This window comes from Pygocentrus nattereri, chromosome 8 (assembly GCF_015220715.1).
Source record: "Pygocentrus nattereri isolate fPygNat1 chromosome 8, fPygNat1.pri, whole genome shotgun sequence".
In the NCBI taxonomy this organism is placed as follows: Eukaryota; Metazoa; Chordata; class Actinopteri; order Characiformes; family Serrasalmidae; genus Pygocentrus; species Pygocentrus nattereri.
Window position 1 is genome coordinate 44,282,069 of NC_051218.1, and position 72,089 is coordinate 44,354,157.

A 72,089-nucleotide genomic window follows, 5' to 3' on the forward strand; every position below is an offset into this window, starting at 1 on the left:
GATTTTAGGCCAACCTAAAATTAACCCTAGGAGGTAAATGTTTCTTGAACACGCTACACTTTTTATACGCTGCGGCCACCAAACGCACAATGGACATGACATTGCTGTAAGTTAACAACGCAGCAACAATCTTGTATTGGCTTTAATTCGAATTTTTATATGTACGGGGAGACCTCAGATGGATCTTTTACAGCTCTTCTTCTGAAAAAGGCTCTATAGTTTGCAGACGCGGGGAATTCTAGCTGGCTTAACTGTTTGGCGAAACTAAGCTGCCACATCACTGGAGAAATACCGCTCTGCAATGTCTGCCGGGACTCTCAAACGCTAGAGGGCGCTCCCGAGCGAGGGATTCCCGAAATGAATGGGTTGATATGAAGCGTTTGAGCAAAGTCATAGTTTATAAACGCTTAAACATTTTTAATGTGAAAGAATAGAATAATTTCCTGAGCGCAGAATATTATAAAACATTTATCACCGCTGTTATATTTTTAAGCGCTTCTAAATCGAGTTATAGGAGTTTAAAACGCATCTTATATATGTTCATGACGACAGTGAGCGCAAACAGCCAATGAGCTGCTCCGCTCGCCCATCAATCCTCGCGCTCTAGCAGTAAATCCCGCCTCCAGCTGCCCGAAGCCGGTTGGCTGTAGAAATAAAGGAAACATGCAGGTGAGATTTCTCTGCTTTTTTAGTGAAGTCCATCCTTCTACTGTCTAAAATGAAAGGACAGTTCTGGCCGAGTGATTAGAAACTATTTTAACTGCTCGCTTTTAGCCGTTGGGCTCCATTCACTCCCATTCACTGAGGACTCGCTGACGGGCGCCCTCTGCTGTTCAGCAGGCCTGTTTCTGATATAACGGGGGAAATAGGAAGCGGCCGGGCTCCTCATAAATTAATTTTTGTTTTCCTATTGTTATTTAATTTAATCCAGCATGTACAGACGTAAATGTAGAACTCCAGCTATGTCCTGTAGAGTCAGGTACTCTGTCAGTTGTACTAATAAACAAACAAGAAAGAAACTCATTTCAAAAGTACACAGACTTGTATTCATCACGTCTTTAAGGCTTAAGGCGACTAATAGTCTAAATAAATAGTGACAGTGTTAGCCGTATTGCCCAATAAGTTTCAAAACTCCATTTAATAATGTTGTAGTAGTATCACATTTTAGAAGCAAGATGATTACCTAATTTATAGGAATTCCTTTGTGCAAGAACATAAAAATGAGCAAGGATATTTATTTCCTTTCAAAATTCTTTTAATAAGATAGTCACCAAAAAATGAACTCTAGTTTCTGATGATTTAATAGTGTGAAATTTATTAAACAGCGCATTGCGAAGAAAAAATGCAGAGCGTTTTAAATTGAACTTCTTTTACTTTGCTAATGGAGCTGAACATTTCTTATATCCAACCACATCATCTGAGTAGAATGAAAGGGATTTTTTTTCCCTTTATAAATTGTTTCAGGGAGCAGCTGTTTTTTTATTATATATTTTCAGTGGTGGATGAAGTTAATAACCCACGTACTTGAGTTAAAGTAGAGACAGCCAAAATCTAAAATATTACTCCAGTAAAAGTTCCTCCATTCAGACCTCCACTTGAGGTCCTAGATTTATTTACAACTTAGTTCCAAGTTTAATAAACTTAATAAACATTTTACAGATGCCACATTAATGTAAGACTACTTCTATACTTCCAACACTATTATACAGAATTAGAACAGCAAACATCTACTGCGAAAGCCACTTATCCAGTCCTGCTGTCTGTTGGAAGTGCTCTACACTGTTAGAAATAAAGGCACCATGTAGGCACGATTCACTCCGTGTAAACGGCCCCTCAAAGGCACAGCAGTGGCTTTAAGGTCCAATTGTTTACCTTAAGTTTCTTCCAGTGAAAAAGTAGATCTTTCAATCTTTTCATAAACTAATTTTTTTTAAAAACAGAACCATTTTTTTGGGGTGTTGAGTCACTACAGCTTAGAACAGATCATAATGGTGAACTGGTGGTTCAGTTATGATCCCTGATTAAAGGTACTGAGATGGACCCCTGAGGGCACCACCACAGGGACAAGGGTTCTGCCCCAGTGACACTGTCGTGGTATAAACTTGTTATAAATTAAATAAGTGTTATTGTACATTGTAAAATGTGCAGACACCCCTCCTAATTACAGAGTTCAGGCGTTCTCTGCCATACCTACTTCTAACGAGTGGACAGCAGTACTGGCACAGAGCCACACCACCTCAATAGATGAACACTGGGCAACAGAACGGGTCATAGTGAAGAGCTCAGTGACTAAACAAGGCATGGTCATAAGACGCCACCGGTCAACTAAAGTTGAAGGTTGTACTGCTTGTTAAGTACAAGTGAGTGAAACGTTCAATCGAAGTCCTACAGCACCTCAAATGTAAAAAACCCACATGAAATTAACTGAAGTCGACAAATTGACTTATTACAAGTGGAATATTACAAAGTCCTACAGTGTGAACAAAATACATTCTGGCATTTAAAATAAAGCCTAAAAACAGTGATGCACTACATAACACTACCGTAGGACTAACCAGTTGGAAAGAAATAAGTAACAAGTGAATTATATTAAAAAGGTGATATTTTAATACAGGTAGTTTGGTAAAAATCACCCAAATGACACCTTTAGACATCAGAGGCTGCAGTTATGAACAGGACGCATGAAATGTACGTTTTACAGCACAAATTCATTATTAAAACATCAGAATCAGTAACATTCATAGTTACAGCAGTTACTTGGGTCAATGGAGGTCATGTAAACAAAACATGGAAGGGAACTAAAATACAATGTAAGGTTGCATAAGATGCACTGCTTATATAATCCTACACACTCCATGCATCTCAGCTTATTGTGTGTAGACCACTGCTTTAAACAGTTTCCAGTGCACCCTCCACTACCATGTAGTGGTCTTGATTTGGTATCCAGTAGACAAACATTACTGCAGGAACCCACCCCTTTAGGAACGTAGTTGCATGACTGGTTTAGAAGCTGTGCTTCCCTTTAAACCCTGTAAATGAATCAACATGCAAAACTGCAAACCAAGGATCAAAGTAATTCAGCCATAAAAGAACGACTGTCTAGACAGAAAGTTCCACAGCTGCATTACAGAACCACATTTAAAAATAAATGATAAACTAGAAGTCGGACATCCATTAAATCTTCAGCTTGGAGAAAGTATGGCTCTCAAAACTCCTGCAAAACAGGCAAAGCAAAACCGTTAATTTATCCAAACCAGCAAAAATCTGATAAAAACACAATTAAGAAGAATGTAGCAGGTCTTCTAGTCAGGTCTTTGTAGACTGCGTCAGCCAAAACCTGTGCCAGCCCTGCATATGCTCTCCCAAGGTAAACAAGCATCACAACAAAAACCACTTTGCCATGATGGTATCAACTTGGGGATGACCATAAAAACAAAGTTACCCGTTTGTTGTTTCCCCCCCAGCTCCAGACAGCTTGTCCAGCTTCAACAGCATCCTTCCTGGGGAGAAATCAAGGCAGGAGTTACAGAAATCCAGATTGAGCATGTTGGAGGAAATTCTGAAATATGCTCAGTGCTGACGTTTCTTCACTTCACAGTAAGAATGTTGTGTTGATTTAGGTTCATCACAGCAATCATTTAAAATGACTGGGGGTCTCGATTCAGCGAAATGCTCTTACCATAGTAAACGGGGGGAAAGCCAGGAACACAGTTGGCCTCCTGTAACCAAAAGGTATCTGGTCAAGAAGGTTAAACTGAAAAGCAGGTGAGTGCGGCTTGAAGGTCTGTACTCAGTGGCTGAAGGTTAATCATGCTTGTCAGAATGATTAGACCGGTCATCAGTGCAGTCAGATCAGAAAGCCAGCAAGCGCACACACCGCTCCACTCCGCCGATCATGGCTGTAGTTCTTGAAGGAACCGGCAATCACCTAGAACAGAGAACACTAGCTTAAGACTAACCTCCAACTTAGAAAACATCCTGGATCATTTTAAGCATGTTTACCCACAGACTAGGGCTGCCCCCACTGGTGAGGGGACAGCCCACTCTCAGAGGGGCAAGGCTCTGCCACAGCTAAGCATCGAGAAGCTACTAAAACAGCAACTCCTGAACTGAGCACAATCGGCAGAGCCTCTCTTTCCCAGCAGAGTAACACTAGCACAGGAACGGTACAGGCCTGTACAGCTGACAACCGCTGGAGCCATTCACATTCAAATCGGTGAACAGTTGCTTACCAGTGCTATGCAAGCCAAACGGTCCATGTTAAGAACTCAGCTTGGGTAGAATCCAACAGCACCATCTGTAAAAGCAAGGAGAAATTCATACTCAGAGGCTCAGATAAGAGACTAGACAAGCACAGATTTCTTAATGCAACTAGAACTATAATGCTGCCAAGTCTTAATGTAATAAATGAAGGATTTATAGTGGAATAAGCAAGTGTACATGCCCAAATCATAAGGGAAATTATTCAGTAACTGCATGAAATAAATGTAAAGTGTTGATGTTTGTTTCTTGAAAGCTAGGGCTTAAAGATTAATCGCTTATATTGAAATTGCAGTTTTATTATAAGGGTTTAAAATGACATCACCGTCTATTAGACTGGAGAGAAGAGTTACAGCCTCACACAACGCCCAGCTTCTGAATGGAGCTTATGAAATATGAACATTATGAAGAACATGAAGTGCATTTTGGAACTACTGGTGGTCTCAGAGTTTAAGAGGACATTGAACACATTTGCTGTGGATCAATTAAGCAGAACAGGCGCTGCTGGACTACGACGCAAATATAACGCTACTGTATTAATTACACCGTATTTGTATCTCTACATAACTAAGGTCATATTCTCTTGACAATTGAGCCAGCCTTTGAAATACAACTTAATACCTTAAATTTTATACCTGAAAAAACCGTCATGAGCATCTAATGGCATCTACTTTAATACTGTAGCGTCAGCCGCCTTCACAATAAAAGTCCTCATCAGAATAAGGCGTAAATAAGTGCTGGGGAACCAAAAACTCAGACTAACAGGACAAAAGACATCTCAAAGACGGGAAAATTAAAACCTAAAGAAAGAGGAAACGCGCATTAAAACTACTTTTCCTCGAAAACCTAGAAATTGAGTATTTATGCAACGTGAAATACCCGTAATTTGACACTTTAGTCATCAATGGTCAAAATATTCTTAATATGCTAAGCTAACACACGAGGACTCTTCTACTCGGCCCCTAGACACGCGCTCAGAACTTCACACCCAGTTTTAGAGAGAAGCGTCGCTCACACGCCAGTTTTCGGCAAAGCAACCCATTAAAACGCGGAATGGCAGCGACAGACCGAGCCGAGCCCACCGGCACAAAACACCAGCACAGACTTTAAACGCTGGCGTTACGACCCTGAGACACGCGGTGAACGGCTCGGCGCGCGCTTAGAGGCTCAACAGCAGTCAGCCTAGGCGTCGAGGCCACGTGGTGCGGTCACAACGCTGATTTAGGCGCTGCCGGCACGGCCTGTGCGCTGAGGACGGAATGGAGCGCGAAGAACACCAACCCACCTTGGTTCTGCTCGGGTTAAACCCATCTTCGTGCCTCTGATCCGAAGCACGAGTTGCTCGAAAGCAGCGCTGCAGGTCGTCCTCGCCATGGCGCAGTGAGAGAAAGAGGAAACCGTCGCGGCGTATTTAAGCCGCAAGGAGCGCAAGGAATGTTGGGATGCCCCGCCTCCTGAAACTTTGCGCCCTGCTCCCTACACCCTGCCCCTACACCCTGCTCCCTACACCCTGCCCCCTACACCCTGCCACCTACACCCTACACCCTGCCCCCTACACCCTGCTCCCTACACCCTGCTCCCTACACCCTGCCCCCTACACCCTGCTCCCTACACCCTACACCCTGCTCCCTACACCCTGCTCTCTACACCCTACACCCTGCTCCCTACACCCTACACCCTGCTCCCTACACCCTGCTCTCTACACCCTACACCCTGCTCCCTACTCCCTGCTCTCTACACCCTGGTCCCTGCTCCCTACTCTCTACACCCTACACCCTATTCCCTACTCAACACCCTGCTCCCTACTCCCTGCTCCCTACTCCCTGCTCCCTACACCCTACTCCCTACACCCTGCTCCCTACACCCTACATCCTGCTCCCTACAACCGACCAGGAGAATCTCCGCTCTGCAGTATCTTCCGAGTTTCTCAAACGCTAGAGGGCGCTCCCGAGCGAGTTCAAAACGAATGGGTTGATATGGAGCGTTTGAGCAAAATCATAGTTTATAAACGCTTAAACATTTTAATGTAAAAGGATCACTTCCTGATCACTGAATAACATAAAACATTTTATCACCGCTGTTATATTTTTAAGAGCTTTTAAATTCGAGCTATAGGAGTTTAAGATCCATGTAGGTCCATGACATCAGTGAGCGCGAACAGCCAATGAGCTGCTCCGCTCGCCCATCAATCATCGCGCTCTAGCAGTAAATCCCGCCTCCTGCTGCCCGAAGCCGGTTGGCTGTAGAAATAAAGGAAACATGCAGGTGAGATTTCTCTGCTTTTTTAGTGAAGTCCATCCTTCTACTGTCTAAAATGAAAGGAAAGTTCTGGCCGAGTGATTAGAAACTATTTTAACTGCTCGCTTTTAGCCGTTGGGCCCCATTCACTCCCATTCACTGAGGACTCGCTGACGGGCGCCCTCTGCTGTTCAGCAGGCCTGTTTCTGATATAACGGGGGAAATAGGAAGCGGCCAGATTCCTCATAAACCCTGTCTGAAAGTACTTGGATGCATTATTTTCATCTGCTTTTTTACGTATCCGTCATGTGGTCATTCTACCACAGTGCACAATCTGCTTCCTCAAAATTTTACACTTTATTACAGGTCATCTGTTCTGTTATTCAGGAAAACTGTTGGCTGGATATTTTTGGTTGCTGGACTATTCTCAGTCCAGCAGTGACACTGAGGTGTTTAAAAACTCTTAGATTATCTAATAGTAATAAGCATTAATGCACTCTGGGTTCAATGGCTCCCATCACAGTGTGTTTTTTCCTAGTCTAACACTAGGTGTCACTGTCTACCTTTAGAGGCTTATGACTGAACTGACTCGACATCTCCAGCATGACCACATCTTAAGGTTAAGCATTTAAAATGGCCCATATCCTAAATTTGTCTGTTTTTATTTTTTGACATCGATGTTTATTTACAATATGTGTTTTTATGTGAAAAGCAGTCATAATTTGATTTTACATGACTATTTTCCACTGTTTAAAACCAGCCCCTCGGCCTGCAGACTACTTTTACAGACATTAGTGAAAGAATGGGTCACTCTCAGGAGCTCAGTGAATTCCAGCGTGGTACCGTGATCGGACACCACCTGTGCAACAAGTCCAGTCATGAAATTTCCTCACTACTAAATATTCCACAGTGAACTGTCAGTGGGATTATAACAAAGTGGAAGCGATTGGGAACGACAGCAACTCAGCCACGAAGTGGTCGACCACGTAAAATGACAGAGTGGGGTCAGTGGATGCTGAGGGGCATAGTGCGCAGAGGTCACCAACTTTCTGCAGAGTCAATCACTACAGACCTCTAAACTTCATGTGGCCTTCAGATCAGCTCAAGAACAGTGACCAATCACGCTTCTCCGTCTAGCACTCCGATGGACGAGTCTTGGTTTGGCGGTTGCCAGGAGACGGTACTTGTTTGACTGCATTGTGCCAAGTGTAAAGTTTGGTGGAGGTGGGATCATGGTGTGGGGTCGTTTTTCAGGAGTTGGGCTCGGCCCCTTAGTTCCAGTGAAAGGAACTCTTAAAGCTTCAGCACCAAGAGATTTTGGACAATTTCATGCTCCCAACTTTGTGGGAACAGTTTGGGGACGGTCCCTTCCTGTTCCAACATGACTGCGCACCAGTGCACAAAGCAGGTCCATAAAGATGTGGATTGAGCCAGTTTGGTGTGGAAGAACTTGACTGGCCTGCACAGAGTCCTGACTTCAACCTGATACAACACCTTTGTGATGAATTAGAGTGGAGACTGTGAGCCAGGCCTTCTCGTCCAACATCAGTGTCTGACCTCACAAATGCACTTCTGGAAGAACAGTCAAAAATTCCCATAAACACTCCTAACCCTTGTGGAAATCCTTCCCAGAAGGGTTCAAGCTGTTATAGCTGCAAAGGGTGGGCCGACATCATATTAAACCCTATGGATTAAGAATGGGATGTCCCTCAAGTTCACATGCGTGTGAAGTCAGACAACCAAATACTTTTGGAAATATAGTGTATGTAGCAGAACTCTACTCTAATTGGGTGTCCTGTATTGTACCTTGTTCGATAAGCAGTCAGTTAGAAGATGTAGCCAGATGTATGTTACTGTGTTGGTTTTCATGTCATCACAAAAAACAATGGGCCTCATTCACCAACTGTTCTTAAGAAGAAATTTCGTTTTAAACCCACTTATGCAGTTTTTTTCACGAAGAGCCTGACATTCACCAATGTTCTCTTATTTGGGGTTTGTTCTTAGGTAAGAACAGAATCTACCCACACTTAAGAGCAGAACGGTGACGTAGGCGTTTTCTTAGGACGTTTCTGAAGAACTAATTAAAAACGAGGATATTGGTGAATGAGGTCCATTGCATTTAAATCAGGATGTTTTTGCAGCTTAATTGCCACATGTGGCCTGGCGAGTGCTTATGGAGACCTTGGCAATGTTTACGTACTACATTAAACTCTTTCATTAAAAAAAAAAAAAATTTGGTTTTCCATAATAGTTTGGCCTGTCAGGCTGAACGTTACCATGATTCACACCGCCTTAGGATCACATGGCTTATGAAAAAATCATGCAAACAAGTTCAAGGTGTGTAAAAATAATTTTCCCTGGCGGCAGACCACGGGATATCACCATGCAGCGTTAGACCATTTATCAAGACTCGTGTCACCAGTCCTACCACAAAGGGCTGGTGTGGCTGCGGGATTTCATTCCGTTTTGTTTTTTTAAAGCTGAGACCTGATGAAACATGAGGAATCAATCATGCTTTGGCTTGACTGGAACTAAATTCTGCCTCCACACTGGCCATTTGTGAATAAGATTGCTGACCCCTGGTTTACAGGGTCAATTCTCTTCTATCACAGGCACCATAAATTTGTCTTTAATGATCTTCTCCCTGGTTGCATTGCCCTTGTGTCAGTGTAACACAGTGAATGTTTTCAGTTTATTTTCACCCCCCGAGAACGCCGAAGCTACACATTACCTTCTGACCTGTACTACATTTACGGCATTTGGCAGACGCTCTTATTCAGAGCCACTTACAAGGTGGTGTTAGGAGTCTTGCCCAAGGACTCTTATTGGTATAGTGCAGGGAGCTTGCCCTGGTAAGGGATTGAATCCCAGTCTACAGGGTAGAAGTTAGAGGTGCTACACTACACTACACTACACCAACCACACTCTACAGTTACCTACTGTTAAACTTGCTGTGTTGCTTTGCAAAAGAACGTGTGGGCGGCTTTGTTATGGGAGCAGTCAACCTGTCATGTCTTCAGTCCATAGTTATTTATATAACAGAAATTTGCCCCAAGTAGGCCTCAAATTGTGCTTTACACTGGGACAGTGTATGAATAACTTCAATAACTGTTTTGACAACACTGAACCCTTAATGATGAGACCTGGAGGACCAGTCTTCTGTTAGTCGAGCCTGTATACATTCAAATCAGTATGTTTTGCTTTCCCAGAGCATCAATAGACACGATTCACTTTCTGTCAAACCGTTCAAACCCAGAGACGACGCACTGACTGACGACCACGCTTTTCGAACACAAAGAGGCACCAGGTTTTATTGCCTTTCCCAAGAGATCTGGCGTCACTCTGTCCTATAAAAGGAACTTTCCCACTGAGACGCCTGGACAAACGCTTCGCCCCTTATTCTGCTGGGGGAGGATTCTCCAGAATGGCCCGAGCATCTCCATGGCAACATTTACAAGTCGGGGGCAACTGTGGTAGTCACCCTACTGAGGTGGAAGTGGGGGGAGCGCAAAGATGATCTTGAGTGGAGCTGAAGGGCAAGGCTCAAAGGGTTGTTCAAGAAGATGACCATAGCAGAGGAGGTCTTGGGGCCTTGACAATAATCCTGCTCCTCTGGAGTATGATAAGCATGTCATCAAATACCGTTTTAATGCTGTTAATTTTAACACATTTCTGTCAATTCTGACATGATTCCAAGTGGTTAGAGCTGCCCATCGCTCCGGGCAAGTGTGCTCACTGCCCCCTAGTGTGTGTGTTCACTTGTGAGCATGCATGTGGGTATTTCACTGCACGGATGAGTTAAATGCGGAGATCTAATTCCACAGTGCGCAAACACAGCTGATGGTTCTGAATTCAGTTATTATTGTGCATCCCTAAATGTTTTTTTTTTAGTTTTGCAGAGCCTTCGACTTTATAAAAGTACAATATTTCATAATAATGCACAAGCCAAGAGCTGATATATCAACCCTGAGCCTGTATACAAGGAATATCTCAAATCGGCACGCAGCATTGTCACTGGTGTCAGATGAAAAAACCTCTAAAAAGAAGCTAAATTATATCAGTTCTGCTTTCAATGCCATTTTATACCAAATGCTAGATCTTTACTTCATTTATAACCTTTATTTCATGATCTTATATATACACATACAAATATGACAGACATATTCTGTATTAAATTAACATTTTTTTTTTCAACACAACACAAAATCCAGCAGACTCTTAGGCCAATCGGCAAGTATTAACCTCTCAAGTCTGTAAAGTGCATCAGGTTCAGGAGAATTTATATATATTAAAAAAAAAAAAAAAAAAAAAAAAAAAAAAAAAAAAGGTGAAGCCGCGTACCAACACAGTCGTAACACACCGCTCACATGGTGGTATCTCTCATGCAGCTTTGGGACATTACATAAACCTTCACAACTGATTTTTCTTAAATTAATGACTTTGTACCTAATCTAAACTACCTGGTCACTTTAAACTGGTATAAGGACCATTTGTGTGGCAGTGTGTGGATGTTGTGCATAAAGGCAAAATCACTTAGTTCCTGCAGGTCCTTACACCCAAGTGCCACGTCTCACTGTAACTGTTCGACATTTTCACAATGTCACGTGATACACTGAGAACTAACAGGAAGAAAGAACAAACACTTTGAATTAAGACATTCAAAACTAAGAACGACAAAGCTTGTCGGATCCAAAGACGGGCTGCTATAAGAACTTTTCTGGCAGGAATTGCATTTGACTTTCCTCCAGAGGTGCTCTGCAGCCTGCACAGAGCACCCTACTGTTCAGAGGTAGGCAGTGCTGCACACAGCTCTGTGATGTTTCCACATCATTAACAGTCACCATGTTTTGAAAAGGATAAATCGCATCGCGACACCCAACTCAGTGGAAGACTCTGAGAGGAGTGGCTGTCCTCCTCTCTTTGGGATCTATTGCAGTGCCCTGGTCTCAGGCCCTTTCAAGCTAAAAAGAATGAATGGCTCTTTTATCTAATGGCATTCTGGACAGAGACAGAGCTAGGTGATAGGACTGAATTGATGGTTTAGACAACAAAACTTGTCACAGTGACTTCAGTCCGGAAAGGAAAATGGGTGCTTTTAATCTCTCTATACTGTTCATTCAAATGCCTGTGGGCACTCTACAAATGCCCTTAAATGCACATACAAACACAAACACATACATATATACCACAGCCAATGATGTCACCACTAAATGAAGACCTCAGGTGATCAAACATCATCTCCACATTGGCTGAGTGGCAGGTCGTGGGACTTTGGGGCCTGCGATCCTTGTCCCTGATGTCACCTTAGTGGAGGTACTGTCTGCATTCTTGGCTGTTTTTGCTTTGGCTGCATTGATGACAGCAGTTCGAATGGTCTTTGCGTTCGAAGCTGCTGTTGGGCTGTGGACAGTGCGAGCCTGGCATGGGCTCTGGGGTTCAAAGTTGGAGGCGAGCCGCTTGGACACTCGCAACGGGGAGCCCCTGACAAACGGCTCACGGCCTGGGAGAACCTTCTCCTTATCCTGGCTGGCTTTCTCTGCAGGTCGCCGGTTTTGCTTCATAAGTGTGTCAGACTGGCCGCTGGCCTTGTCCCGCGTGCTGCTACTGCGCTTCAGCTCACTTTGGATGTTGGTGGGCCGCGTGATTGGGGACAAACGCATAGAGGAGGTGCGAGGAGGGGTGAGACGTGAAGCACGAGGGGTAGAAGGTCCCTCAGAAAGGCTTGAATCTGCCTTAGCCCGCACTTTTGGAACGCTAGTGCTGTTAGAGAGCAAACTTCGAGGTGTCATCCCCCTTTTAGCAGGCCCTCGAGTTGAGGTCTTTCCAGCACGTGGGTCTTCCTTGGCCTGAGGTGAACTTGCTCCGTCCCTCTCCTCAGCCTCCAGCTCTTTCCTCCATTTGGAGCAGTGGCTGGGGGAAGGCCGTGGCACAGTGGGCGAAAGAGCCTCATAAGAATGCAGGCCCTTCACTAGAGTGTGGCACTCCACAGTCTCGCCCACCCGCGAGTATGCTCGCTCTCTGTCCGGGCTGGCTGGTTCCGGTTCCTGGGCCAGCTGTGGCGCCGCTGCAGGAGGGCAGGACCCCGGCCAAATCTTCATAACTGTCCCTAACTTCTTAATGTCAGCATCCAAGGCCATTCTTTTCTCAGACAGATGATGCTGAGAGCTAGCTTCAGCAGCATCTGTACAGTCCTGCTTCCCTACCTCCTCTAAAACATGCGTTGTTATATCTGCTAACCTTTCAGAGACGTCATGTACCTGTCTCTCAACTTTCAACACCTTCTTAGGGGACATTCCTGTGAGGGATGAGACATTCATTATCCCCTGTTGCTGGACCACGGTATCATCTCTTGGAGAAATAAAGGCATCATCACTGGACACTCTCCTTGGACAAAACCTTGTAGCAGCATCAGCTGGGCTCTTCACACAGTCCTGAACAACTTCCGTGTTTCTGTAAAGGCCAAATGCAGAGTCCGTTCTTAATAAGCATTCCCCTATTGAACCGTCCATTTCAACTCTGCTCTGGCCGTTTGTGCTATTAACACTGTCCTTAGGTAGTGTTTGCCTACTAAGCACAGAGTTTCTGCTGTAACCCACTGAACCGATGGCCTGTTGGAGGTCTTCTCCCTCAGAACTAAGGGGTCTCGGCGAGTTAGAGTCTGAGCTTTTGCACTCATAGCTGAGGGCATGTTGCGACTGTCTGCGGAGGCTGCGCCGGCTCCAGGTGTAGCTCAGGTTTCTCTCCAGCGTGCGCTCCAGGTCATCAGGCTCTCGACCCAGCTCAAGGCCACCACATAGCGCCAACGAGCGACGCTTCTCAACGTTCTCCCGCTCCCGCTCTGCACGCCTCTGCTCCTGCCGCTCCCGCTCAGTGTTCTCCTGAGACACAGAACATGTAAATGAACGAACAAAAAGAAGTTCTCTCCTGTGGAGACCTTAAACTTAAACTATATAACTACCTAATTACAGTATAAAAACAAATCACATACAGTATTCCAACAAATATAAAACATTGCCTTCAGGCCTCTGGAGAATGGACTAGAGGAGGGGTCAGCAACTCTTTTACTGCCCTGTTGTGGCTCCACAGCAGAATCAGATTTTTAGGTAAAATAATCCTCCTTTTCAGTCAAATAAAGCTCTGCTGATCGTTCAACACATTTTTATCAATAAATGGTCTTAAATACTGGACGTATAACTGCTAATTCACCCTTTAACCCTGAAGTTTGGCGCGCAGACTGCTGGTCACACAGCAACGCAGACAACCTCGCCTAGCTAGTAGCTAATGAAAAGGCAAGGAGAAAGATTTAAGATGAACATAAATAATTTGGAGATGAATGGACTTATTTGCATTTATATTCACTCCAGCTGGTTTCCTGATAATTTAATCTGCAACAAGAAACTGCCAAACAAAGTTCCAGCTATTCTTCTTTCGTGGAAAAGTTTCCTGCCGGAGATGCGAGAAAAGCGGCTATTGCTGAGCCAAAGCTTAAAGCAGAGCAAAGTAAGTCAGAGTTTTTTTGCCAATATTATTTTTTTAGCCTATACTAAGACATCAGCAAATACGTGGACACATTTACAGCCAAGATGGTGAAACGTTACTTCAGTAAGATGGACATGAAATGTTGTGGCTCCCAAGCTGGTTAGATTTTGTTAAACCTGGACATATTTTTGACCTTTTCCTCAAAGAAAAGCTACTTACTTCTGGTTCAGCTTTATCTGCAACCCAGAGCAGTGTACTCACCCGCACAGCTTTTTGGAAGCGATGGCAAAAGCAGTGAAAGATGCGGCAGGCCTCTTCCAACTTGAAGGAGCTCTCGTCCTCACAGAAAAAATCCACCAAAGCCTGGCTAGTCTTACGTAAGCTATCCACCTCATCCTGGGCTTCCTTCAGCCTCACTTCTGCAGTCTGATTGAGGAAACATTAAAACACTGCATTGATCTTTAGGCGGCAACACAATTTCTATTATACATACTACTATACATATTTAAGCTCTGACAAAAATAATAACCAGTCCTTACCTCCAAAAAAGATCTCATCTGCTGCTCAATCTCAGCCTCTGTCTGAGCACTGATTCTCAGTGCTGCTACTCTGTTCTGTAACCGGCACAGATCCTCAAGCGCGGATTCCTCTGATAGCCTAATCAAACATAAAGGGAGTCAGATCTCCTCTCGTCCTCATCAAAAAGCTTTTGATTACCTTGACACCGAAATTAACAAATTAATGAGAAATATTTAGCTAGAGAAAAGGTACACAGCATCAAGATTAGGTGGCACACAAATGCCTAAATAACTGACCTTGAGGCTGAACTGACATGACTCAGCTGGCTTGGAAAGGTCAGCAAGTCCTCATCCTTCTTTACAGCCTCCTACAGCAGCAAAAAGTAACACTGTTCACAGGTCTGTCCACCCAAGCCCATGACACACTCATTACGACTTGTGTTTTCATTGGTTATTTGTTATAATGAAATGTATTATGTCTGTCAATGAGCGATAGCTTCAAACATAACGCGTTTTAAAGAGGTGATACATCCAAGAAGCAAGTTTAAAATTAAATAAATATAAGTGAAAAGAACAAACAAGAAAGATGAAGCCCAACTGCAAAAACTACAGCTGTTGTACTTTAAGGATTAAGTTGGTTTAATTAAATTAAGTTAGGTTTGAGGGGACATCATCAGCACTGAGATACAAACTGTATTATGCCTGCATTGTTGTACGCATATTACACCTTAATGCTGTGACACAGTGTCTTTCTAAGCAAGCGTCCAGAACGCTTAGCAGCATGTGTTGCACAATGGAACGCTATTCACTCAACTGTGTCCATTCTTACGTCAGTACAGTAACATGAGCCTGTCAGCTCCTTTCAAACAGATCAAAGTGCTACAAAGCGACACAATGAAAGCATCCCTCTTTTTACAGGGTGGGTCTGTTTATCACTGCAGTTTAGAAGTGAAAGGGTTAGGTGACCACAGCCAAGCATCTCAGAGTCTTACGATACGTACCATGGCAACAAAATGGAGCAGGTTCATGCCCGGTTTGTTGGCTTTGGTGTCGGCCAGTTTGAGCAGAGAGGCGATCCTAAAGCCGGCTGCGTTCCCCGCGTAACCTCCCTGTTGGCACAAGTGAGGTCAGTGCGATTGTGTTCCACGGTGCGTGATTTGTTAAACAAACAGTCGGTATCAGAGCCAGCATGCTGAAAAAGCAGTGCTTGAACACAGCAAAAATACTACCTCAAACACACACACACACACACACACACACACACACACACACACACACACACACACACACACACACACACACACACACACACTTCTGCAGGCTTTCATGTGCATGTGGACAATGGCAAAAACTTACAGCATTCATGTAGTTCCCTGCTTTGAGCACCAGGCGCAAAATGGAGTGCAGTTTGCGGCACTTCAGCAACTCTGCAAAGATGCAAGCACCATATTAGCCACATTAAATCCTTCTGCCAAAGGTTTCCTTCGTGTGTTCATCACTGCATCTAAAACTCCAAAGAGCTTTTTGGTAGTGGGGAACAGCTCTGATGCTTTGAGATGGGGAACGACATGTGAAGGTGATTTATGAGGCAAGCTAAAGTGATTGAAGTGGCAACGAGAGCAAACAGAGCGCGCTAAAAGGAAAGAGTCACAGGCTTTACCTCGAGCTGCCTCCCCCAGACATCTGGCCGCCACACAGAGAGAGGTCACGGCAGGGTCGAACTCCTGCTGTAGGATCATGGCATCCAGACGCAGGCGAACTCTAATGGAGACAAGCAGCGATGGGGGGGAAGAAGGACTGATCAATCAGCAGTCGGCGTAAAGTGCCTTTGCTTTGTCTTTGTTTATATTGGGGACAGGGGTTGGCAACAGTTAAACTGAGATGGCTAGGAGCAGAGAGGGACTGCATTTACTGGCTGGGGGCATAAAAGTTACTGAGGAAATTGATAAGAATGTGCTAACGATTAGGATGGAGAGAACTAGAACAGCTAGTCTGCAGGAGTTCCTTACTTACTTTGGTACTTCCACCAGTAAGAGCATGAAGAGGTCTGGCTCTCCAAGCACGCTACGCTCTCCTATAAACCTTTTCAATCGTGCTTCCTGGTAACAAACAATAATGAAGAAAATAAATCAATCAAAAAGTCAGTCAAAAATATATATATGCAGCAAATTATGACCACCTCCTTGTTTCTACACTCATTGTCCATCTTATCAGCTCCACTTACTGTATAGCTGGTCTTTGTAGTTCTACAGTTACAGACTGTAGTCCATCTGTTTCTCTGATACTCTGTTACCCTGTTCTTCAGTGGGCAGGACCCTCATGGACCCTCACAGAGCAGGTAATAGTTGGGTGGTGGATCATTCTCAGCACTGCAGTAACACTGTTGTGGTGGTGGTGTGTTAGTGTGTGTTGTGCTGGTTTGAGTGGATCAGACACAGCAGTGCTGCAGGAGTTTTTAAACACCTCAGTGTCACTGCTGGACTGAGAATAGTCCACCAACCAAAAATATCCAGCCAACAGCGTCCTGTGGGCAGCGTCCTGTGACCACTGATGAAGGACTAGAGGATGACCAACACAAACTGTGCAGCAGCAGATGAGCTGTCGTCTCTGACTTTACATCTACAAGGTGGACCGACAAGGTAGGAGTGTCTAATAGAGTGGACAGTTTTTAAAAACCCCAACAGCACTGCTGTGTCTGATCCACTCAGACCAGCACAACACACAAGAATACACCACCACCACGTCAGTGTTACTGCAGTGCTGAAAATGATCCACCACCCAAACAGTACCTGCTCTGTGAGGGTCCATGGGGGTCCTGATCACTGAATAGCAGGGTAACAGAGTATCAGAGACACAGATGGACTACAGTCTGTAACTGTAGAACTACAGAGTGCAGCTATACGGTCAGTGGAGCTGATAAAGTGGACTCTCTTTTACTTCACCTGATGCCTAGTTCTGTCATAGTGGTGTCCAAGACAGCAAATGAGAAAACCTCAGAAAAGAGTGAGGGGTGTATCTTTAATAGTTTTAATATTCAATACAAATTTGGCACTGTGTCAAAATCATTAGAGCCACAGAAATCTAGAAGAGGATTTTTGGCAGATTATTCCTAATATTGTTAAAATTGCATCTGATTTGACATTCAGTTGTTGGCTGTATAAGATGTTGATATTCCTACTCAGCTAATTCAGTAAACAGTCTCTGGCATTAAATCGTGACGCAAGTTAGATATTATGATGTTCTGGACCTTCGCTTGAGGAAATTTTCTCTAACTGGACCTTATTGAATTTTAATTAAAATACCCCAGACGGAGTAATGAGGAGACAGGCAGCATCACCATTCTGAGAGTTTGCCGTGTCGGATAGATGGAAAGCACAGTGCTTTTTTACCTCCTCACTATCAGGCAGCAGCTTGCACAGCTCGGCGAGTTTTTCGGCCCCGTAGCGCTCCCCGGCCCCCTGCCTCACATCCTCCACAATCTCCTTGGCCGCGCTGTGGAGAAAGGAAACACCCCACGTGAGAATGACATCACTTTTCACAACATCCCTGAGGCTTGCTATCTCATGCAGCTGCAGTATCAAAGCAGGGGTCACTGCAAACCGATCTCCCTACAATTCAAGCCCATAACCCCAGGATAATGACACTATATGAACTTTCTGAGCAAGTACTGTTGAAAGAAAAGGAACCAATTGTAAAAATTAGGTCATAACAGCACTGTGGCATTTCACCCCTCTGAGATCAGGCAGATGTATCAAACTTATCTGGGTGGCATATGGTAAAAAAGGCTCTCGGATGCCACAATGGTGAGAAAAAAAAGAAGATACAATGACTACACAGACTTAAAAAAAAACCCAGCTTCATTCCAAAGAACCGGATAGACTCATTTCTTTCATACGTTTCTGAAGGTCTGCCAAAAAAGACATCAGCGCTGCCAATTTAATAATACAACACACTTAGTCACCTTGGCTGTTAATGAATTTCAACACTATCATTTCCACAGTTTCACCAGCCACCAATCAGCTTTTCAGTTTGTTTTTACGGGTTTGCTCGTACAAACTTTCCCACGTGATCCACCACATACAGGTGGCTCCTTTGCTTTGCTTCCAAGAACCTTGCAAAAGGCATTATCTCACCTTTTTGTACCTTCCACCCCCTAATTGTTTATGTAAGGGAATACTGGTGGCCCCCAGGAGCCAGTAATATAAAATAATGAAAAGGTACAAGAGCAGAACACAAAGAACCTCTCGCTGAGCATGCATGAATGTAATTCACAGCACTTCCCCTCCTCAGAAACTGGCTTGCTACACAACAGCCTGTGCGGTCATGGCAGATAAAAAGGCGAAGAGTGGAAACAAATGTTTTATCCTGCATGAGCACTTCTTCACAGTGTTTCTCAGAACAAGTTCTGGCAGATATCTTTCTCAGCAAGTTGCTCTTCAATTAGGCTATGACGCGGTCAATTGAAACCATATCCATTCAGAGTGCAAGTGCGGACACGAAGGTGCACAAGCTTACAACGATAAAAAGACATGAAGTTCCGTGACATTCAAATACCCATAGCCCATGACTGCTGCGCTTACTGTAAAACACACCACAATAGGAAAAAGGAACCGAAGACAGGATGAGTCTTTCTAGCAGTATGTCCATCAATCACTGCTCATTTTCATTAGTGTGGAACCTTGGCAGGGCCCAGGACAGACATTTACATTATACAGTTAAACACTGTTTGGTCAGCAACTCACTGTTGTGGGAAGAAAACCTCATATCTCTAAAAGGGTGACTTTACAGGAGAAGGTAAAAACCTACCTTACCTTTAATGTAAGTCAATGGAACCAGACATCTTTCCAAGTGATTTTGGGCTTTTTCTTTTAGTCCGTTCATCATGAAACTTACACACAATATAAGGAGCAACAGGTATTTTCAAATTATGTCAAAAACTGAAAACAACAAAAAAAATGCAGATACAAGGTTTTCTTCCAACAGCAAATTGTAAGAACCAGTTAAATAAGCTGTGTGCCACTGAGATAAAGAGCAATATCTTTTTAGAGGGATCAGCAAGTAATTAGTGGCTAATAAGTATGCCATACCTTTCTGATCGAAGTAATACATTTTCCATGCCAAGTGCAAAGGCAAGAAGGCATAGCTGTGTCTCTTATTCTAGCAGGTATATTTAGAATTTTCCATCTGAATCTACATGCCCAAATCGTAAGGGAAATTATTCAGTTCAGTTATTCACTTCCCAGTTTTAAGGGGGAAATTTAACCTAATAACACTGAGCTTGTCGTGAACTGCCTGTAGAGGTAGACCAATCAGAGGCAGCCAAACCTCCATCTGGTGACATCACAACCAACAATTTACTAGCTGTCTGGTACACAGCATTCAGGGGTTGAGCCTCAAGACAGAAGAGGTGGATATTCTGGTCTTCTTGGGCAAAAAACAAAGGCCTGAACCTCAACTAGTCACAATTGAAATCGCAGTCGCAATATTAGTCAGAAATATCGCAATTACATATTTTCCCCCAAATCGTTCAGCGATAGTAAAAGCTCTCAAATTAACAGAATGTTTCATGATCATAAACATAATACCATACGCTTACAATTTACTGCTGAAAGCCAAAAATCTCAGATGCTCTTTGTGTTATTCTATAAAAGTGATGTTTCCAGAGCAGATCACTGAAGAGACGCCGTCTGTTTATAGTTTAGAGCCCAGATTTGGGGAAAAACGGGTCGACTTTCAGTAGAAAAACAAAGTTCAGCTTCTTTTATTATAAGGGTTTAAAATGACATCACCGTCTATTAGACTGGAGAGAAGAGCTACAGCCTCACACGACGTCCAGCTTCTGAATGGAGCTTATGGAGTATGAACGCTATGAAGAACATGACCAAGTGTGTTTTGGAACCACTGGTGGTCCCACAGAGTGAAAGAGACTTAAAACTGCTATGATAAATGAAAGTGCGACTCACTGTTGTTCGCCATGAAATTCTACTTTCTATATTCCAGACAACTAGCTTACATTTGAATATTATATTTTGAAAAAACTCAAAATTCATAAAACCTTGCCAACTAAAAATATGGAACAAAAGAAAATGAAAACAAAGTAAAAATGTTGACAAAACGCTGCATGTTACATCCTAAATAGGGAAAACTCACACGATACAACAGCAAGCCAACAGCAGCCAGGGTAAAGATACTGATGGCAATAGAACATTACAGTTTGAAACGCTCAGTGTTTTTACATAAGATCCAAGGCCATACAGCCCATTACAGTAAATGGGATGAATGGGATAATAAGCGCTGTGCTTATTATGTGCATAAAACCAGATAACAGCCAATAGCGTTCCTCACCAGCTCAATGAACAGGTTACAGCTCTCCTCTCACTCTGTCTGCAGGAGCGCAGACCCTCCTAATGATGCATTTAGGGTTTAAAACAGGTGTGACCTTCAACATCCTCGCTGACCATCAAACCCAGCTGTTCCCTCCTCAACGGCTGTCCGCTCCTTCCCCTCCACCCCCACCTCCCTCTTTTCACACCCCCATTCTCCTCAAGAGGGCAATCCACCACTCAAAATAAACAGACCACTCTGTTGCCCATCAAGGGAAGAATTAAGCGCATCCCTTTACAGGGCAATACAGGACACCACCATTTCCTCTTTCTCCTGACAAAAACAACACCACTTTCAGAATCACAGCCAGTATTCACAAGCTCAGAGTGCTTTGTGCACTCACCGGCCACTTTATTAGGTACAGTTCAGTTGCTTGTTAACACAAATAGCTAATCAGCCAATCACACGGCCGCAACTCAGTGCATTTAGGCCTGTGGAGGTGGTCAAGACAACTTGCTGAAGTGCAGACCGAGCATCAGAACGGGGAAGAAAGGGGATTTAAGGGGCTTTGAACGTGGCGTGGTTGTTGGTGCCAGACGGGCTGGTCTGAGTATTTCAGAAACTGCTGATCTGCTGGGATTTTCACACAGAACCATCTCTAGGGTTTACAGAGAACGGTCCGAAAAAGAGGAAATATCCAGTGAGCGGTCAGTTGTGTGGACGAAAAGGCCTTGTTGGTGTGAGAGGTCAGAGGAGAATGGGCAGACTGGTTCCAGATGATAGAAAGGCAGCAGGAACTCAAATAACCAACCAGAATCTCTGAGGAACGTTTCCAACACCTTGTTGAAAGTCTGACGAAGAATTAAGGCAGTTCTGAAGTCAAAAGGGGGTCCAGCCTTTTACTAGCAAAAACTGTACCTAATAAAGTGGCTGGTGAGTGTATAGTGAGAAAGTGGGGGAAGTCAACTGTGTGTGCTTACGTTTTGAACTGCCGTAGAAATATCCCAACATTCATGCTGCGCTTGGAGTCAAGCAGGGAAACCTGCAAATAGAAAGCAAAGAGACTTTGTTAGGAAACAAACAACTTGTTATGCAAGTTGGCCACAACGTCAGTCAACCTGAGTCATTGTTCCCTGATAAATCTTACGGATCATCTCTACGTTAATTCGTGTGGTCCACTTACACTGACTACAGTTATCAGTGACTTAAGACATTTGAAAGACCACGTCATCAGGCAGCTTTATGTCTTTACGGAAAGGTCAGTGAAATAAACTGCCTACTGACACACACGGTACCCCTGAAAAAACCCAGAGCTGCATTATTTCTCAGATTTCAGTGACTCTCAGACTTAACACTCTAATTCTCAACATACAAGACTGGATAATCCCTCATGAGCTCACAGGAGATGACGGACTGCGAATAGGGCTGCACAGTATAGCACTGTGATTATATGGCTATATATTGTAATTGGTGAACCTCTGATGTGACGATGAGTGTGTTTACATGCACTTAATAATCTAATCATAATCAGATTTCTGTAGCTATCTGTTCATTCAATTTGTCATGTAAACAGCATACTCTGATTTCTTAGATTGGAGCGATTTCTAGAAATCAGATTTTAACAAATCTGATAAAGGGAGCTGGATTTTAGCTCTGTAATCAGATTTCTCAGAACATGTAAACTCTTTTTCAGATTTCTTTCAAATTTCCCAGTCAGCGCATGTGTGAAAACAGACCACGGTACTGTAAATAAGTGAGCAGACGCTGAAACTGACTACATGCTTGACGAGATGAAGGATTTAAATAATCTTCAGCTTCTAGACGATGCATATTACATTTTTTAGGTAAAATAGTGCAATGATTTTAAAAGGTTATGCTTCGTTTACGTCACATCTTCTGAATTAACTGGCTGGTTCCAAAGCAGAAATCCTATTACTTCCTGACTTATGCAGACCCGGAGTTTTCCCATTCTAAGTGCACGTAGACACATTGATCAGACTGCTGACAAAATCTGAGTTTTTGCCGTTATCAGATTATTAAGTGCATGCAAGAAGTGCCCACTGAAGTGGATTTTTATTGTGCAAAAAGACTGAAGTTTGTTGGATCACCTGAATGCCTTGATTCATCAAAACCCCCACAGAAGCTCCTTTGCAATATCTGAGGTTGGTTGTACTACTCACAGCACAAAATAAGAAACTAATTTGTTTAAAGGGCTCATTTGCATTTTACAGCCTTCTGCAAACTCAACATTGCAAAACCCATCACCACAAAAATGATTAAAAGAGGTGCATGATGTAGCGGTAGCAAATATACAGGGTGGTTCAGAAAGAATAATCCAATTTCAAAGTGCCATAATTTTACTACTGTGAGGCGCCGAGGAACCAATCACAATCCAACTGTAAGAGGGGGTCACAGAGATCCTGACCAGCTCCTTCAGTCTGAGAGGAGCTGAGACCCCTGAGCTGAGCGTTCTGCGTTCTCCACGTCAATCAGAGTGAATCCGTCAGAACTGAGCAGCGGGATTTTCATCAGCAGTGAAGCTCCAGCAGCTCAGAGCGTTCGGCGCTGGTTCCACAGCACTGGATGATCTCCGAAATCCCACTGAAAGAGCCGTGAGAGCAGCGACGCCCGACACGCTCAGTCCAGTCTGGGATGAGTTTGACTGTGGTGTTGATGTCGTCCGTACAGCTGGAGGAGGTTCAGACTGAGACCTTGTACAGTTACATAATAAACTTTATGCTCATTTAAGCCGTTTACAGTTCACTGCACTGATCTGTAATGATTAATAGTGAAATACATAATTTTGAAATCAGATGAAGCTTTTTGAATCACCCTGTATTAGTAACTGCTAAAAGGGGGAAATTTTGATTATTTCTACCGATTGATTCATGGAATTCCAGCTGGTGCTTAAGCACTGACACACGCAGTCACAGTGCTAGACAGTCCCATTACTTTCAACTCAAATGGTAAGCACAGCGCACTGCACCACACACAGAAGGTCAGAGGTTTGATTCCCTAACTGGAATGCCACTGCTTTGCTGATAATAATCCTCATGCAAAATTAGTCAACGGACCATCCGGAGAGTCTGAACTTGGCCAATGCTCATTGGCCTTTATATACGGATATAGTGTGAATTATAGTGATCGGAATTGGGCATGACGAGGTGTATCCCTAATGATGACCAAATCCTATTGAAACTGTAAAGGCAGCTCTTCTCACCTTGTCGGCACAAGCCTCCTGAGGGGACCTACAGCGGCGCAGGCTGCGCCTGAAGCTGTCTCCTCTGTCCGGCTTGCGAGCCTCCTTCTGGCCGAAGAGTTCGTCCAGAGAGTGCAGGTCGATAAGGAAGTCATCGTCGCCAGCTAGGGAGAAGCTCCACACGTTCTTGCGTCCTTCCACGCGCTCCTTTGGGATCCGCTCCCAGTTGAGGTTGCGGAGGCGTTGCCGATGTGCTGAGTCCAGCCGGCCGATGGAGGTGGCCGTGACCGGCGGGGGTGGAGGCGGAGGAGGGGGAGGAGGAGGAGGAGGAGGGGGGATCGGCGGCGGGATGGGAGCGGCATTCATGGTTGTCACTTCCGATGCCCGGCTGCCGATGTTGCCAAGCAGCGTTCCATGAAAGGCCTGAGACTCCTTGGGGTCCACGTGGAGGCAGATGCGCATAGAGGTCAGGTGCGGCCAAAGGGGCTCACAAAGCAGCCAGTGTCCTCACTCTAACTCTACGTGGCCCTCTCTGTCTGAGGCTGTCTCCGATTAAGTTTCTGATGCTTATCTGTAAGGGCAAGAGAGCATGAGATTGAGAACAGGGGCAAAGAAGACAGATATCAAATTGTGTTACAACATAAAATCTATGTGGCATCCCCCTTCTTTCTCAGCAGCCACTGGCAGCCCTATAGACGGACCTTAGTACCAAGTACGGATTTGTTTACAGCCAGTTTGTAATGAACTACCACTACTAGCAGACAAAGGCTGGAAAAGAGTAGAGATGACATCATGTTCTCCGCCTGTGTGCTTTCTAAGTAAAGGTCAGCATGCCATTCGGGTTGTTTACTGCCGTGACGCTGCCCCGAGTGCTCCAACACCTGGCAACTCTTCTCCTCTAATTAGGATGAGAGGGGGGCTATAATGAGTACACATGATCTCGGCTCTCGCTACAGCCAGCAGATCAAGCTCTCCGTCCCCCTCACCTGGAGTTAAACTTTCTGAGAAGTTCAAGATGCTGGGGAATGTACCGCATGTGGGAGAGTGTTTGTGCTCTCGCGTTTCAGCAGCGTGCTTTGTCCTGCTTGGCTTCACTAAGGCTGGTGCCTTAATTCATGTGAAAGAGAAAAAAGGGGAGGGAGAGAGAGAGAGATCGAACTACTGACACAGACTGAGTGGGTTACTGGCAGACAATCAGAAAATAGGAATTCCACAGCTTATTTGAAAGACAATAGGTTTGATGGGAAATGATTCAGAGTAAAAATGGTGGGAATAAAAATCTATTGATTTCTGCAGAAGCAGAGAGGAAGCCATCACATTCTAAACAAAGCACAGCTTCCACACACAGTCTCGGGAGAAAAATAATCCATTGAAACTTTCCTGAGGGAAGCCGAATGATGAAAGCGCCAATTCTGATTTACGTTTCCTATGTTTAGGGCATCTGAGGTTTATTATGACTATGATTATTATTATCATTATTATCATCATCATCATCATCATCATCATCACAGAAAGATTCCCCTGTGGGATTAACAAAGTGATATATCTATCTCTCCATCTATCTAAATGCCTAAATTACCCATCAACTCACATACAATTTGAATAAGGACTTTGGCAAAAATTATTCGCACAGGTACCACAAGAGGGCGCTGATTTGACTCATGCAAACTAACAGTATTAAAAAGTCACTGTATTTTGCACTGAGAAGTAGCATATAATTAATTTACGCGCATAAATGGTGAAAAAAAATTATTTATCACCGAAAACCGTCTAAAAATAGGAAAATCACCAGCCTAGTGTGGTGGAACATTAATAGCACTATTGCTGCTCTCTCTCATTAAATTGTCAAGTTAGTCTTTCTGTGATTTGAGTAATTATTTCCTCAAAAATGCGAGAAAAGCTTGTCTATAGGCTTCATACAGTCCTGCTACTGAGCGACTGAGTAACTGAGTAACGTTCATACGGCTCTGGCTCAACTCTTCTCATGCGAGGCTGAAGTAACCGCTGCCTCATTTAAGGTGGAACGGGAGAATACAAGCTAAAAGGCTGAGCCTCGTTCCTCATATGAAGACACAGCGTTCAAAACTTTTAACTGATTTCATGAGGAACTAAGGTCAAGTTATACAGAGAGCTTTTATTCCGAGAGAAAGCAAACGGCTCAAGGCAAATGACCACTTGTCACCAGGCGATTGGGAAGAGAAAACTCTCAAAAAGACTGAACACAAAACCCCAACGGCAAAAAATAAAGTACTCACGTTTTGGTTCGAGAAGCCACATGCATTTTCTTAACCTACGTCTCCACGGAAATCCTTAAAACATCCAGTTTTATCCTCTCCTGAGCGCCACACTCCTCCCTGCCCTGCGTGAGACTCACCAAAAAGTCCCAGCTGAAGCTCAGAGCACCCCAGAGCTGAGTGAGCGCTCTAGATCTGCGCATGCGCAGAAGACCTACAAACACAAAGTTTGTGTCTGTGTTTTTGGGGCATCACTAGAGGTGGACAAAGTTCACAACCCATTCACCTGAGTTAAAGTCGAGACACCCAAGGTAAAATATCACTCCAGTAAAAGTAGAAGTTCCTCCCTTTAGACCTCCACTTGAGTAAAAGTACTAAAGTATTTACCTTCAAATGTACTTAAGTATAAAGTAAAAGTACTAAAAGAGTAATTCTGGCTCTGATGTCCTGTTATCATTTTTATAACCAGACTGGCTTCATGAACTCATTTCAGGTGAAAGTCCTCCAGCGTCTCTCTTGGTAAACCAGTCTTTTAATAGAACGTCATTAATTAGTGACGCTGACGTCTATTAAAATGATCAGAAGCACAAAACACTGAAGGTAAACAGTTTCCATCAGGGAGAACCGAGTGGCTCTGAAATCACTTTTTACACACAAGCAAAGTTTCAGTTTCAGATTTATTTACAACTTAGTTCCAAGTTTAAGTTGAATAAAAACTGGCTTTAAACTCAGGATCACAGATGAGCTCCTTTACTATGTTGATCTGTAGGCGTCTGTTCATAAACATAAACCAGCCCAAACTCATTTACTATAAAATGAAATGGTGTTTGTAGAAATTCAGAAAAAAGCCGCGTCAGTCTCGACTGCATATGTGGACATATTTCTATATTGAGCTCTATTTACACAAAGTTAGATTAGTTCATCATTTATGTTGAACAGACTCTCCCAAAGTTTTACGCTGCTGCGCTGACGTTGAACCGCGTGCTGCACTGGGTCGGTATGACCAACAGGTCAAAACCAGCTCTAAACAAAGTGACCGCTGGGCCCTGATTGGTGCTCTGGCTTTGCGCTTCTTTCGTTTTGACATGTTACGTTTTTATACACACAGAAACCAAAAGGAACGACAGATTTCTCAAAATGTAGGAGGAAAAAGTCGGATATTAGACTCTGAAATGTAGTGGAGTGAAAGGAAAAAGTCACCATAACGGAGAAACTTCAGTACAGATACACCAAAAAATACTAATGTACAGAAACTAATTACATTTACTCAGTTACTCAGTTACTGTCTATCACTGATTGTCACTTCACTATTGAAGGGGCACTCCACTGATTTTTTTTATTTATGCATAATTAAATGGGTAACAAGTCAACAAAATAATTCAGAGTGGTTTTGTGAAAAATGATTAGTCCTGGAGTGAGAATTGTTCACAGCTGTGGTGATAGGAACCAGACGTCTTGGGACTTTAATGCTTCTTAAAGCTCCCTCACAGAACGTCACTATAGGAAATGGTTATGAATACACAGCCTGATGTCTGAGACACTGTTTTACAGTACTTTTGGGATAAAGTTGTGGTCTAAAACATATCGCTGTTGTTGGGAAAGAAAACCTTGTATCTCCATTTTTGTCGTTTCCCAGTATTTGACATAAAGTGACATAACTGCGCTATACATTGTGTGTAAATTTGATGATGAATGGACCAAAGGAAGCTTGGAAAATGTCTGGTTCCACTGACTTACATTAAAAGTAAAGCTGTTTTTTTCCAAAAGTTAACGTTTTGGGGATACAGGGTTTTCTTCCGACAGCAGCGACATGTTAATCAATTTATTTTAATCCATATAAGGTGGAGGAAAACATGAAAGGGGGCTCCAAGGCAAATAGTCTCCAAAGAAAACGTATTTTATTCATATTGACTATTAATTTATCATCAACTAAGTGACATAAAAACTCACAATGACACGTGTAAGTTCACTGTTGGTTTTGGATAGAAAATGAATTGGCTATATTTGCACTGCAGACATTGGGACCCCTGGTTCCTATCACCACCACTGTAAAGAAACCAGTAAGCCAGTAAGTCTCTCTACAAATGAACCACTTCACTTCACAACAAGCTGAATGACTTTGTTTGTATCTTAACCACTGAATTATACACAAAATTGTAAAAATGGGTGGAATTCCCCTTTGAAAGGACATGCCAGTCATAATTTAACAGTGAACCATTACTATATCTGTTGTACACAAGCCTATCTGCCTTCACCAGCAGTGCCACTGTAGTGAGCAGTATTTTCCAGTTTAAAGACTTGAATGTGAAAGAAACTTTTGAAAAACTACGAGGGCTTTGGGGGGCAGATACCTGAGGGTGGGCTGTTTGAAATGTTTTCTTTTTCCCAGAGAGCTGGCAAATGCAGAAGGAAGCCAGATATCTAAAGTAACTGCTAGAAAGTTGAATATCACTGTATTTGTTAGCTTCTACATCAATGGCCCAGGATTTCTTTATTTTCCCCAATAGTCATGACCTGAACGATGCATGCTGGGCATTGTAGTGCAGGAACATTGATGGACAAAACATGAAAAGGATATAAATTGTGGATATAGAGCAATCGGACAAGGTTTTGCATGCCAGACTATGACACAGCATGCCAAATACACATATTAAATGCTAGTTTTAGGCCTGAATATGCCGCATTAATGAAGCTAAATGTTTCTGTCCTTCTCCTAATCCAGTTCTTACCCTTACTTCAGGAACAGTTTTACGTTTTGTAGTGATATCTTTAACAAAGCGTAACGTCTGCTGTTCTTTGTAAAAATAAATAAAACCAGAAATGAGTAAGTAGCAACAAAAATGTAACAATAGGGACAAGCTAGATGTTCCCACAACATCAGAATGGTTTTCATCACCCTGTGCACAATTAGGGATGTTTCCATGTTCAGGTACATGACACACAGGTAGCCCTCAGTCCAGGATGTGACTGATCTGGATGTTATTTAGTGTTTTGTGCATGTAAACATGTAGGTGTACGTTCTCTTTGGAAACCAGCCTTTGTGGAAAACCTACATGCTTCGTACATGTGGATATTTCTGTCTATATTTTAAGCTATACTGGTCTAAAAATTCTATATATATTACTACGAATTCTATATCCTCTGTGTAAAAGCTGTGAAGTATGATTTTTATTTATTTATTTATTTATTATTTTTTTAAAAGTTATTTTCTTTACAAATAATAGCCCTCAATTGAGGATAAGCTGTTGTCAACTATACATACAAAACAGAAAGTGTGAAGCTTAGTCCAGAAGTCTTCAAATCTGGACCTTGAATCCAGTTTCAGGTCCTGTAGTTTTTAATCACTGTAAGTAAACTGAACTGTTAATGTCACTGATTGACCACCTAGTGAATGACAAAATCCAGGACCAGAGGTCTTCTGAGCTTGAAGACCTCTGTTGTAGTCTTTCTCACCTTTCAGACTGGCTTTCTTTCAGGTTATCATGTTTCATGAGAATAACCCAAGCGCACATAAGACAGTCTGGAAAGTCCGATCATGTCCTTATGCATCCCTAAACAGCTGCACCATTTAGGTCTTCATGACTTCTTCAAAGTGTGTAACATTAACGCTGCTGTGTTTGACACAAATTGATCTCCTTGTCCTGATGTGACCTGATGGTTTATCACTCTTGCTATCACAGTACATCTGTGTTAGTTTGAATGGCTCTCGTAAGACAGAACAGGCTGGACTTTGTCCATAGAGATACCATGATGAGAAGATCATTGGCCTTCATTCAGCAGGTAGGAGTCTCCTTGTCAGCGTAAACCTGGCCACAGCAATTTTCGCATCTGGTGCTGAAGGCCTTGATCTGCGCTGTGATGAGGGTCAGGTGAGTATCAAACATGGTTGATCCTGGGAAACCCAGTGAGGAGCTTTCAAAGTCCAGGTTTTCCATGAGAAAGAAGCCCAGGAAAGCCAAGATCCCTGAAGTCAAGCTCTGTGCAGACAAGCGAGGCTATCATATGACAGTGCAAGTGTTGAGTCATGACACAGTCCATTCATCGGAGGCACTGGAGGTGCCACTACGCCACGCTAGCTTCACTCTGAGGTCAACCTACTCACGGATGTTGCTGAAAAGTCTCTGTCAACAGAGCAAGGTTATGCCCCTATAGCTTTCAGTCCCATGGCTCTCTTCCATGAGGGATATTAGCGACACGCAGTGCCAGAGCAAATTTGTATCAGGAAATGTTGCTTTATGCTAAGCGGCTCTCTCTGCCTGCTGCACTCAGAATGCAAGGAAATGCCAGAGTCTGGAGAAAGTCTTCAGCACGGCCTGACCTACAGCCGCAGGGCCACAGCAGTTAGAGCAAATCTTTAGTAATAGTGGAGATGGTTCTACTGCACCTCTTGCATTTGTCACATGGTTACAGTTAGTCTCCAAAGCCATCTTTCATTTGTGCACTTGAAAAGGTTCAAAGTGGTTCTTGGCTTGGACGTACAGTTCCAGGAAAAGCCTTTAACTGGTGCAGAACATTATGGAAGTCATATTATGTGGAGTTTCTTTAAACTACACAGGGCTAAACTACTTATCCTCCATTTTTTATTTATTATAATTTATTTATTATACATTTTTTTGCATTATATTTTTCTGCTGAGGTGTACTTATAACATTTGTGTGTTTTTTTTTTGTACCAAAAACCGTCACTATTCATTTTTACTTTACCATACAATTTACTTGACCATACATTTGAATCCAACAGGCTATATTTGTTACTGTGCACTGTGCACTGTGTACGGTTTAGGGGGATCCATTAGCAGAAATGGGATATAATATACAAAACTATGTTTTAATTAGTGTATTATCACCTGTTACTACGAATCACTGTGTTTTCATTAGCATACAATGAGCATTTTTACATCTATACAAGAAGCAGCTCCTTTACAAACAGAGGCCAACATGTCGAGCCACTATTTTCCAGCAGTAGCCCAGAACAGACAAACCCAACACTGGCTCTAAAGCGTTTTTACGTTGAAGGTGCACAGTTGGACCTTTGAGGGCACATTTACATTGTCTGTACCTTGAAGAACGAAAAATGTACCTTTACAGTATCTTTGTTTCTAACAGTGTGCAAGTAAGAGACGTGAGACTGCAGTCACTGATGGTCTAACGCATGGATGGACTGTGCAACGGTCTGAGTGAGGGAGAAACCGTTTGAGCGTGAGAATGTTTTCGGAGAAGAACCCCTCTTTCCCACCTTCAATTACGCACACAGGGGCTAAGTGGGCAATGGCTTAGCTCTGAGAGGCTGCTTTTCAGGGTCTGGGGCACTGGATTATGCCGGGGCAGTCCTTTTGAAATCTTAATCTCACTTTGAAGTGCTGGAAGGGTTATATAAAGGTGAGCCCATTAACGCCCCTTAGACCCTCTGCAGCACAACCGTCATAAGAAAAGACAAAAAAAAAGAAAGAAGTAAAACTGTAGAGGCAGAAAAGGGGGAGAGAGTGTCCATCGCTAACTGTACAACAGGTTATTCCAATTAAGTAGGCTTTGTTCTTTCTGTCTACTTTGTCAAACGTTTCGAATGGCAACACAGGGCAAAGTAAAAGAAGGCTTTCAGAAAGATGCGTTGTCAGCCAATGCTGTAATGAGATCAGTAGGTGATATTGATCTGACACTTACGCACTTCTTTTACCGCATTGCCAAAACAGCACCTAATGGCCACCTATGGCACAGTCTGTGACAAAGTCTCTTAGACCCTGTTCACACTTAAAAAGTACCCGAATTCAATTTGTATGTTTAGACTTGGTTCAAATTAGCTTGTCCTACATATACAGTTGTATGAAAAGGTTTGGACAATTACATGTTTTGCTGAGTTTCCAAGTGCAAATAACCAAACATCCTCTTGAGGAAAAAAGCTTAAAGATATGTTTGTGCAAATTTTTGTGGACAATATGTAGTCATTTGATGAATTTAACACACTGGAAAAAGATAAAGCATAATTTGACCATGATGGATAGATGGATGGATGGATGGGTGGGTGGATGGATGGGTGGATGGATGGATGGGTGGGTGGATGGATGGGTGGATGGGTGGGTGGATGGATGGGTGGGTGGATGGATGGGTGGATGGATGGGTGGATGGGCGGGTGGGTGGATGTATGGGTGGATGGATGGATGGATGGATGGGTGGATGGATGGATGGATGGATGGATGGACGGATGGATGGGTGGATGGACGGATGGACGGGTGGGTGGGTGGACGGATGGATGGATGGATGGACGGATGGATGGATGGATGGACGGATGGACGGGTGGGTGGGTGGATGGATGGGTGGATAGATAGAAACATTATTAATCCCAGAGGGAAGGTCACCTATTACAGCAGCACCACATTCAGTAAAGAGCAAAAATGGATAAATAGAAGAAGTAAAGACATAGAACAAAATATACCAAAATATCCATAAATTATTATGTGCAGTATGAAAATAAGTAAGTCAATTCACATAAATATTACGCAGGTGACAATGCAGTGGTGCATGGATTGTTAAATGACCGAAAGTGAATGAACAACGCTCGCGTAACACTGCATGCATTTTATTTAATGCTATTCAGCGCCATGATTAGCATTAACACTGAAAGTTTAACACTATTTATGGTGTGAATTTCACTCTCTATAGAGTGCAGCCCTATACGCTCCAGAGGGGGGTTAAAATGAACCCTTTAGGTGTTGATCTAACACTGCTAATTTGTACTGTGCAGCTGTAGTGAATATGATGCATAATGTATGATTTTTCCTCAGCTGTTTGACGTTAGCTGCATTCCCTCCCTGCAGGGGGTGGGAACTGTTTGGAGGGTTTTGTGAACCGGTTAGTGGGTCAGTAGGGGGTTCTGTAGCATATCACAGACCAATGTACAAGGGCTTTTAACAGAACCCAGGTGTCTTGTTTTGATGCCGGGGTCAGCTGTAAGGCATAATGTGAGACAGCGAGACAGTTAGAATGGGCTTCTAGTTTGCCAAGAACTTGAATGATAGAAGAGGAGGAAAACAAGATGAAACCAATATGAAAAATTATATTTGACATCTATATTGGCTCTACACATATTCTAAATAAGTCATGCTTGGGAATTACTGATGTATACTAATTGTATATGAATGTATACTAATTGAATGTATAGACAAGTGTGTATATATTTTAAAATAATAAAAGGAGCCTTTTTTTTCCATTTTTTGCCACTAATAATTTGATATGATTTGCATTTATATATTAGTCCCAGTAGGCTCAGTACCTGACATCCATAACGCTCTTGTGGCTGAATGCAATCAAATCCTCATTCCTTGTTCCAAAATCTAGTGTAAAGGCTACCCAGAAGAGTAAAGGCTGTTACTGAAGCAAAGGGAAGACAAACTCCCCATTAATACTGTTCATTTCAGAATAAAGCAGGTCTCTACAAACATTTGGACATATAGTGCGCATCAAATATACACTATATTGCCAAAAGTATTCAGTCACCCATCCAAATCATTGAATTCAGGTGTTCCAATCACTTCCATGGCCACAGGTGTATAAAGCCGAGCCCCTAGGCCTGCAGACGGCTTCTACAGACATTAGTGAAAGAATGGGTCGCTCTCAGGAGCTCAGTGAGTTCCAGCGTGGTACCGTGATCGGACGCCACCATGAAATTTCCTCACTGGACTCTAGAGCAGTGGAGTGACGAATCACGTTTCTCCGTCTGGCAGTCCGATGACCAACTCTGGGTTTGGTGGTTGCCAGGAGACAGTACTTGTCTGACTGCATTGTGCCAAGTGTAAAGTTTGGTGGAGGGGGGATCATGGTGTGGGGTTGGTTTTCAGGAGTTGGGCTCGGCCCCTTAGTTCCAGTGAAAGGAACTCTTAAAGCTTCAGCACCAAGAGATTTTGGACAATTTCATGCTCCCAACTTTGTGGGAACAGTTTGGGGACGGCCCCTTCCTGTTCCAACATTATGGCGCTCCAGTGCATAAAGCAGGTCCATAAAGACACGGATGAGCCAGTTTGGTGGGGAAGAACTTGACTGGCCTGCACAGAGTCCTGACCTCAACCCCATAGAACACCTTTTGGATGAATTAGAGCGGAGACTGTGAGCCAGGCCTTCTCGTCCAACATCAGTGTCTGACCTCACAAATGCGCTTCTGGAAGAACGGTTAGAAATTCCCATAAACACACTCCTCACCCTTGTGGAAAGCCTTCCCAGAAGAGCTGAAGCTCTTATAGCTGCAAAGGGTGGGCTGACATCATATTAAACCCTATGGATTAAGAATGGGATCTCACTCAAGTTCATATGCGTGTGAAGGCAGACGAGCGAATACTTTTGGAAATATAGTGTATATGGCCATGTATTAGATTTTCACATGGGAGCCGTCACTGGTGGGCTCACAGACGGGCCTTCAGACATAAACATATAGGGAGACACCAAATAACACAAAACAGTGGACAGACAATGGTCAAATAAACCATTGCTGCCAAAGTAAGGACCTAAATGCATGAGACGTCAGGAGGCTTCAGAGACAGCCAGTTCCTCAGTGTTTAGCAGGTTTTTCATACTCGGCTGTTATTCTGCTAAGCTGTTCTTGGCCTGAAGCCCGGAGCCAGGCTGCTGATAAAGAGAGAGTTCCTATTCTCCTCCCTATTGTGCCATAGATGTACAGGCATTGTATCCAACACTTTCATAAATAATGAAGGAGTAGTCTGTGACCATTCGACCCTGGAGAGAGCCTGTGGCTCAGTGGATTGCCAAGGCAAGCATTTACTTGTTAGCCTGAGATTGTGACACAAAAGAAGCAGTTGCAAAGAGAAATGGAAGTGATATGACAGCTTTCACATTTCCTATTTTTAACAAGTTGCCAATGGGTTTAAGTGTTTTTTCAGGTTTATATAGACCCTCCAATATGCATTGAACCTCCCAGCAACATAGATAAACAGCCTGCCAAATAAGAATGTCAAAACTGCACGTTTACAGTTTTTATACCGCTCGAACGCCCCACTTGTACTGTACCAAACAGGCCTGTGTTGCACCGGTTTGTCCTGTATAAAGCCTTTACTGAATCCTTTTACAGTGGTTGGTTTCAGTCTATCATTTTCTTGTCTATCAAGAACCTTAAGTCATGTCTTAGCAAATGATTATTTTAAAAACGAACTAATAAAAGGTTTTAGGAAGCAAAAAGTGCTTCTTAAATGTCATCGCTCCAAAAAAACCTTTTTAGCACATTTACGATTAAAAGTCCTTGAAACTGTGTGGACAAATCATGACAAATGGACCAGTAGAAATGGTCCAAAATGACTTGGAATAATATTTTGTTACATTAAAGCAGGGGTGTCAAACTGAACCAGTAAAAGGGCCACATTTAAAAATCTCCTCAAATCTTTGCGGCAGAGAAAAAAAATATGTTTATTTAATTTTTAATTAATGTCGTGCTATAACCCCAACTGGCCTTTATTTATTCAAATTATGCAAAAAGTAACAGTAAAGTGCAGACACTTGTAGCAGACCTTGAAATATTACATGGACACTTGAATTATTCAAAGTTGAAATGTCCCCAGGTGATCTGTTTACTTGAACTAGGTACCGGGGATCCTTTCTCTGCTGCAAGTATTAAGACTTGAGCTCAGTTTCTGAGCTGCTGAGCTGATGTTAAATGTTTATAGTGGCTGAACTGCAGTTAGTGTGTTTGGTGATACGACTGGTGTGGAGTTGCGTAGAATTGTGTAGAATTGAAGTGTTACCGCTGTCCCATAGACTGTTGTTGGGGTGGGAGAGTCGGCACACATTACATTGCAGTGCATGCTGGGAACTGTAGTGCAGTGCATTGTGAAGTGGGCTAATATTAATAGAAAATTAAAATGCTTTTGCAGGCCGGACAGGATTGTGTGGCATATTTGACATATGGGCATTAAAGCAACAAGATTTTGGACATTTGGAGACCTCTCTGGACGAAATGTGTAATTGCATGCAAACTACAGAACATATTGTAATGTGGGTTGTGCTTCGGACCCCTTCCCTGAGTGGATGAATCTGATGATTGTGAAAGAGTATTCAAAGTGAACTTGATAAAGTACGAATTATCTACTATTGTCATCATATCTACCTCCATGTGAAAGCAAATCAAATCAAATTTATTTGTAGCGCTTTTTACACCTGCTTCACAGAATTCCAGTAAAGACGAAGTTTTAACATGAATATAACACCGCCAGGTGAGCAAGCCAGGGGTGACAGTGGCAAGGAGAACCTCCCTCAGAGCTCAGGAAGAAACCTTGGGAGGAACCAAGGCTCCTGGGGGGACCCATCCTCCTCTGGTCAGACTACCTACAGAGTTATTATACTACTAATATTAATAGCAGTAGTATTAGTAGTAGTGATAGTTAGGAGTCCATGAAAACTTCAATGTAGTTTTCCGGGCAGCTAGTCCAAGGCAGGCGGTGGTAGCTGGGGCGTGAGCAGCTGGTCTGAAGTGGGTAGCAGGAGGGCTCAACAGTCAGTTGTCCTTCAGTGTCCGGCCGGACATGCGGGCGGTTGTATACTTGGAAAAAAGGCAGGGAGAGGGAATTAGTTTTATTCTGTCTGTTTGCACGTAAAACAGGGAATGTAAACATTTCCAGAGTGTGGCTAACGACTCCGGCAGATCTGACTATGACAGCTTAACTAAAAGGAGAGAACCAGAAGGACACACAGACACGGCAGCACTCTGAAACGGTTTGGCATCCCTCCGCTCCACCGTCCACAAGCCTGAGTGACCGCGTGCGAGCAGCGGGACGACAGCGCCAGCGTCTCAGTTTACTATAATTCCCGGTGTCCATGGACCCCTGGATCTGCTGCCTTTATCTAGGGGGGGAACATTAGCTACCAAAAGCTAAACTGAACAGTGAGTTTTCAGCCTAGCTTTAAAGATTGAGACATTGTCTGAGTTCCGAACAGTTTCTGGAAGATAATTCCAGAGTTTGGGGGCTTTATAAGAAAAAGCTCTTCCCCCAGCTGCAGCCTTAGGAATTCTGGGAACTATTAATAAGCCAGCGCTCTGGGATCTGAGTAGTCATGATGGCTCATAATGGGAAATAAGGTCTTGCAGGTATTCAGGAGCGAGACCATGTAGGGCTTTATACATCAATAAAAGAATTTTATAATCAATACAGAATTTAACAGGCAGCCAATGAAGTGATGATAGTGCTGGACTGATATGATCAGATGTTCTAGTTTTAGTGAGGACCCTGGCTGCGGCGTTTTGGACTAGTTGAAGTTTGCTTAGATACCTGCTCGTACATCCTGACAGTAGTGTGTTACAGTAGTCTAGCCTAGAAGTAATAAAGGCGTGTACTAGTGTTTCTGCATCACGCAGGGACAGGGTATTTCTTATCTTGGCAATATTGCGTAGAAAAGCTGTCCTAGTGATGCCGCCTATGTGTTGATCAAACGATAATCTGAATCAAATATGACGCCAAGATTTTTTGCTGCTGAACCAGGTGTGCCTGGAAAGTCAGCGAGATTTAAAATGAATTCTGATCATTTATTTCTTGCCAATTTTGGATGCAGAAGGAGAACCTCTGTTTTGGAAATTCCGTAACATCAAGCCTTTCATGTCTTTTACACAGTCCTCTATTTTCTTTAATCTGTATTTGTCATCAGGCTTGGCTGATATGTACAGTTGTCTGCGTAACAATGAAAGTATAACGTTGATCTTGCATTTGAGACCTGAACATCAACCCAGACCTCTTTTTGAGCCTGTGCCTGTGATGTTCATACATAAAGGCATAAGTTATAGTCTAAACAACTCCCACAAAATCAGGCTTTACACAGTGACGCACAGCAGCGCACCAGCACCATATTTCTTTTTCCTCCTGATTCAGTAATGATACTTGTTTCAGTTTTAACAAAAACCTTTACAGTGCAGCTTTACCATACTTTAAAATGTTAAAACAAAAGTTATCAGTTTGGGAAATGTGCTTTTGCTTATACAACAATGATGTGCATGTGTATGCACCCTGGAGAGGACAGCTAGCGTCTCAGTTTGTCTCCAATCTGTTTGCTTTTGCACATCTGGCTCTGACAACACGCTTCCGATTCTAATTAGGATTTCCTGAAAGTCAATAAAAGGGATTACTTGGCCACCCAAACATTAGCGAAAGTCTCCTTCCTGCCTGAGCTGCCAGGCAGGAGCTGAAATATTACATCGATACTTGAATTATTCAAAGTTTAAATGTCCCTAGGTGATCTGGTTACTTTGTGACAACTGGGGACATTTAAACTTTGAATAATTCAATAATTGATGTAATATTTCAAGGTCTACTGCAAGTGTCTGCATTTTACTGTTAAAGTTTTTGCATATTTTGAATAAACAGTGTCAAGTTGGGGGACCATGGCAGCTGTTGTTGGAGTAGGTTTGTGAGATGAAGACTTCAGAGAAAAATCAAAGTTTTTTATAATCTTGCAGGGAAAAAAGTTATATTATCAGCTGGTGCCGTGTTCAACATCTACCTTAACAAATGTTATTTTTGCACTAGTAGGTGCAGAAAAACCGAAGCTTGCCGGAGCCCATTGAGGAAACTCAAGGGCTCCTTTATAATTAACCATGCAGGCTTCAGTGGGAGCACAATAGGCAGAGCCGAGTGCTTGGCTGAAGCTCGCCCTTTTTTGACTGAGAGCACGAAGGAGGCTCCTTGTGTGGCAAGAGTGATCACACAGTTAATATTCAAAGGCCGGTGCCTCGTAAAGGAAGTCCTCTAAAGGACCTGACAAAGCGCGTCCGACACACAATGGCACATCACTAAATGGGCTATGTATGTAGCAAAGGAGAAGGAGGGCTTTGGTAGTGTGGTCATGTATACAGCCCATGGAGACTTGTTTTGTATAGGCCACGCCCCCTTCCCATCCCAACAACCACCTCTTGAACTGGGCACGACGAGGCGGCAGTGAGTGGAAAGTTAAGTTTGCAGCAAAACTGATAAAGCCACGTTCAAATGTAAACAGTTCATTCCAGTGTTGGTGATGAAAAGAATGTAAGAAAAAGAAGAGAGAAGAAAGTGTGTGTTACAGTGGAGAGTTTGGGGAAAAAGGAGTACAAGTTACTTGGAAAATTTGGAGGAGTGAAATAACCAACAGCAATCAGTTACTTTATACGGCATTTATACTTTATATCAGGCATAACATCCTGACCGCCTCCTTGTTTCTACACTCATTGTCCATTTTATCAGCTCCACTTACTGTATAGCTGCACTTTGTAGTTCTACAGTTACAGACTGTAGTCCATCTGTTTCTCTGATACTCTGTTACCCTGTTCTTCAGTGGTCAGGACCCCCATGGACCCTCACAGAGCAGGTACTATTTGGGTGGTGGATCATTCTCAGCACTGCAGTAACACTGACATGGCGGTGTTGTGTCAGTGTATGTGGTGCTGGTCTGAGTGGATCAGATACAGCAGTGCTGCTGGAGTTTTAACCACCTCAGTGTCACTGCTGGACTGAGAATAGCCCACCAACCAAAAATATCCAGCCGACAGCGTCCTGTGGGCAGCGTCCTCTGACCACTGATGAAGGACTAAAGGATCACCAACACAAACTGTGCAGCAGGAGAAGAGCTGTCATCTCTGACTTCACATCCACAAGGTGGACCAAAAGTGCATGTGCATCTAATTGAGTGGACAGTGAGTGGACACAGTGTTTAAAAACTCCAGCAGCACTGCTGTGTCTGATTCACTCGTACCAGCACAACACAAGTCAGTGTTACTGCAGTGCTGAGAATGATCCACCACCTACAGTGGGGTAAAAAAGGATTTAGTCAGCCGCTGATTGTGCAAGTTCTCCTACTTAGAAAGATGAGAGAGGTCTGTAATTTTCATCATAGGTTCACTTCAACTATGAGAGACAATATGAGAAAAAAAATCCAGGAAAACAAGGAGGTGGTCAGAATGTTACGCCTGATGGGTGTATGCCAGGATAAAGACATTTATACCATCATCCCATTGGATACTGTCAGGTCTTTTGCACTAAGCAAATGTAAGCAGGTTCCTAGAGCCCCCATAGGCCAAGGGCCCCATGAAGATACAAGAATATATGGCTGTTATTTGTGACTGTGAATCATTTTGGAGAGGAGGTTCTTTGGTATAGATTTGGGTCGCTCAGAACAGAGCGCAGCACAGGCTCGGCAGACTGTGTGCAATACTGATGTTAATGTTAGTAATTACTGTTAATTAGTGTTGAAGTAATTTCTTGAAAAAATGTATTCCAAAAAGTATTACTAATCATTTTTCTCAAAAAAAAAACGTCCTCTACTCATTGCTCTATGACTCTGTGCTGATAGATAATTTTGCTTGTTTTGAGCATATTTAAAACAAACTACTTTAAATTCTCTTCATTTAAATTTCACATACTGAAGTTACATAAGTAAAACATGCCTAATAATATGTTAAATAATCTTAGAATATTCTTACAATCTCATTATGATATATTATTAATTTTTTTAAGTGTGAATCCAGGAGTCTGTCTTTTGCCTAAAGCCCCAGAATCACTTAATCTGCCCCTGGATATTGTGTTCTTGTTTTATGTGTACGGCATGTGTCTTGTTTTATTGTTTAATTTTATTTTGTGGACTGTTATTGTACAGGGTGATTCAAAAAGATTCATTTAATTGTAAATCGTTACAGATCAGTGCAGTGAGCTGTAAACAGTTTAAATGAGCATAAAGTTTATTATGTAGTTCTACAAGGTCTCAGTCTGAACCTCCTCCAGCTGGACGGACGACATCAACACCACAGTCAAACTCATCCCAGACTGGACTGAGCGTGTCGGGCGTCGCTGCTCTCACGGCTCTTTCAGTGGGATCTCGGAGATCATCCAGTGCTGTGGAACCAGCGCCGAACGCTCTGAGCTGCTGGAGCTTCACTGCTGATGAAAATCCCGCTGCTCAGTTCTGACGGATTCACTCTTATTGACGTGGAGAACGCAGAACGCTCTGCTCAGGGGTCTCAGCTCCTCTCAGACTGAAGGAGCCAGTCAGAAACTCTATGACCCCCTCTTACAGTTGGATTGTGATTGGTGCCTCGGCGCCTCACGGTTGTAAATATATGGCACTTTGAAATCGGATGAATCTTTTTGAATCACCCTGTATTACCTTTGGAGCTGTATTTACTGTGTGGACAAACTGGGGGCCAAATGGTGAATTTCCATCTTTTAGATGGACAACAAAGTGAATCATAAATCCTGAACTTTATAGCGTACTATGATCCAGTAGCTTAGTTTAGTGATCTCTACATGCAAACTGCAGGAACAGCATTAGTACACCGTGGGATAAAGCTTACTGTTTATTGTGGAAGCATCAAAAATGATAACAGGACATTACAGCCATAATTAATCTTTCAGTACTTTTGTTTTCGATACTTAAGTAAATTTGAAGGCAAATACTTTTGTACTTTTACTCAAGTGGAGGTCTAAAGGGAGGAACTTCTACTTTTACTGGAGTAATATTTTACCTTGGGTATTTAGCATTTATGGTCATGGCAAGATCATAAAATAATCTTAAAATCTCTTTTTCCAAAACGTAGCTGAACACGTGGCTTCTAATAAGTAAGATAAGTTCAATATTATCACTTTATCCTATAAGACTACTTCAAAAAGGACCAAAACAAATCCTAATTTTAGAGGTGGGGGGAAAAACACTACGTGATCTTCATCTCGTAAAATCCTGGCCCCTCATTCACGTCCACTCTGTTGCCTCAGCTAACACACATTCACAAACATTCATTCACACACACACTCTATTGCCTTGGCCATTTCGACCTCATTACTCCCCCTTTCCCATCAACAGCCCCCAAATGCCAAGCAGTGATGTCATCCCTCATGGAGCTACTGGCAAAATGCCTTGTGCTGGAAGGAGGTTAGATTCAGGGGTGGGCATCTGGGCAGGGGACCCCAGCAGGAGATTGCAGGGAACCTATGCTTGTCTCTGGAGGTGAGGGGCCAAGGGAGCTTGGAATTCCCTTCAGGAAGCAGACGGTTCCCACCCCTACAATACTGAGAAGGCCCTAGGTTCACCCCTTCCCAAACTGTGGTAGTGCCACTGTGTGTAAGAGTGAATGAAAGGCATGCAAGAGATGTGAGGCAGACCCTGAAGGGATTGCTACTGGGATTACCCCCCCAGTTCAATCTCTCCTGCCTCTGCTCCAAGCCGTTCATTCAGCAAGCCTTGCCCAAGGCCCCCATTCATTAGCGCTAAACTGTTACATAACAATACGGCCTGCCTTTTGCCTAGGCCACCAAGATGTTGGTTAAACAAGCCGCCCTCATGCCTCTGACCACTACAGTCCACTTTTACAGCTTTTACTGGCACGCCAGGCACACTGCGTGTGACCCTGGCCTTTAATACGTCATCACAGTGGGCGAAAGCAAGATGCTGACTGTGTCCGAGACTGACGAATGATGTCTACTCAGGCACAATTCATAGGCGGTCAGGTTCAAATCAAATGTGAGAATAAAAAGCTGCATTTAGATTTATCCAGCACTTCATCCTGTTGGGAATCAAATGATTTAACATTTAAATTGTACATATGTTTTGTTTGTAACATGGGCAGGGGTGGAAACGTACAGAGATTAAAATTCAGTTAAACGTGGAATATGGAACCAGAAAACCTGAAAAACTGAAAAAGTAAAAAAAAGTATCATATTGTAAAAAAAAAAAAAAAACTGAGCAAGTTTATAAAAATAAAAAGCAAATGTAAAAATAACTTTTTCTTTGTTTGGTGATGCATAATGCTGGGTACTAATAAAGTCAAGTCAAAGTTTAATTATATAGTGCTGGTGTTCACAGAAAAATCCAGGTCCGAGCTCCCATGAGTATTGCTAATGTTAGTTTAGTTAGTTTAGTGTTTATTTGTCATTTGTACTACATATCAGGACCTTCATGCATTGAAATGCTTGTGATGAGGCTCAGGTAATCACTCTACAGACACTAAACAAGTAAAAAATAAAAATACAAAGAAAATACTGAAACTGAAATGTATTAAATATACACAAAATATACAAACAATATATGTACAAATACACTCACCGGCCACTTTATTAGGCGCTACTATTAACTATTATTAACCTTGCTAGTAAAAGGTTGGACCCCCTTTTGCCTTCAGAACTGTCTTAATTCTTCGTGGCAGACTTTCAACAAGGTGTTGGAAACGTTCCTCAGAGATTCTGGTTGGTTATTTGAGCTCCTGTTGTCTTTCTATCATCTGGAACCAGTCTGCCCATTCTCCTCTGACCTCTCACATCAACAAGGCATTTTCGTCCACACAACTGACCGCTCACTGGATATTTCCTCTTTTTCTGACCGTTCTCTGTAAACCCTAGAGATGGTTGTGTGTGAAAATCCCAGCAGATCAGCAGTTTCTGAAATACTCAGACCAGCCCGTCTGGCACCAACAACCACGCCACGTTCAAAGCCCCTTAAATCCCCTTTCTTCCCCGTTCTGATGCTCGGTCTGCACTTCAGCAAGTCGTCTTGACCACCTCTACACGCCTAAATGCAGTGAGCTGCGGCCGTGTGATTGGCTGATTAGCTATTTGTGTCAACAAGCAACTGAACTGTACCTAATAAAGTGGCTGGTGAGTGTGTATCTGTGAAGAATATATATTTTAAATGTATAAATTTAAAAGTGACCTAGTGTTATTGTCCATAGCAGTGATATGATATAATAATAATACTGACAGAGTGACCGAGTGAAATGGCAGTTGGGGACGGACCCACAGCTTCACAGCTTCTTCAGAAGCCTGACAGCCTGTGGGTAGAAACTGTTCATTATCTGGGTTGTTCTGGCCTGTATGCTGTGAAAGCTCCTGCCTGATGGCAGAATGGTGAACAGGCTGTGTGCTGGGTGGCTGCTGTCTGAATAGATCTTTTTGTAAAACTCCCTAAGGGCAAGAGGAACCTTGAGAGGAACCAAGACTCAAACGGTGAGCCCATCCTCCTCTGGTCGACACTGGATAGCAAACAATAACATGAGCAAAATGAAGCGAAAATAATGTTTTAACATCAGAATAAACTAGTCAAATACAGAAAAGGGGGAAAACAGGTGAAACAATGGTTCTGATTAAATAACTCCAGTAGCTATTGGTACTAGACCTTACACAAACTAACATAGTTGTGAGTAGTTTCATACACTAATATGAATTTGATTTGTTTTACTGAGGGATTAGCACAGTTGAACAGCCATATACAGTGCAGTAGGAAAGATTGCAAAATAACATATTTTGCTAATACACACACACACACACACACACACACACACACACACACACACACACACACACACACAAACTTCCTATCCCAGCAGTCATCGGGCAGAAGGCAGGATACACCCTGGACAGGTCGCCAGTCCATCACAGGGCAGACAGACAGACAGACAGACATACACAATCACTCACACCTAGGGGCAATGTAATGTGTCCAACTGGCCTGACTGCATGTCTTTGGACTGTGGGAGGAAACCCATGCAGACACAGGGATTTTAGCCACACCCCTGAATTTGCCTAAATCCTGGACAGGTCGCCAGTGAATGGCAGGGCCATTTTGCTAATAGAAATTTGAAAAAATATCCATACAACTAACACTAGGCTAGCAGTCAGCTACTGGTGCCTTGACACCAATGTGATGTATTGCTGTCAAGCTTAGTTTACAAGTGCCTTCATACTAATGCTTATACTGCCGTGTAAGGTGCTGACTCACGAGACCACATTAGCAGCAAAGAATCAAGGCAGTTCTCTTCTGCTGAATGATTCAGACGCAGCCATTGACCCAAGGGTCCCTTCTTTACTCACTCTACAATGACCGTCACTTTCCTCAAGACCGCCCCCGTGCTCTCATAAATCTGAATCACTTTCAGTCCACGTCCAATGACACAATTTAGCATTTTGATGCTTGAAAAGTGGGACATTAGAAGAGGAAATGAGTTCACAATAGTGTTCTGTTGCTTGAGTCAATAAAATCAATGACTAGTGTTGGGTGCGGGGTTTGGGTCAAGTTATTCTGCTTTGTGAGAGCATGTACACTCACTCTCTCACCATCAACAATGTGAAAAAAGAGGTCCGGCGTGCTTGGCACAGCCAGAAAGAACAAAAATGCACAAAGGAGGAGGGGTGACCAGTGTGAGCAGAGTAGCAGTGGCCAGCCAGCACAGCAATGTGGGCCAAAGCAAGGAAACTGGACATGCTGTTGCTAGGCTGCTTTGTGTAGGCTGAGTAAAGAAGAGTCCGGCTCTATTTAATGACAGAAAAAAAAGCTTTTCTCAATGAAGACACCAGCCAGCCCAAATTACACTTATTACCAATTATTATCATCTCTTAACCCATTTAAATGTGCGATTCAAATTCAAAGAATCGAGATGACAAAAAAAATACATCCTCATATTCAACAGCAATATTCCTGTACCTTTAGTAAGCTATTTCAAAGCCACAGAAAATGATAAAACAGTTCATTCTGATCACGCAAGCTGATTGGTTGAGAAGCGTTCTAACCTCGTTGTATTTTGCCATAACATCACGTTTTTTCAACACTGTATCACTCCACTGAGACGCTGTTGCTAAGCAACGGCTTTGACAGCTGTAGGAGACGCTCGAGCCATTTGAACGTTTTTACTTTTTTACTTTGCCACAAAGAGAAAACGGACACTGTTAAGATCACATTTGACCGACAGCCGATTTGGTCCGACTCTGAAGACGAGACGACACTAAATTCCCAAACTGTCGTCACCACTGAGCAGCTTTTCAGTCGGCAGCTGAGACAGAAGAACAGCTGAACAACCTGGAATCAGCCAGAAATTTGCCAAACTAAATGGGCTGTAAGAAGCTTTACAGACCGGCTGGAACAAAACAACATTAATACTGATCTGGAAAAACTGACCAAACTGAGCTGAACCTGATATTGGGTCAGTTTTGTGGCTCAGTCTGTACTTCAAAAGGCGGGACTTACAGGAGACTGAGCAGCGAGTGGGCGGAGCTCGTTACTCTGACGTAGCAACAAGCTGCTCGTTAAGGAGCTTTATGCTATTTTATTGCAAATATCATAGATCTCTAAGGGTGTGGGCACTTTCTGTGACTTTTTTTGTAAATGGGATGAGTGAGAATTTCCACATACTATAAAAGTTCTAAAGCAATGAACGATTTTTCTCAGAGCCTTATATCCAAGTCAACAACCATTTAGGAAACTGTAAAAGTGTACACTTGGGTATCCAGAATGAAGTTAAAACCCTCCTCTCCACTCTTTCTCTGAAAAAAAAGACAGAGAACACAATCTCTCCTCGGCCAGTCGGGGAGCTTTCAGTCCAAACACACATGACATTCCTGTCTGTTTTTAGTCTACTGTTTGTGTGGCCTCTGTCGGTGGAAAATATGATAAAATGGGGAAACCGGAGCAGAGACCCCCCTGCAGCTTAAGTCCACTCATTCATCCTGACCCCCCTGAATATTCAAACACACAGACTCACCTTTACACCTCTGCACTGTTTCCATTTGTCAGACTGGGGGGATGGATGGAAAGCACCTAAAACACTCTGCTTCTGTCCGAGCGACGGTGACACGTGGAACTTGAAATAGATTGAAACACATAATGGATTGGAAAATAAAATCAAGGACCAACTGCAGTTACAGTGGCAAGAAAAAGTATGTAAACTCTTTGGAAAGACCTACTTGTCAGCATTAATTGGTCATAAAATGTGATCTAGATAGTATAGACAATCACAATCTGCTGAAGCTAACAACAGACAACAGACAACAATCATAATCATTGATTTATAATCTTTTATTGTGAACACCAATTAGAGATTCACGATACTGGTGGAAAAGTATAATAACTGGTCGAAGTTCTTTTGGTAGCAACAACCCCAAGCAAGTGACTCCGACAGCTGCAGATCAGACCTCAACATCCAAGGAACACTGGAGCATTATTCCTTACAGACCTGCTTCAGCCCAGCGATATTCTCTGGACGTTTGGGGTGAATGGCTCTCAAGGTCATTCCACAACGTCTTCATTGGGTTAGAGCCTGAGCTCTGACTGGGCCACTTTAAAAGGCAGACTTTATTTTTTAATATTTTGATTAGATATAAACAATCCACCTACAAAATAGAACATGAAAGCCAAAGCAAAATGAGCTAAAAACAAGATTTCCCAAAGCTGGAGTTCCAATAATCAATAAAAGATATGATGAAAATTTGACTCCCAACAATTCTGGAAGAGATGATACACATTAAACCTGCCCCCATCAGATAAACAGCACTGAAAGCTTTCATCTCTGAGAGAGAGGAGAAGATCAAGCTGCTTCAGATCTGAAAACATCCACAGGTGTTTCCGTCCATCCTTCCACTGTGAGAAGACCGCTCAGCGCTGTGGGTCTGAAAGGATGTGTAGCTGTTCAAGATGCCTGTACTGGTGTGCTACATGTGCTAGTTTTCAAAATAAAGACCCTGATCTCAGAACAGTGGACTGGTCACCACAGGGTCCATTACTGAGACTATTAATCTTGAAGGTGTGGAAAAAATATTCCTGCCATTTCTTTTAAAAAAAAACGAAAGTGAATTCTCACCTAAGGATTTTAGGGGAATTCCACTGATTTTTCTAAATTTCTGCATAGTTATGTAGTGGAGATGTAAACAAAGTCATTTACAGTGGTTTGATGTAAAATGCTCCGTTCTAGATTCAGAATTGTTCACAGTGGTGGTGAACCAATGCCTTTAAAAGTTCCCTCACAGAAAGTGTTCATATGAAATGGTTTTGAATCCGCTGCCTGATACCCGATACACCGTTTCAGTACTTTTCATAGAAGATTCTGGTCTTAAACATATTACAGTGTCCATTCATGCTGGAGGGTAGATGCAGGGCATCGTGGGGTAAAACACACTTCAAGAAAACCCACTTTTTTAGGTTTATTTTACTGTAATCAACATCACATACCAAGACTCAGAAGACATGCGCAGGTTCACTGGTGGTTTTGGATGGTTAATAAAATAGTTATATTTCGGTGTTGTCGGATCAAAACCTTGTATCTCCAAAATGGTAACTTTACAGGAGAAGGAAAAAACCTGCTTTACTTCTAATGTAAGTCAATAGAACCAGAATTTTTTCAAAGTCATTTTGGGCTGTTTCTTTTAGTCTGCTCATCATGAAATTTACACATGTTGTAAAGGACAACAGGTGTTTTCAAATTATGTAAAAAACTGAAAAACATAAAAAATCGAGATATGAGGTTTTGTCCCGACAACAGTGATTCGCATGTAGACATTACGACTGCTGGTTCTTATCACCACCAGAATGAAGAAATTTGAGTCGTTTTCAACATTTGAGAACGTTTTTCAAGAATGAACCATTTCACAGTAAACAGCTCTGTATTACTTAGTTTCCATCTCAAAGATGGAATTTTTAAGAAATTTTGAAAAATCTGTGAAGTTCCTCTTTGAAGACCATAAAGGCTTTCCCCCTTTTTTATATCCTATGTTATACAGCAGTTAGTTCTGGCCTCACAGGCTGATCGGTTGAGAAGCATTCTCCTGAAAAAAAACTATAAATAACAAAATAACAGCACAGTTTTAACCATAAACCCTGTATCACTCCGCTGAGGCGCTGTTGCTAAGCAACAACTTTGACAGCTGTAGGAGACGCTCAAGCCATTTAAACATTTTTACTTTACTGAGACGACACTAAATTCACAAACTGTCGTCACCACTGAGCAGCTTTTTATTCGGCAGCTGTGACAGAAGAACAGCTGAACAACCTGGAATCAGTCAGAAATGAACCCAACACCATTCGCCAAACTAAACGGGCTGTAAGAAGCTTTACAGACCGGCTGGAACAAAACAACATTAATACTGATATTGTGGTAGTTTTATGGCTCAGTCTGTACTTCAGAAGGCGGGTCTTACAGTAGACTGAGCAGCAAGTGGGCGGAGCTCGTTACTCTGACGTAGCAACGAGCTGCTCGTTAAGGAGCTATAATTAGGAGGAAGGAACTGAACATTAAAACATATTAAACGCCGCGTTCACGGCCAGTTTATTCATTTCTTACTGTATTTATTTAACTGCTGTATTAAAGCAGTAGAGCACTCGAGGAGGGAGTTATCACCAGTAACATCACGGCTGTCATGATCTACGGACACCAGATCACAGCCGTGATGTTGTTTTGCAGTTTCTCTCATGTTCTATTGCTTAAATAAAACTTCTAAAATTAAGTTATATTTCTCTTAACTCTGAAATATGTGGTGCATATTTCACATTTACACTGCAGCACTGTATCAGTTTTCAGCAAAGACGCGGCAGCTGGTATCGTTTTAAACAAAGCCATGTGTCCCTGTTTACATCTCACATGCACACGCTGCACTCTCTCAGCTCTCTGATGTGAAAACTCAGTGTTGGCCCAGTGAAACCAAATACGGCAAAGATCTGCAAGGCTCAGACTCTGGCTGAAGCTCGTCTAAGACACAAACACCAGCTCAGGATGGCTCTGATTGCGATCCTCCCACCAGATGAGCTAAAGCCGGGGTCAAAGTTCCACCCCCCTGTAGCTTTAGGTTATCACTGTGAGCCTAGATCGCTTTTTGACTGATTACTTCTCCAGCCAGACTCGTGTGGTGCTATGTAAACATTGTTCTTGATGCCTTTCAACTAGAAACAGACGCAGCAGGGCCTGTCTCCCCCTCCCCCAGCAGCCCAACAGGGATGCTCTGTGGGTAGGTCAGCGAGAGGAAGTCAACGGGCAACATGGGAGTTGTTGAGGCCTGTCATCCTGTTGTTGACGGTCCACACCTGTGTGTTGATGCTAAAAAGAGACAGTGGGGGGAGTGTCTGGGTTATAGCAGATGAATTGAGTCAAGGTTAGAATGGAGCATAATGGTAGTGCTTTAAGGGATACTTCATCCAGCAACACTGACATGGTTAATAGTGAAAGAAAACTAATGTAAATCTGCTACTCTGATCCAATTTTTGCTCTTTCAAAGACTGTTTTGTTCTTTTTGGAGTTCTTTTTCTTTGTTTCTTTGCATTGGGGCAGTCGTGGGCTGGAGGTTAGGGAACTGGCTCTGTGACCAGAAGGTTGCTGGTTCAGTCCCCAGAGCTGACAGTATGTGATTGAGGAGTCCTTGAGCAAGACACCTAACCCTGCGCTGTGGATAGGGCTGCCCACTGCTCTGGGCAAGTGTGCTCACTAGTGTGTATGTGGTGTTTCACTTCACAGATGGGTTAAATGTGGAGGTGAAATTTCCCTGTTGTGGGACTAATAAGGCTCGCTTAAATTAAGTATGTGCTTGTTTCTGATTTCACTTTCACGGCAAAACCTCTCTGGTACAGTGAATCAATAGGTTTTTTTTGTCGGGTTTATATTAACAAAGCTAACAGTTACTCTAATCCCTCTGTGTGTGCCAGCTGGTTGAAAAGCTTTTGTTTGTAGTGAAGTAAATTTTTTTTTTTTTTAATCATCATAGCATTACTTATAATCATTTTACCACCCAACTGTTTTTTAATCACTTGTGGTAAAATACTGTATGTTCTGTATGTAGCTGTTTTATAGTATTGTTAAAAGATTATAAAAAATCTATAAAGAACGTTTTCTTTGTTTTTCAACGACACACCTTTTACCAGTTGCCCTAGAGGCTGGTGCTTTTCACTACAATATCTGTAGTGGATCTCTAATTCAGTTCCTCTGCCATTTGTACTCTGCCGTCTTTAACCCTCTGGGGTCCATGAACTTGCCTGAACATCAATTTCAGTGTTTCTATATATGGCTTTTTTCTTTCTTTGTGATAATACAGTACAGAATTATGGTTTAAACATTTCCTGAATCGGTAAAGTCTGCCCTTTTGATTCCATCTTATAACGAGATGGTACATGACTCACATCCGGAGTTATGAGCCTATGAAGAGGGGCTGAGATACACGTCATTTGCCTCTCACCATGGGCAATTGGTGGATTTATGTGTCCGTCTACATTCTGTGTTAAACTGACCAATGGACACTCAGGAAATCACTAAGGACTTCATTCTTTGCTCAGTCCACTTCTGAGACTCGTGTGAAACGGTGTACAGCTGCTGAAGCTGCTGCAGCAGGTTTGGAAAGTAGTGATGAAGATAACGAAGCGTTTTGATATGAAACATATGAGTATCATGTCATAAGCAAGTGCCTTTAAAGGTGAATTTAAGAAGATATACAAAAGTCAAGAAAATGTCCTTCGATCCCAGAAGGTTTAGGAAGTATCTGTTATTTAAAAGCACTTAGAGGTATGGAGGAGAAGAGATTGTTGATGTGGTTGAATTCTAATAAAGCATTCATGTGAAAAGAATTGATAATGGAATATAAATGTTTATTATTGGCAGAGCTGGGAAAGTGATGACTAAGTGAAGAACATTTGACAAACCCAACTGGCATGGATTCCTCTGTCTTCATGTCTTAGCCTTGCATCTCTTCTTCATTTCCTCAGAAGGAGGAGCTAAGACACAGAAGGATGAATGATTTAAGATATGAGATCCATCTATGGCCAAAAACTGGCTGCCTTGATAGGAAAAGGCTGTTTGACTGACGTGCAAAACGATCAATCACAGCCTGTTGTTTTGGCATGGAATGCAGTGGGAGGTGACTTAAAATCCACAAAGATATATCTAGATCTGAGAGGCTCATTGCTGGTGAGGATGTCCAGTGAAGGCAGCAGTTCACTGCTCAGTAGAATGTAGCTGGAAAAGCTTTGTATACTGTATAATGATAAAAGCGCTGCATCGAAGTGCGCATGCATGGATGTGCAGATAGCCAGTCAGAGTGCATCTGACAAAATCCCAATATTTGTGGCCAGCTTTGTGTGCAAAATATACTTAAACAACAGAACCTGAGAGGGAGTGTGTTATTGCGAAATAACATCCCGGCTGTGATTCGGTCGCCATAGATCATCACAGCCGTGGTGTTATTGGTGATAACTCCCTCCTCGAGTGCTCTACTGCTTTAATACAGCAGTTAAATAAATACAGTAAGAAATTAATAAACTGGCCGTGAACGCGGCGTTTGATATGTTTTAATGTTCAGTTCCTTCCTCCTAATTATAGCTGCTTAACGAGCAGCTTGTTGCTACATCAGAGTAACGAGCTCCGCCCACTCGCCGCTCAGCCGGCAGTTCGTTCTCCAGCTCCTTACACTAAATTCCCAAACTGTCGTCACCACTGAGCAGCTTTTCTGTTTTTTATTGGGTCAGTTTTAAGACTCAGTCTGATTTGCTCAGACACTGAAGATCAGACACGTCTGGCGAATGGTGTTGGGTTCATTTCTGGCTGATTCCAGGTTGTTCAGCTGTTCTTCTGTCACAGCTGCCGACTGAAAAGCTGCTCAGTGGTGACGACAGTTTGGGAATTTAGTGTCGTCTCGTCTTCAGATTCGGACCAAATCTGCTGTCGGTCAGATGTGGTCTTAACAGCGTCCGTTTTCTGTTTGTGGCAAAGTAAGAAGTAAAAACATTCAAATGGCTTGAGCGTCAGAGTCGTTGCTTAGCAACGGCGTCTTAGCAGAATGATAGTGTTTGTGAAAAGCCGTGATGTTATGGTGAAATAACAGCATGGTTAGAGCGCTTCTCAACCAATCAGCTTGCATGGCTGGAACTAACTGTTGTATAGTAAATCATGTGGGCAGAGCTTTTGAGACTGAGACTAGTGTTCTCCTCCAAGCGTGTTGAACTGTGCAATAACATTACATTAGCAGCAGTTTACAAAGACGCAGTGGCGCTTCACACGTCTCGGGTAAAGCAAATGGTTGCCTTCGCTGTCCAAACCTGGTGTGTGATTCGGGAAGACCTAGTTATCGGGTGGAATTGGATGTGAGAAGAAAATTTGGTTAAAACACAATATATGTGATCATTAGTCTTTACAGTCATGTGTTTTGTAATGAGCAGCTTTTACTACCACATCTAAGCTCAAAGCCTGCATTCTACCATGAATTGAGTCTGAGCTCAGCCCATTAAACTAAATGTAAACAGATTCCTCTGTTTGATCAGATGGTGAGGTCCTATCAGCCTGACAGCACAAGTCCTGCACATGTTGACTGTCTCAGAATCATTCAGAAGCACACAAAGAGCATTACAGCATGCTTAGTGTCGTGTGAGCGCTTGGCTGAAAAGTTTCTTTGTGTGTCCAGCTAGGGTCAGCCACTGTGAACTGAACGTGGCTGCACATATAGGGTATTGAAGTTATGGCTTGTGTAGCCATGTTGGCTGTGATGTTGCCTGGACAGGCTATGCTTGATTACCCCCATATACCGCCATCACAATGTAGCCATTAACATGGACCAGGGACTTACTCAGTAACAGTGAGGGACTCAAACGCTGTCAAGGCTCTTTCTTCTTGGCACTTCAACCCAAAACCCCTCAACATCAACTCCAAGCCCCAGAATAGTCCTGTGCATGTGTATTTTTGGTGCTTTAGATGAGATCTGTCAGGGCAGCAGGGGCATATATGAGCTAGCCATACTGTTGCATTCTGTAAGCTATTGTGCTCTACCACAAACTCTTTTGATTAACAAGACATTAATTATGGGGCAGTTCTGGATTGGAGGTTAGGGAACCAGCCCTGTGACTGGAAGGTCGCCAGTTTGATCCTCTGAACCAACAATACCTGACTGAGGTGTCCTTGAGCAAGGCACCTGACCCCCAACTGCTCCCCGAGCACTGTGGATAGGGCTGTCCACTGCTCCAGGTAAGTGTGCTCACTGCCCCCTAGTGTGGGTGTTCACTAGTGTGTATGTGGTGTTTCACTTCACGGATGGGTTAAATGCAGAGGTGAAATTTCCCTGTTGTGGGACTAATAAGGGTCCCTTAATCTAAACACAAGTTTTTAAGTAGCTGAAATTCATAAAAACTTGCTTATGTGGTGTCTGACACTTAATGACGTCTATTAAAAAGGACGAATGTGCATTGTATAGTTCAAGACGCTCTATTTGTTGTTAAAATTCAAAGAAGCGGAATAACTAAATCAAGAGGGAACACTAAAAAATCTCACTTAACTATGGCAAGTCCTGCTGTAAAGCCTGAAATAATAATGTAAAAGTCAGAGGTGTCCCCCGTGTTATTTATAGGTGGGTTGGATTTTTGATGTCTTTACGTATTACATCACATGCACAGGCTCAAAAAGAAGGTCTGACTTGATCTTTAGGTCTCAAATGCAAAATCATGTTAAGTTAAGTGATACTTTTTTTAAACACACAAACGGGGAAATTCCACCTCCGCATTTAACCTATCCGTGAAGTGAAATACCACATGCACACTAGTGAATACACACACACTAGGGGGCAGTGAGCACACTTGCCTGGAGCAGTGGGCAGTCGTATCCACGGCACCCGGGGAGCAGTTGGGGGTTAGGTGTCTTGCTCAAGGACACCTCAGTCATGGACTGTCGGCCCTGGGGATCAAACCAGCAACCTTCCGATCACAGGGCCAGTTCCCTAACCTCCAGCCCACGACTGTCCCCAATGGCACCAATGTTACCATTTTTTCATGCAAAATGTTTTTGCACGCAATTGAACATTTCGGTCACACTTTATTTGGATGGTCCCTCTATAGATGATCTAAAGCTACTTTAATCATTAACAAACCTTCTGGTGATCCTCACTTGATTATCAACAACATTAGGGTTAGGACTAGATGTAGGCTTTGCCTTGAGGTTAAGGTCAGGGTTAGGTTTAGAGTTTAGGAATAGATTTAGTAATTAATTTAATTTAGGAAACTCTTTCGCACTGATCTTCAAGTTCTGTTTAATTTAATGGCTATTTAGTTGAATGTTATTGAAAGGCAGATTGAGCATTTACAAAGCATCTACAGTGGACCATCTAAGCTACATTCAACTTCGAGTTCTGTGGCATTTAATGACTGTTCAGTTGAATGTTACTTCAATATATAATGAACGTTTACAAAGAATCCACAGTGGACCGTCTGAATAAAGTGTTACCTACATTTCTACCAAAGAGGGCTCCAAATCCCCAATTCCCCAAAATTTCGTGTAGCTTTAAAAACAGTAGTAGCAGCTGTTTTGAAGCAAAAATTTTGTCTCTTCTTTGCACATTTTATAGATGACAGTATGTCATAAGCCGTATTAGCATGTCTCTTTCAGATGACACCATAATAAAGTCTGAGACAGATGTGTGATGATTTATGTATGTGGCTTCCACAATGCTAAACTAGTATAAGCATGCTAGTTCGTTAGCTACGTTAGCCTCAAGTTCCAGTGCAAAACTTACGTAGCAAACCCTGAACACCAAACTTGGCTGAATGACTAATTGAGAACATGATATAATGTGAAAAGATGTTTCCAGGGTATGCGTTAGTGTAGCCTCTGGGTAGGTGTGGAGGACTGCTGTAATGACACGGTTTAGGCTTAGCTCTAATTCCTTCAGCATTTACCACCAGGTGTTCCACATAAGAACATAAGAAAGAGGAGCATCTGAGCCAAGAGGCCACAAAAAATGCACTGGGCTCTTAATGACACAGTACACACATAAAAACATAGACAGAGATAACTAAGTGCTTGTTATAACTGTGCTCCTGCATAATGCTGTGACTGCGCCAAGAGCAGCTTCCCTCTCATGATGGTTGATGATGGGCCCAACAGGCTCTCGTTATTAACAAAGCTTCTGGAGTAATTTTGTAGTATTAACATTTTCTCGTATACTTTCTTAAAAAGTCATGTGCCTGTAATTGATCTCCCCATGAACTGTATCTTGGGTTCTGCATCTCTGATCACAATGCTGTGCTGGTTAAAAGTCAGAGGCCCTCTTGGTTCATTTCATTTCCAATTAAAACAGTCATTACGCATAAATTCTTCATTTTTCAGAGGAGATTACATATGAGATAATCCACTTGCATAAGCAAGAAGAAAGTCAAAGGAAAAGAAGTGAAAATGCTGGAGTTTCCAAACCAGGAGTTCCAAAAAATATTTGAAGACATAGAGAAAATGTGATTCCTAACAACCATGCAAGACCTGGTAGACAACAAAACTGCGTCCATCAGATAAACAGCACTGAAAGCTTCCATCTCTGAGAGAGAGGAGAAGATCAAGCTGCTTCAGATCTGAAAACATCCACAGGTGTTTCTGTCCATCCTTCCACTGTAAAAAGAAGACAACTGAGTACCATGGGTCTGAAAGGATGTGTAGCTGTCAAGAAACCTGACTGAGAACAGGAGACAGACAAACAAAAATCCATGAATGTGTTTGGGATCATTTGGATTGTGAGAAGCAGAAAATGCAACCAACTTCTGAGACTGAACTTTGCACGTGCAGATTTCTGTAGATTTCTTTGAAAAACTGAAAGCAAGTCTCCCAAAAAGGAATAAAAGTGTAATAAAAGCAAAAGGTGGACACGCTGAATCAGGAAAATAGATATTATACAGTCACGTGCAGATGTTTGGGCACCTCTGGTGATTTTGCTGGGAAAATAAATTATACAACTTCTACAGAGAACACAGTTTTGTACATATAAATGCAATATGTTCCAATATGTTAAATTATGTGCTGGAAAAATAAAAGTAACATATAAATTTGTGAAATAATTTCCAGTATGTTAAACAATTACAGTTGAAAAAAAGTCTCATAGTTGATATTTGTTCCCTGTAGATGGTGTGTTATTTATTTTCACTCCGGTGAAATTGACGATGATGTTTTGACTTATTTGGATTTATTTTCAACATAACATGTTGGTGTTCAAACCTTTGCATATGACTGTGAAGTCATGCATATCACACAGGTATTATACAGATATTATATTTCACTATTACCGGGGGGCAGTCGTGGGCTGGAGGTTAGGGAACCAGCTTTGTGACCGGAAGATTGCTGGTTTGATCCCCTGAGCCAACAGTAGTTACATGACTGAAGCAGCCTTGAGCGAGGCACCCAACCCCAAACTGCTCCCTGGGTGCTGGGGATAGGGCTGCTCACCACCCTGGGCAAGTGTGCTCTTAACTTACATTATATGTTTTATGCTTATTTCCAGATGCTGAAAAATGAGTAACTTGTACTTAAGGGCGTTTGATGGGAAATCAAGTAAATGAATGCTGGTTTCTGACTTTTGCATAGTACTATAACCAGTTTAAATGGCTAGAGATCGCCTTAGCAGTGCAAAGTCACAGCTTTCAGGACCTTACAAAGCACAGAATGGTGCTCCTCGTGCCAGGGCTCTATGCACGGCTGCATGCCCATTGCCTAGCTGCAGTGCAACTGTTCCACCCGGCTGATTCTACAGACAAAGGCCAAGTGCTAAGCTCTGTAGCATGAGAACCATGCAGCAGTGGAGCAGAATCTCAACATTGCTACCAGCATAATAGTCCAACACATCTGGCTACATTGGTGTTAGATCTCACCATGCAGGTGGAGAAGTCGCCATCTAAACCAGTGGAGTGGCAGCCAAGTCATCAATTTCTTTCATGAGTCTTTGTTGCTATCTCAGATTTGCTTAACAGCCTGTAAAATATTTCCGAGAGGTTTGTTAGAGATAAATAAACAAAAGGCGTGTCGCAGTGAAAACAGGAGTCCCATGGTTTTATCCTGAGATAATGATGGAATTATGCTGGCCAGTCTCATTATCCTGTATCCTGCCTTCTGCCCGATGACCGCTGGGATTGGCTCCAGCACCCCCCCCATGACCCTGAGGGAGAAGCGGCTTAGAAAATGTGCGTATGTGAGTCTCATTATCCTGGGTTAATTTCAGTTGATGTAGAGCAATGGCCAATGTAGATAAATATCACCCAAATTCACTGAGGAGAATCAAATCCAGTGGTCGTTTTTGAACCTTGGGCTTCTCTCGATCAGGAAAACACAGAGCTGCACCCTATCAGAGCAGAACACTCCTGGAAAGTCAGCACCTTAATCTTGATTAATATGGCCAATAACAAACCTTCTAATGCACATACTTCCCCTGTTTGGTCCTCACAATCTTCTGTTCACATCAAAGCTACACTGCCCAGCCTGCAAGGCCAGGATCATAAAACCCCTCACAATGAGACAGGTTCAGTTAACAAGCCCGGCGCAAGCAACTGAACAAATGTGCATGAGGAGGGGCACGTGCATCAGGCCAGTTTGGGTCACTCAGAGTTTGGTAGAAATCATTGTTGTGCCACTTGTGTGCAGTATACACAGAACTGATGAGGGCTGTTCTGATGTTAACATAGATGTCCTATAGGAGAACGGTGGGGCGTCTGATAATATGGAATATTCTTTTACAGTAAAAAAAAAAAAAAATCAAAAACAACTACATATTCAGACGTTACATTACAATGTTTCTGTTATGATCAGTTTAAAGCCAGAGCATTAAGATAGAAATAAAGTAAATATATACAAAAGCAGTTACATCAATTGACAGCGTCATTTGTATTGGGAGGGGGGGGGGGTGGTGGTGGCTGCCCCCAGTTCCTAAGCTTTAAACTTGAGAAAATAGTACTTTTTCATTTTTTGATGTTACTATCATTTACTTTTTTTTACATTTACGGCATTAGGCAGACGCTCTTATCCAGAGCGACTTACATTTGCATCATTTGTACACAGGTAGGCGAAGGTGGTGTTAGGAGTCTTGCCCAAGGACTCTCATTGGTATAGTGTAGGGTGGTTACCCGGGTGGGGCATTGAACCCCAGTCTACAGCATAGAAGGCAAAGGTGTTGTCCACTACACTAACCAACCACATTATCAAATATATTGCACAGGATATTACATACTATTTTTTTAAATTTACATTTTTTTTAGAGATGGTTTTTTTGATTTCTTTTAAAGTGAAGTTGGAAGGTTTATGTTTGTCATTTCATTTTTAATTAAATATGTAACTAAAAAAGTGCTGTCTCCCATTTTCATGTCACTGTGAAACAAATGGACAAGGCTCCGCCTATGGAGTTTTAGTCAGTGGGTGGAGGCTTATTTTAGCCACACCCCTGTATTCTGAAGCAGGAACTAAGACTGGATTTGTGTCCCTCATGGCCACATGGTGTGCAGTCAGATCCCATTTTGAAGTAAATGGGTCCCAAAGTCTGAAAATCAGTGTGTAAAACATGTATTTTCTGCAATTAAGTCAACTTTTTTGTGTTTCAATAAAAATCTTATGTGTGTACAACTGTTTATCCCTTGTGTGGTGTTGATGTGTTTGTTACTCAGTGGTCCAGTGGACCCACCACATTACTGATTTTTATATCAATACAGCCACAACAATTTATTTTAAAATACCAGATGTTTAAAATATCACACACACACACACACACACACACACACACACACACACACACACACACACACACACACACACACACACACTCTAACAGCAGGCCATGTAGGAGGAGAACAGAGTGAAGGACACAGCACCTCCTCACTTTTACTCCCTGCGGGTTCAGCCCAAGGGGGTGAACAGAGTGAAGACCCTGAAAAAGGGTTATTTTATATGTTCTTCACAGAAAATGATCAAAGGTCAAGAATCTGAGGCTGAAATAATAAAAAATTGCATCATTTTTTCTTTCGGTAAACATTAAAACTGGCTCCCACAGACGCTCTGACCCTGAACCAGTTTGGCAGAATGGTCCACATCGGTCTGAAAGAGACTGTTTTACACTTTATGTTTGTAACTGTTCATGGAAAAGGAGGAGACGGTAGCTTAGAAGATATTTGTTACAGTTTGCTCCACCTATTGATGGTGAAAAAGAGTTGCCATGGTTAAAGGTCATGACCTCCAACAAGCCATATTTAACTCCCTGTGTGGGGGTCTTTAACTTTAGGGGGTGCTCCTCAATCTTTGTTATGGACTGGAGCTTAGAAGCTCATCACTCGCATCACTGGATGCAGATCTATGGCACTCCAGCTCAAAAGGCTACTGTTATATAAAATCACTAAGATCTGTGGCTTTGGGTTAGATGTTTGTCGTGTCTTAAAGGGCTTATATATATATTTATATATATGTGTGTGTGTGTGTGTGTGTGTGTGTGTGTGTGTGTGTATTGGTGTGCTTCTAATACACCAGAAATAGTACAATAAACATTCAGTTTTTTACCCCCATAATACCAGCCCTTTAACTTAGAGTACATAACCATGTTGTCATAACATTTTGAGCTCATTAAACTTTTAATAACACATTAACAGAGCAGAAATCTGTGTCAGAGGTTCCGTAAACCTTTTGGCAGCATGCTTGCTTGCTGTTTTTAATTTGACACACTATTTTTTCCACTGTAAGTAAAACTGAAAGTAAGTGATAAGAGAAAATCAGTCCAACTTGCTGTCCACATTACTCAACAAAGTCTGGCCACATGAGAGCTGTACACTCAGAGCACTCTTTCCTGTGAAACAGCGGGATTGATCAGCCTTTGGTTCCTGTAAACAAGAGAGAAAAAAGGCTCAGTCAGCTGAACATGCTCAAACAACTGGCTTTGACTCACTGGACCAGGGAATCACTGCTTTTTCCATCGAGGATATACTGGCAATCATTTCTATCAGGGACAACTAGTGATTATTCTTCCATAACAATCATTTGCAGAGTGGCAAAAGCACCTTATGTCCTAATCATGAAAGCCCCTATATTTACCATGAGAACGCAAGTGAGTCACAGCTATAGAGGTTTGTTGCATAACAGAAACCACTTTCAGTCTGTGCAAGAGTTTTTTATCATGTCTTGTCACTCTGAGTGATGGGGAAAAGACTGTGAGATGAAAATCTGGGCTGAAGCTGCAAATATTATGCACTTAAAGCAAGAGTTCACCCAAAATAATATCTGATCCTACTTAGATGTTTTTTGGACATCCTCTGGCATCTACAGGCTTTTTAACCCTGCTTTAGTGCACTGCGAGTTAATAATCAGCTTAGGGAAAGGGGTTTATATTAGGTTTATAGGCTACCTGAGCTATCATTAGACATCAGTTCGATTTGATTCATCTTTACTGACATGCATGGCCATAGTTTTCACTTACTAGCTCAGTTAGTTAACAGGCATTCATAATAGAATGGAAACAGCTTAGCAAACAGCTGCCATGCGTAATCTTCTGAAACGGCAAATTAAAAAGCAGAGAGGGAAATGAACTCTTTAGCACCGATTATATGTATACATCAGTGCATGTCGTTTTACCATTTTTTCATTTTTTGATCTCCAGCAGTGACTGGTTTGCAATATTACTTATAATCAGATGGATTAAAAAAACCTGTTTATGTTGGTGAGTTTGATGAAGGTTCTTGCATCAACTAAGCATGTAATCCAAAGATTTTGCCCACCCTTAATTTAAGAGCAAGCTCAATATCAGATTTCTACAGAACTCTGGCAAAAAATGTGGTGGTGTCTTTCTGCAGGCCCCCTAGTGACCCAGTAGTCCACCGGTCGTGGGCTGGAGGTTAGGGAACCAGCCCTGTGACCGGAAGGTTGCTGGTTCGGTCCCCTTGGCTGACAGTCCATGACTGAAGTGGCCTTGAGCAAGACACCTAACCCTCAACTGCTCCCTGGGTGCTTTGGATAGGGCTGCCCACCGCTCCGGGCAAGTGTGCTCACTGCCCGCTAGTGTGTGTGTTCATTAGTGTGTATGTGGTGTTTCACTGCACGGATGGATTAAATGCAGAGGTCTAATTTCACAGTTTGCAAAACACAGAGACAAATGGTTCTCAATTCCGCTGGAGGTATGGAAATCCATCTGGATATTTGCAAATAATTTAATCTAATGTGTCCTTGTAGCTCTGTTCACAGATTAAGTAGGACACTTTGTGGCTCTCTGTGTGTGAAATGTTGTGACTCAACGGATGTTGAGCTGCTAGTGGGCAATGAGGGGCGAAAGGGGAGCTGTTGTGCAAACAATTCATATCACTAGGCAAAGATGGCAGATGCAGTTTATAATAGTATTGCCTTGCCTTCACTCTTTAGCGTACGACATATTTGTATGATTACTGGTTGCTTAGCAACTCAGGCAGGAACGCAGGTCTAGGATGTACTCCTGGCACAGCACATGAATACAATTATGCGTCTGAAGTGCAAAGCATGTGATAAGGATTTTGGGCTGAAATGTGATATAAAATGAACTCCCTTTTCACCTTTACAAAAACTCCAAGGAATTTCACATAACAAAAACACATAGTTGTGCACTCTTCACTGGAAAAACATGTTCATGTGTGGAAAAAAATGTGTGAAAACATTTTCACAAATGAAAAAAGAGCACGATTATTTGTAAACGTGTTTTTTTTTTGCAAACTTCAAATGTTAAAATGTGTTACTATGTGACAAAATACATTATGTGAGAAAATATGTGACCACGTGAAAACGTGTGGATACTTGTGAACACGTGTGTTTTTGCACACTTCACATGTGAAATCAATCTTGCTTTTTTGTAAGGGTAAGCAGAGCGTTCCCAAAACATAAATCAATGTGGAATCTTTGTAATCCTGCTTATCACGGATTGAGATCGGGTGGAAAGTACAGGGAATTCCTGGTTAAGTGAGAGTGCTGCTCCTGTAATGATCATTTCCTAGAATGCAAGTTTAAACCTTACAAATAGGTTGCACTATATGTCCAAAGGTATCCAGGCACCACTTCTAATTAGTGAATACAGCTACTTAAGGACATATTATAATTAATATACCTTAATATTAATATTAATAAAGTAATTGGTATTTAGACTCTGACTGTCTCAGGGATAAAATGTACTGAAGTACTGTATTTTTGAGTGTAACAAAACCCATAACCCAGAACTGGCTCTGTTCAGTGAGTCAGTTAAAGTCACCTACAGTGAATTCCGATTATTCCACAATTCTGTATAAATCAGTCATTGAGATGTAAACAGACCTGCCCCAGGTGGAGGAGTTTAAGTATCTCGGGGTCTTGTTCACGAGTGATGGTAAGAGGGATGGTGAGATTGGCCGCAGGCTGGGACAGGTGGCAGCAGTAATGCGGTCACTGCACAGGACTGTAGCAGTGAAGAGGGAGCCATAAGGCAAAGTGCTCTCTGTTTACCGGTCAGTCTACATCCTGATCCTCACCTATGGTCATTAGCTGTGGGTAATGACCATAAAGAACGTAAAGAACGAGATCGCGAATACAAACGGCAGAAATGAGACTCTTCACAGGGTGGCGGGCTACGCTCTACTTGATAGAGTGAGGAGCTCGACCATTCGTGAGGAGCTCGGAGTAGAGCCACTACTCCTCCGCATTGAGAGGAGCCAGCTGAGATGGTTTGGGCATCTGATCAGGATGCCCCCTGGATGCCTCCCAGTGGGGGTGTACCAGGCATGTCCTACTGGAACAAGACCCCAGGGTCATCCTAGGACCTTCTGGAGGGATCTCCAAGTTGGCCTGGGAACAGCTTGGGGTCCCCGGGAATGAGCTGGAGGAAGTTGCGGGGGACAGGGTCGTCTGGGATTCTCTGCTCTCCAAACTGCTACCGTGACCCTATCTGGACTAAGTGGTTAACGATGATGATGATGATCACGATGATGATGATGATGATGAGATGTAAACAAATTCATTGATAATGTTTAAATCTGAGACGGCTTATTGTAGAGAAACCTACCAGCTCAGACTTCTTCACAGTGGTGGTGATAGGAATCAGCGTGTGTGGAGGTCTGCAGTAAAAATGCAGCTGTTTAATTTACTATGCAAAACAACTTGTGTCATATCTAATGTTGACAATGGTGACAATAGTGTAAATGTGAAAATAAGCAGTGACCTTCACAAATATTGGCACCCCTGGTTAAGGAGAGTGAAACAAAAACCTAAGCTTTATTCGAAGTGCAATGATTAAAACTGAATCTTATCAGGAAATAAATACTTTCTTCAAATCTGTGTGTGACACAATTGCTGGCACCCCTTCATTTAATACTGTGCAGCCTCCCTTTGCAAAGATAACAGCTCTGACTCTTCTTCTCTAATGCTTAATGAGAGTGGAGAACATGTGGCAAAGGATCCGAGACTATTCTATACAGAATCTCTCCAGATCCTTCAGATTCCACACCGTAGACTCATTTTCAGCTCATCTCTCGGGTTTTCTAAGGGGTTTAGGTCAGGGGGCTGGGGTGGGCATGGCTAAACCTTAACTCTGAGGTCAGTGAACCACTTTTGTGTTGATTTTGAGGTCTGCTTTGGATCTATGTCCTGCTGGAGAAGCCCGACTATAGCCCAGTTTAAGCTATTCTGGCCATAAAACACAGTCCCATTGAAGGTTCCAGTAATGTTTATTAATCTGCAGTCCTTTGAATTTTGTTGGTCCTTCACAGCAGAGGACTCTTCTGACCACCCTCAAAACGGCCTGTAGTTACATGGGTGGTGTTTGATTGTAGTTCGGGAGACGTTCTGACCCCAAGACCTGACTAAAGTCTGTAGTTCCCCATCTGTGATCCTTGGAGATTCCTCGTCCACTTGCACCATCACTCATAATCATCATTATAGACATATGTTCTCTCACTGGCAGATTGTCAACATCCTCAGTTGTTTTCAGTTTCCTAATGATTGCCCTGATAGTGGAAATTGTGGGATAGTGGATGACTGAGGGAATTTGGCCTGTGGTTCATCTCATATATATTCCCTAGTGTTCCTAATTGCTCAGTTGAACTTAAAAACATAAAATGTGAATGGAAATTGAATTTCTAGGGGTGCCAACAATTATGGGATTATGGCATATATAGGTTTAGTTATTTGTTATTTGTGTCACATATTATACTTGAAATAAAGGTTAGATTTTTGCTATTATTGTGAAAGAAAGATCAAAATCATCATTAATTAAGAGTATTTTTACAGACTGTTTTGCTCATGATTACCAGGGGTGCCAATATTTTGGAGGGCGCTGTAGGATTATCTCTCCACACCTCACCAAACATGTTTTAAGCCAAAATCTTATCTCAAACTATCATAAATCAGTGTCATCAGGGAGCATGTTTGTGGCCATTTCGTATGAGAGGGAGATTTGAGAGGCCTTAAACTCAGTGGACGTTTACTCTAACTTGGCTATTTTCTCTCTGAACGACTTTGTTTATATCTTAACCATCTAATCATGCCGATGTTTCAAAGAATCGGTGGAATTCCCATTTAATACTCTCTCCCACGCAAGCGCACAAGGGTTTGCTTGGCTGCTGTTATGGGTAAACAGAAGTAATGATGATCTTTGTGATAAGCTATTTTCAAAATAAAGATTGTTACATCCAATGGACTTTTTCTGCCAATAAAATGCATCCAAAGAACTTTTAAAAGTGAATCCACTGGGCTGCAAGTAACCATTATCCCTGATTTACACACTCAGGATCTTCTGTGCTGAAGGTATAACAAGTCCAGGCTTGGGCCGGCCTATGACCAGCGTGGTGGTGAAAGTGGAAGTGCTCTCTCCGTACCAGCTGTTGTTTAATTGAGGCGCCCTGCTTTCACACGTGTTAACAGCCAGCTGTCACAGGAGCGTCCCAGTTATAGCACAGTTAGGACCTTCTGTGCAGCCCTGGCTGTGACAGCTTAAAAACCCTACACTCTTAAAAATAAAGGTGCTAAAAAAAGTTCTTTGGAGCAAAGCCATAGCATTACTACTGGTTCGTTATAGGACCTAATACTATAATACTGTGTCCCAGTAAAAATGTGGACCTTACTTGCACAATATTGTAATAAAACCCAATAATTTAATAACCTGCCCAGTATAATGTCTTAATTGGTCATTATTAACTGCTAATATTGTAATAAAACCTAATAATTTAATAACTTGCCCAAGACTATAATCCAGCATCTTAAGTGATTATTATTAACTGGTAATATTGTAATAAAACCCAGTAATTTAATAACCTGCGGAGTAATGTAAGACAAGTAATGTAAGATGTTTATTGTGGGCAAATCCAAAGTCAGGGTCGAGACAGTCCAGGGTCCAGTAATCAAGATCGAAAGCAGGGTGGACAGACATGATGAACACAGAATCCAAACAGCAAACAATCAAACAAACATCTAACGACAAACACCACAATCAGAACAACAATGCAAACAAAGACCAGCAACCAGACAGGGGAAAACACAGAGCTTAAATACATAAGGGTAAATGAGGGACAGGTGGAAACACAGGTGCAGACAATCAGGGGTGGAGTCACAAAACAAGGGGCTGGACTAAAAACCAAAACAAAGAAGCACATGGACAGGACTGAGAGGGGCCAATCTTGGCACTGTACTGAAGTTTTTCCATTCTGGGCGACTTTTTCCTTTCACTCCACTACATTTCAGAGTCTAATATTCGACTTTTTCCTCCTACATTTTGAGAAATCTGTGGTTCCTTTTGGTTTCTGTGTGTATAAAAACGTAACATGTCAAAACGAAAGAAGCGCAAAGCCAGAGCACCAATCAGGGCCCAGCGGTCACTTTGTTTAGAGCTGGTTTTGACCTGTTGGTCATACCGACCCAGTGCAGCACGCGGTTCAACGTCAGCGCAGCAGCGTAAAACTTTGGGAGAGTCTGTTCAACATAAATGATGAACTAACCTAACTTTGTGTAAATAGAGCACAATATAGAAATATGTCCACATATGCAGTCGAGACTGACGCGGCTTTTTTCTGAATTTCTACAAACACCATTTCATTTTATAGTAAATGAGTTTGGGCTGGTTTATGTTTATGAACAGAGGCCTACAGATGCATTCATATCCCCCGACACTCGATGTTCCTCTGAAGGCTTTAATATGAGAGTCATTAAAAACTGTACTTTATGTAACAGCTATTATGCAATGATTTATGATTTCTTAAAATGTTGCATTGCCTTTGGGTTGAGGTGTTGGAGTTTAATGCATGTTATGGCTCTGTTCTTTTATAGGGGAATAAGTAGGAACCTGTCTGCTGTTCTAATTGTCCTGTGCTTGGGTAGCTGTTGACTCGCCCTTTCCTGCAGCTTCCTCTCGAGGCACTTCTAGGGCTGCCTTCGGTCAACCCCGTTTCCGCTTCTCACGGGCACACCAGAGCACTGACACTTGGTTTAACAGCACACACACACACACACACACACACACACACACACACACACACACACACGCACTTACCAAATCCCACTTTTGAGCATCAGTCAGATGCCGCAGGCAGAATCCAAAAATACCCACATGGTGGTATGAAGTGGAAATCTTGTCATGACGCATGAATAGAACCTCTGCTTGAGAGGATGTTGTACACTGCAGATGTCAACCAGTATTGACAATGGATTGGTGCCTGGATTGGCTGTTATAAATCTCACCCCCTGTTTCCTCACTTCACTACAGTGCAAATGAATGTAAACAGGATAACTTGAAAGGGAAAGAGAAGGGCGGGTAAAGGGACAGTGGAAACTGTAAATCTTTACTGGAGCTTAATATTGGAAATTACACTTTTTAAGTTAATTTTTTAACAGGAATGTGATCGGGTAGCACAGCAATGAACCAACACATGCTCTGTAAAAAGTTTCACACACGCTTTCCAATTATTTGCTCAGTTGTAAATAAACATAATTAAATATAAAATAAATGTGAACTTTTGCACAGGCCACATTGTCTGCTTTATTTTTTCTCTAGTATTTTAAATTCTATTAATTGTGCATAAAAATGTGCATAAGTGCGTTATTGTGGGTCCTTTTCTTTTTCTTAGACAATCAACAAAGCGTAATTTGATGAGGGGTACGAAAACTTTTGCAAAGGACCGTCATAATCAATAACAATCAGTAGGGATATGACATTTTGCATTATAAGCATCTGAACATCAAACTCCAAAAAAGTAAGGTGCCAAAAAGGGGTCCTTGGATCACTGAACCACTGCCATTCTTTGCCGTAGAAAAACGGCACTACTTCCCTAAAGAGCCATTTTTACGGAAAATGTTTGGGCCTTTTGTGTTGTTAGCAACTACGTCGTTGCGCTGGCATGAGGGGATCAGACACAGCAGTGCTGCTGGAGTTTTTAAACACTGTGTCCACTCACTGTCCACTCTATTAGACACTCCTCCCTTGTCGGTCCACCTTGTAGATGTAAAGTCAGAGACGACAGCTCATCTGCTGCTGCACAGTCTGTGTTGGTCATCTTCTAGTCCTTCATCAGTGGTCACAGGATACTGCCCACAGGACACTGTTGGTTGGTGGACTATTCTCGGTCCAGCAGTGATAGTGAGGTGTTCAAAAACTCCAGCAGCACTTCTGTGTCTGATCCACTCGTACCAGCACAACACAGTGACACGCCACCAACATGCCAGTGTCACTGTAGTGCTGAGAACCACCCAAATAGTACCTGCTCTGTGAGGGTCCTGAGCGGGTTCTGACTATTGATGAACAGGGACTACACACATGGACTCCAGTCTGTAATAGTGGAACTACAAAGAGAATCTACTGGGGGGATTTATATGATAAAATGGGAAATAAATTTAGTTGTACTTAATAAAGAGTTCAGTGAGTGTATGCTTATAAGCAGAAACAGCAGAAATTGCCAAAGTCCATGAGACATGCATGAACATGAAGGGAAGTCGGATTTAACAATACACCTGTTGTCTAAAATTTCCACCCACTGCATTCAGCTACACCATGCAGTTCTGCTCGTTTCTATACATCATGACCTTAATGCAGACCTGGGTGTGCTCTGAGCAGATTGAAAGAGGTAGGAACCATTTTTTGTTGCCAGGTGTTAAGGATCTTCACATCAGGTAAAGGTTCTATACAGATATGCTTCGAATACATATAAACTTCTTGTAGTTTTCAGAGAAACATACATCCCAGTCAAGAACCAATCAGCAAGCTTAGGTGCATATTTTGGGAATGGAGCAGGTGATGTGAGGTGACCAGTAGCACTGCTCTAACAGAGCTACATTGTCTCGGGGCAGGCGGAGAGCAATTCTCATTCCTCCACTGGGGTAAGACCAGGACGATCAGGCTGGCTGTTCTCTCCTCGCACCCGCCCTCTGCTCCTGCTACCTCACAAGGTACAGCCTGTTATGCAACTGGCATGAAAGGGGGAGGACCGGCTTTAGGCTGATGATCCATATTTTTTTCTTTCCTGGAAGAGGAGCAAAAGGGCATGACTTTCTGCGTGCGAACAAGGGACAACACAGGGCCTGTTGGCACAAGGCAGCACACGGGTCAAGCGTGGCGTAACTGTTGCTGGCAGAGGCACCTCCTGCAAGAGAACGTAGGAGAAACCTTCCGCCAAATCTGCGAAGCCTATTAGCAGTTTTATGATGTCTGCTTGTCTTGGCCGTCACGCAGACGTGGAACATGAATGTAATTATGCAGTAATCATAAGGAGTGTGAGCACATTAGTGTACACACCTCCCACAGTGCCGTAGGAGGGAATTACAGAGATTAAGTGTACAGACACAGTCACGCCAAAATACAATTAGGTGACTTATTCACACAACAAATTATGAAAGCAAAGTGATTCTACAACTTTGTCAGGAGTCAATGTTTTCAATATAAAACCAGTTTTGCAGTAGATTCGGGTGTAAACTGATTTTAATATGATACTATTTTTATACAACTTTAGCCCCCTTTTACCCTTCAGTGGTCAGCACCCCCAGAGCAGGTACTGTTTGAGTGGTGGGTCATTCTCAGCACTGCAGTAACGCTGACGTGGTGGTGGTGTGTTAGTGTGTGTTGTGCTGGTCTGAGTGGATCAGACACAGCAGTGCTGCTGGAGTTTTAAAACACTGTGTCCACTCACTGTCCACTCTGTTAGACACTCCTACCTTGTTTATCTACCTTGTAGATCTAAAGTCAGAGATGACAGCTCATCTGCTGCTGCACAGTTTGTGCTGGTCATCCTCTAGTCCCTCATCAGTGGTCACAGGACGCTGCCCACAGGAGTCTGATGGCTGGATATTTTTGGTTGGCAGACTATTCTCAGTCCAGCAGTGACACTGAGGTGATACATTAAGAAAACAAAGTGATTCTCCAACTTTGGAGTCAATGTTTTTAATATAAAACCAGTTTTCCAGTAGATACAGGTGTAAATTGGTTTTAATGTGATGCTATTTTTATACAAATTTAGGCATGTGCCCAGATAGACTCCGGGGGAACTGAGCCGCTGACCCTTTTGCCCTTAAACTGCACGAGTCAGCATTGCTTACAGTCTGTTTCAGGAAGGCTCATCAGAGATAGTGGGAGAGTTTGGGTTCCACAAGCTTCATGGCTCTTGGGCACCCTCTCTGGTGCAGTACCACTGCCTGTGGAGAGTTTATCTTAGTAACTTTGACCTGACACAGATATGCACATCACCATAGCACTGGAAATCGCCCAGTAAATAATTTTGAACAATAATCAAGCTAATTTTAGAAACCTAATTACATTTTGCCCCAAATGTTTTATTACTCAGGCTTTCATCTCATAAGATAACCTATAATTATAATTCTAGTAAAAAAAAAAAAAAAAAAAAAAAAAAAATATATATATATATATAAATTGCTACAGTTAAGGTGGACTGGCTATCCGGCTCTCTTCTTGCATCATGTGGCTAAAGCAAGTTGGAAGCAGCATCTAGCTACACTATGAACAACAGTGTAATAAGCCATCATAATAAGTGCCTTTAATAAATTTACAAAAGCTTAAGCTTCAGCCAGCTAGCTCTGAGTTTTGGCTGGGAGAGCAGTCACTTTATGTTAGGGGGGACGAACGTACATGTTGCTAACTATGATTGGATTACAAAATGTGGTTATAACTCTCTGATTCTTAGCAGTTAGGTAGAATAATGGGTAACGTTACAGCCTCGTTTGCTGGAGAGTATGATTCTATTGCCTGTTTGGGCAGCAGTGCTGCTGTTTTGGCTGTCTTGGGAAAAACCCTTGAATTTGGATTGAGGTTGTCCATGCCACAAAATTGTCTGTATACTGGCCTGTACAACTTCATGAGTTTTCAAATAACCAGTAAGAGGTTGTTAAAAAAAAGCAGTTTAAGAAGTGTTTGCAGTGATGGACGGAGCTGTAGATCACACACAGATGACTGAGAAAGCTGGATCGCATTGAGATCGAATTTATAATAAAATGAACATTGATAACTTGACTAGAATTTACTGTAAGCGGCAATTACAGTAATTATTATTAAATTATGTAATTATTTTGGTGTCTTGGGCTCTGATTGCCTTGGATACTCCACAAAAATATCAAGCATGTCAACATAGATATTGCTGCTGTTGGAAAAAAACTTCTCATCTCCAAAATGGTGACTTTACAGGAGAAGGAAAAATGTTACTTCACTTTTAAAGTAAGTCAATGGAACCAGAATTTTTTCCAAGTAATTTTGGGCTGTATCCTTTTCTCTGATTATCGTGAAATTTACACAGAATAGAAAGGCCAACAGGCATTTTCAAATTATGTTAAAAACAGAAAAATGACAAAAACGGAGATTCGAGGTTCAAGGCAGTACTAATCAAACAGGAAATTTCCACTGTTTTTCACCAAAAGAAATCACACACACACAAACACACACACACACACACACACACACACACACACACACACACACACACACACACACACACACACACACAAGTTTAGAGACCCTGAGAGAGAGCCCCTAATCCCCTCCACTTGTACTGCAGGTTGGCCTGCCTGCACAGTTTTCTACACTGTTCAGCTGTAAAGCTGATCTAAATGAGAACTGACAAAGCCAGGAAGTTTCCATCACTGAATAATTAGTGCTGCAATAATGATACAAACATTCTGAGTATGCATACCAGCAAGGATAACAGGAGTGCTTTCCAAAACACACTGGCCTCATGAGAAAAGCATAACGCAGACTGCAATCTTACACCTCCAAATCCTTTAAAAGGTGAAAAGATCAGTTATCTGGGCCCATGTCATGATTATGTTAGTCTGCATATTCAGAAATCAGACGGCCATAGCTTTGGAGAAATGCAAGATATTCAGTTCCTCATGCTTGATGTTTGTTGACTTAAGCAGATGGGTTTCAGG

General features: G+C 42.5%; 1 protein-coding gene, 1 long non-coding RNA gene and 2 other non-coding genes across 4 annotated transcripts; all 4 read right to left on the reverse strand.

Moving 5' to 3' along the window:
• Nucleotides 1-2,584: 2,584 nt before the first annotated feature.
• On the reverse strand, nt 2,585-5,657 carry LOC108436164. Its single transcript, XR_001858500.2, has 5 exons — nt 5,546-5,657; nt 4,233-4,297; nt 3,680-3,928; nt 3,443-3,500; nt 2,585-3,214 (listed from the first exon to the last, which is right to left on the reverse strand). It is a non-coding gene; the product is annotated as an uncharacterized LOC108436164 (long non-coding RNA).
• On the reverse strand, nt 3,566-3,634 carry LOC119263944. Its single transcript, XR_005130657.1, has one exon. It is a non-coding gene; the product is annotated as a small nucleolar RNA SNORD63 (small nucleolar RNA).
• On the reverse strand, nt 3,994-4,197 carry LOC119263943. The gene has a single exon (XR_005130656.1). It is a non-coding gene; the product is annotated as a small nucleolar RNA SNORA74 (small nucleolar RNA).
• Nucleotides 5,658-10,602: 4,945 nt separating the features above from the next.
• fhdc2 (FH2 domain containing 2) lies at nt 10,603-26,410 on the reverse strand. Its single transcript, XM_017712519.1, has 12 exons — nt 26,274-26,410; nt 24,040-24,589; nt 21,800-21,861; nt 17,885-17,987; nt 16,509-16,594; nt 16,156-16,256; nt 15,852-15,922; nt 15,497-15,604; nt 14,793-14,863; nt 14,517-14,634; nt 14,239-14,403; nt 10,603-13,376 (listed from the first exon to the last, which is right to left on the reverse strand). Exons 2-12 carry the CDS (start codon nt 24,478-24,480, stop codon nt 11,733-11,735), a joined length of 2,970 nt encoding a protein of 989 aa, XP_017568008.1. The 5' UTR covers nt 24,481-24,589; nt 26,274-26,410; the 3' UTR covers nt 10,603-11,732.
• Between the last annotated feature and the right edge of the window lie 45,679 nt (nt 26,411-72,089).

What these genes read in the sequence shown, in the direction of transcription:
- fhdc2 (XM_017712519.1), bottom strand. Translation starts at nt 24,480, where the DNA reads ATGCGCATCTGCCTCCACGTGGACCCCAAGGAGTCTCAGGCCTTTCAT. An exon ending in CAGGGAACTACATGAATGCT is followed by an intron (nt 15,605 to 15,851) that starts GTAAGTTTTTGC and finishes TTGTGCCAACAG; the next exon opens with GGAGGTTACGCGGGGAACGC. An exon ending in AGATGAGATCTTTTTTGGAG is followed by an intron (nt 14,404 to 14,516) that starts GTAAGGACTGGT and finishes TTCCTCAATCAG; the next exon opens with ACTGCAGAAGTGAGGCTGAA.